This window comes from Falco rusticolus, chromosome 19 (genome assembly GCF_015220075.1).
Source record: "Falco rusticolus isolate bFalRus1 chromosome 19, bFalRus1.pri, whole genome shotgun sequence".
NCBI lineage: Eukaryota > Metazoa > Chordata > Aves > Falconiformes > Falconidae > Falco > Falco rusticolus.
The window spans coordinates 1,094,174-1,155,184 of NC_051205.1; the positions used below are offsets into that span (position 1 = coordinate 1,094,174).

General features: G+C 50.7%; 2 protein-coding genes and 1 long non-coding RNA gene across 9 annotated transcripts; all 3 read left to right on the forward strand.

The window, feature by feature from the left end:
* Positions 1-1,898: 1,898 nt before the first annotated feature.
* On the forward strand, positions 1,899-29,983 carry VPS45 (vacuolar protein sorting 45 homolog). Of its 5 annotated transcripts, XR_005101562.1 has the most exons (16): positions 1,899-2,069; positions 2,162-2,296; positions 2,412-2,472; positions 4,167-4,246; positions 4,753-4,821; positions 5,100-5,237; positions 5,325-5,435; positions 6,758-6,892; positions 7,239-7,352; positions 8,050-8,217; positions 11,788-11,946; positions 12,697-12,804; positions 13,120-13,241; positions 20,054-20,185; positions 24,993-25,521; positions 26,532-26,605. XR_005101562.1 is itself a non-coding variant. In XM_037371179.1 (15 exons), exons 1-15 carry the CDS (start codon positions 1,977-1,979, stop codon positions 25,078-25,080), a joined length of 1,713 nt encoding a protein of 570 aa, XP_037227076.1. In that variant the 5' UTR covers positions 1,899-1,976; the 3' UTR covers positions 25,081-26,407. The 5 variants fall into 5 exon arrangements, 4 of the variants coding, with proteins under 4 accessions (XP_037227076.1, XP_037227077.1, XP_037227078.1 ...); XM_037371179.1 differs by lacking the exon at positions 26,532-26,605 and having other exon boundaries at positions 24,993-26,407; XM_037371180.1 differs by lacking the exon at positions 24,993-25,521 and having other exon boundaries at positions 1,900-2,069; positions 26,532-26,642.
* A 2,690-nt stretch (positions 29,984-32,673) lies between these two features.
* Positions 32,674-37,087, forward strand: LOC119140120. Its single transcript, XR_005101563.1, has 2 exons — positions 32,674-34,241; positions 35,274-37,087. It is a non-coding gene; the product is annotated as an uncharacterized LOC119140120 (long non-coding RNA).
* Positions 37,088-40,265: 3,178 nt separating this feature from the next.
* On the forward strand, positions 40,266-60,723 carry PLEKHO1 (pleckstrin homology domain containing O1). Of its 3 annotated transcripts, XM_037371183.1 has the most exons (7): positions 40,267-40,708; positions 41,552-41,698; positions 54,087-54,227; positions 55,690-55,794; positions 57,970-58,071; positions 58,604-59,373; positions 59,615-60,723. In XM_037371183.1, exons 1-6 carry the CDS (start codon positions 40,679-40,681, stop codon positions 59,369-59,371), a joined length of 1,293 nt encoding a protein of 430 aa, XP_037227080.1. In that variant the 5' UTR covers positions 40,267-40,678; the 3' UTR covers positions 59,372-59,373; positions 59,615-60,723. The 3 variants fall into 3 exon arrangements, with proteins under 3 accessions (XP_037227082.1, XP_037227080.1, XP_037227079.1); XM_037371185.1 differs by having other exon boundaries at positions 40,266-40,708; positions 41,561-41,698; positions 58,604-60,723; XM_037371182.1 differs by having other exon boundaries at positions 58,604-60,723.
* The last annotated feature ends 288 nt before the right edge of the window (positions 60,724-61,011 follow it).

The following is a 61,011-nucleotide window of genomic DNA, read 5'->3' on the forward strand; positions in this document are numbered from 1 at the left end:
TGACACCCAGGCGCCTGCTTTTCTTGATACCAAGCGAAAGGATCGCTTTCCCTTTTGTCTTGAATTTTTGTGTGTTATTTACAGACATGAGACAACTTTGGCAAAACAAAGCCTTGTCTTAACGTGGTTTGACATCCATCTTTATCACACTTGTATGTATTTAAAAGCCAAACTTTCCCAACTCGCCTCATTGGGATGTTTCTCAGCCCTCGACTACAGCTGCTTTTTGTGTTCAGTAGCTGGGATTTCTAAATCTTATCCCAGTTACTCACTAGAAAGGTAAAAGGCTGCGGCTTGTCAGGAGAGAAAATATATTCAGCTTAGTAGTCAGGGAAAATACAACACTCCTGAGCAACTCGTTACACTGTGGTAGGGACAAACTTCCCATCTCATCTCCGTACACAAACTTCAATATAGGCTGCGTGTCACTAATGTTTTGTATTTCCAAGAATGCTTTCATAAATATTACTGGCAGACTGGCTGCTGTCGAAAAAGGGGAAGATTTCATGGACAAGCTTCTTTCTCTGATCGCTATTTTTCCTATAAAATACAAAAATTTTAAGCTATATCCCGATTTCCGTAATGTATTTTGATGTATATTAAATGTAAATCAAGCAGAACAAAAGATGAACTAGGAGCATGGAAGAGTTCCTTTGTGTCAGCTTTTATGAAAAGGTACTTACAAGGTTTGCAAATAGCTTTCATTTTACATCAACACCTGCTCTCTGTTTTCTGTATAAAACATGCTCGTTAGGTGATTATATTTTTACGAATCCTTTTCCAAAATTGTCACACTCTGGGATAAGAAGAGCAGAAGAGTAAATAGCACAGAGACCCGCTCTTTTAAAGGTTAGCAAAATAGAGATCTGCTCCGGTCACGCCGGTTATCCCATGAAGGTCAACTGCTGCGCCCCCCATCCCAGAGATGAGACGACAAGGGGGAGCATGTCCCACACCCCCCACCTGCCCCCCAGAACCCTGCTACCAGTCTGTTTAAGACATAAATTCTTCCAGGTTTTGCTAGTTTTGCAGTGGCACGGGCTGGCTGACGTAGGACACAGTTAGGTGGGGAGGGGGTGACCGGTGTCCCACAGTCAGCCGGGACCAGGGGTCTGGGGTCTGCCCCGTGCCTGTCCCAGCTCCCCCTCACCCTGGCCTAGCCCCCCCAGAACAGGTCCCCCGCTGGCTGGGTGGGCTGTGCTGGTGGTGGTGTGCTGGGCTGAGGGAAGCACCCTGACTGCCGATGGCGTGCGCTGTAGGGGGAACGAGGTGGTTGGGTATCAGGCCACCTTCACCCTGCCAGGACATTCGGGGCTGGAGGGACCTGGGGGCAGCTGAGGTGTCTGGGGGGTGGCTGGAGGGGCCTGGGGGTGGCTGGAGGGGTCTGGTGGGGTCTGAGGGGTGGTGGTGGAGGGGTCTGGGGGAGGCTGGAGGGGCCTGGGGGTGGCTGAGGGGCCTGGGGGAGGTCTGAGGGGCCTCGGGGGGTCTGAGGGGTCTGAGAGGGGGCTGGAGAGGTCTGGGGGGTGGCTGGAGGGGCCTGGGGGAGGCTGGAGGGGTCTGGGGGAGGTTGGAGGGGCCTGGGGGTGGCTGAGGGGCCTGGGGGTGGCTGAGGGGCCTGGGGGGTGACTGAGGGGCCTGGGGGGGGCCTGAGGGGTCTGAGAGGGGGCTGGAGAGGTCTGGGGGGTGGCTGGAGGGACCTGGGGGAGGCTGGAGGGGCCTGGGGGTTGGCTGGAGGGGTCTGAGAGGGGGTTGGAGGGGCCTGTGGGCCGCTGAGGGGCCTGTGGCTGCTGCTGGGGCCGGGGGGGCTTCGGCGGGGCGGGGGGCGGCAGTGTGCCCGCCGGGCCGGACGGGGGCGCTGCCGGGCGGTGCCGCGGTGCAGGCTGGGGGATGTGGCCCGCGCCCCGCCCCGGCCGCGCCCCCCGCCGCGGACTACAGCTCCCAGCCGGGCCGGGCCGGGCCGGGCCGCGCCGGGCGCCATGAACGCCGTGCTGGCCGTCAAGCAGTACGTGTCCAGGATGATCGAGGACAGCGGGCCCGGCATGAAGGTGCTGCTCATGGACCGGGAGACGGTGAGCGGCGGGGCCGGGCGGGGGCGCGGGGGGCGCAGGCCCGGTCCGGTCCCGGTCCCGGGATGACGGGCGCTGCCGCCTCCCGCCCGCAGACCGGCGTGGTCAGCATGGTGTACACGCAGTCCGAGATCCTGCAGAAGGAGGTGTACCTCTTCGAGCGCATCGACTCCGCGCACCGGGAGCCCATGAAGCACCTCAAGGCCATCTGCTTCCTGCGGCCCACCAAGGTGGGGCGGCGGGGGGGCCAGCCGTGGGGCAGGGAGGGGGTCCCGGCTCGCTCCGGCCCCTTCTTCTCACCCCACGTTTCTTAAATCTGCTCTTCCCGGTGCTGTCTCCATCCAGGAGAACGTGGAGTTCCTCATCCAGGAGCTGCGGAGGCCCAAGTACAGCATCTACTTTGTCTGTAAGTGCATCCTGCCTGGCCGGGGGTCCCGTGTTCCCTGGAGATAGGGGATAAGCCGGTGCTAAAACCCCTAGAATGTGTGAATTCTAGTTTTTATGCTCTTTAGGTCACCACATTCTTGTAGCAAAGGGGACATAACTAGCAGATAAAATAATTAAACCAAAGCAACCTGTAACAGGTCTTTAGAAAGCCACACCATATCTGGCCGTTCCTCCGGTGCGGCTTCTCCCTGACAATTTCTGGGATTTTAGAGCTTCTTGTTGCTTTGTAAACACAAAGGAAGGCTGACGCTGGGGGTAAAGTGCCCTTATTCCAAGGAAAACCGAGATGCTTGGGAGACTAGCCCAGATCCTGAAGGTAAATAATTCAGGATAGACTTCACATCCCAGCGTTGCCCTAAGCCTGCTGCACGGCTTCTAACGCCTGGCGTAGGGGGCGGCCGTTTCTCCCATCTCCTGCTCACACCCCAGAATATTCTGTGGTTTTGGAAATGGAGCAGAATGAGCGCAGCTGGTTTGGTGCGGAGGTCTCCCAGCACCAGTACTGTGGAGAGGCGCTGGGACTGAGCTCGAGTGGCCTCTAGATGTCATTGCCGCTCTGCAGGAGCGCCCAGGAGCCGGGCTGCGGGCTTGCGGGGGGGGTGGGGGGGGGGGTGGGAGGGATTCCGGCTTGGAAAAGGTGGTGGTGAGCCAAGCGAGTTGTCCATGAGCCAGCACTGTGTCCTGGGGGCCGGGAAGGCCAGTGGTGTCCATCTCTGAGCTCCCCAGTTCAAGGGAGACTGGGAGCTACTGGAGAGGGGCCAGCTGAAGCTACAAAGATGATGAGAGGACTGGAGCATCTCCCTTAGGAGGAAAGGCTGAGGGAGCTGGGGCTGGTCAGCCTGGAGAAGGCTGAGAGGGATCCTGTCAATGCCTACAAACACCTTAGGGGTGAGCACCGAGAGGATGAGACCAGGTGCTCCTCAGTGGTGTCCAGAGACAGGACAAGAGCGATGGGCACGAACTGCAACACAGGAACTTCCTTCTGACTATGAGGAAAAACTTCTCTGAGGGTGGCAGAGCACTGGAACAGGCTGCCCAGAGATGTTGTGGCGTCTGCTTCTCTGGAGACGTGCTGTTACTTCTGGTTTTGAATAAAACCCGCCTGGATGCGATTCTGTGCAGCCTGCGCTAGGAGGACCTGCTTTAGCAGGGGGTTAGGCTAGGTGATCTCCAGAGGTCCCTTCCAGCCCTGACTGGTCTGTGATCCTGTGACCCAAGGAGCCCCGGTGAGATGTGGGTGTCACTGCTTTCAGCCATTTAATATCACTTTTACACAAAAAACTATACTGAGTATGAAATTGGGTAGATGTTAGGCTGGGGAGAGTATGCGAGCGAGCCACTGCCGCCTTTCCAGCACTGCTGCATCCTGTGGGGTGTTTAATGATGTTTAATCCATCGTTGATTGTGACGTGCTGATCCAGTGCTGCTGGTATTGGCACCAGAGGCAGAAAGTTGGACAGAGAATTAGCTCAGAGTATCCGTGTGAGGTGATTACGATGTCTGCATAATAATTGCAGGTGTAAGGTCAAAGGATGTCTGTTGCAATCTGTTCCTGCTCCAGAGGAAAATCTGCTCATCCTGATCTGTGGTGGTCCTGTGTGTTACGCGTCACTCGCAGAGCCCGACTGTTCTTCCACTGTTGTTTTCTTTCAGATTTCAGTAACGTGATCAGTAAGAGTGATGTCAAGTCATTAGCTGAAGCTGATGAACAGGAAGTTGTGGCTGAAGTTCAGGTGAGTTTTTGAATATTTTAATTAGATCTCCTAATCCAAAAGTGCCATCAAAGCGAACGTACAAGCTGACAGACTCAGGTGTGGCAGTGGGGGGAGCCTGTAGTTCTTGAACAGTGTGCAGCAGCACTGTGTGACAGTCTGGGATGGAAGAAGATGAACACACACGTGGGATTAAAAAGTAAAAGAAACAATCCTGCGTCCCCTGTTTCTCCCTGCCTTTCAGTTTTCAGAGCTGCCACCGTTTCTGCTGTCATCGGTGTTGTGTGTTTGTGGTAGTGGCGAAGAGCTCCACCCTCGAGAAATACCCATGACAAATTGGTGGTGGGGTTGTCAGCAGGAGTGTAGGGATTTGAGAGGTCGGGCACGGAGGAAGGAGGAATGATCAGAGTCAATGTGTCTGTGCATTGCTCGGGATTTTAGTGTTTAAATCCCAAGAACACATACTCCTGTAGGCTGAACAAGGGCTGGCAAGGCACGTAACTGTATTTGTTTTCACTTGTTGGCAGGAGTTCTATGGCGATTACATTGCAGTGAACCCGCACGTTTTTTCTCTCAACCTCTTGGGCTGCTGCCAGGTAGGAGAAAAAGCTAATGCTCCTCCAGGGTCTTGTCTTATGGTGACCAGAGACCAGTAGGTGCAACAGGCTGGGTGTGGCGGTGGGTTGCCCAGAAGGCAGACTGCTCTTTGGGGTCCGTAAGAGGGGACACACACCAGGGAATCGGGGCTGTGGCCGCTGGTGTACCGGCTCCTTCAGCCCACCTGTAGGTTACTATAAGGCTTCAAGACTTGGATTTTGTGTGAGAAAGAGTTTGGGGATGGTGCATCCGTACCAGGCGCAGCCTTTCCTTCCAGGGTCGCAACTGGGATCCGGCTCAGCTGTCCAGGACAACTCAAGGGCTGACTGCTCTGCTTTTGTCTCTGAAGAAATGCCCCATGATCCGGTACCAGCTCTCTTCCGAGCCAGCAAAAAGGCTTGCTGAATGCGTGAAGGTAGGGGCAGAACCTCCAGCAATGTTGAATGGCAGCATACTTCAACGGCACCTCAGATCAAGTGGCTTTTTTTCCTTTTCTCAACAGCAAGTGATCACTAAAGAGTACGAGCTGTTTGACTTTCGGCGCACTGAGGTTCCTCCTTTACTTCTCCTTCTGGACCGGTCTGATGACGCCATCACCCCGCTCCTGAACCAGGTGACTCACCTCGCAGTTGTGCAAGGGCTGAGGTAGGAACGCGAGTTCTGGAAGCGCACGGAGCCCTGTGGTGGTGGCAGCGAGTCGGAGTTCACACCCTGGCAGGGCATGGTTTGTATTTGAAAAAACACCGCTTCTCGCCCCCCATTCTTTTTGAAATCCCTCTTTTATCTCATGGCCTGATTTTTTCAGGCGGTTGAGCACAGATTGTATGTGCTGGCTTCAGTGGCAGATGTAGCCAGCACCCTGGAAAACCTTCTGCAAGGCACACTTGATGTTTAGAGTCCTCACACCTCGGCAGCGTCCTTTCCAAGGGTTTATTTGTACGGGCTGTTTGGCAGCACACGTAGGCAGTAATTGAGTGACCTTGCCCTGGCGTAAGTCTCCCTCTGTGTTACTGATGGCTGGTAGTATTTAAACCGTAGCTATTGTGATTTATTATTATTATTTTTTCTTTGTGGTGCTGTAGATCCCAGCAGAATCTTTGTCTCCTTTCGTTTTTGTGGGGCACGTGTAGACGCAGGTCAGTCTGGTGATGAGTCGAGCTGCAGCCGGGCTGCCCCAACAGCAGCCAGCGCTTCTGTAACGCTGGTGTAGGAGCTACTGGTGATACTGGTATTATCGGAATGATCTGACGGGAAACCCAGCTCACATGTGGTTTGTAGAGTTAAGGACTGCGCTCAGCACAGGGCACCAAAAGCATTATTTTCTACGCAAAGGTTTTCTGTCCAGCAGAGACATTCATATGAATGTAACTGGAGTGTCGGGCATGTCAGTGCTCTGAGCAGCTTTGTTTTCTCTGTAGATTAATATTTGTCTTCCCAGGATAAATATAGTAACTCACTGATGTGCAGAAACACTCCTACTGCTGCGTAAGAAGCGAAAGAGCACGTAGGACATTGTACAGTTTGTAACTGTGGAACCTCTGCAGCCAAAAATACGTGTCCCCTCGGCGGCAGGGGAGGGGGAGATGATGGTGGCCAACAGAACTGTTTAAACAGGAGCGTGAATCCCCGTTGCTCCTCTTTGAGCCGTGTCTTTGGAACGTACTTACCGCAAGCACCCTGGAACGGGGTGGGTTTCCTTTGTGTTTGCACCAGCGCCTCTCACCACGGGATGAGATATTTATATCACCACGAGTAATACTTATTGTAACATTCCGGCAAAAGTTTGAGGGAGGCAGGCTTTGAATCTGCTGTGTGTTACTAGGGGGATATAAACTGGCTTTGTTTGAGTCCAGCCTGAAATCCGTTAATTTTCCCGTGCCATTTGTTACCTTACTGAGGTTATCGTTTGCCTTTCTCTTTCACCATCCTCGTTAGTGGACGTACCAGGCTATGGTTCACGAATTGCTGGGGATTAACAACAACCGCATCGACCTCTCCCGGGTACCGGGGATAAGCAAGGATCTCCGAGAGGTGGTCCTGTCCGCCGAGAACGACGAGTTCTATGCCAACGTAGGTGTCTTAGTGGGGATCTTCCTAAGTGGCTCAATTTGGGGATCAGGTCCTGTTACTGCTTTTGCCATGTGAAAGGAACTTCCCAGTGACTTTGAGCGTCGGGGCGGTAATGGATACCTTATCCAAGTGGTGAAAATCAATGTGCAGTGCAAGTAGCATCTGCTGTGAAGTAATGTGTCCGTTTTACAGTTTTATTTCAAACCCAGACCAACGGCAGAGCTGCTGGCTCAAGCCTGGGTCTGAGGGTGGGGATGTGCAGCGACGCCTCAGAGTTTGGGCTTTGTTGCGTCAAGACTAGTGTTAAGCACGGCTTTCTCTCACATCCCTGTCTTGTTGCCTGCAGAACATGTACCTGAACTTTGCAGAGATTGGCAGTAACATCAAGAATCTTATGGAGGATTTCCAGAAGAGGAAACCTAAGGAGCAGCAAAAGCTGGAATCTATAGCGGACATGAAGGTACGGACAACCTACACGGAACTGACTGGACTTTATTTAAAGCCCACGCCTTGCAGGACAGTGCGGATCACTACTGTCTGTACCCTGACAGTCTGTACTGCCAGTTCAGATCTCCATGACGCGCTAGTTTGGAGGGGCAGGAACCCCCTTTTTGCACTGTGTCCCTTCCAATGGTTCTTCACCGAAGGCTAGCCGCTTCGATAGGCCGTTGTATGCTACTGCAGTGCGGTCGATAATCTTGCTGCTTCTGACTGCTCCCCAGGCTGCTGCCTAGGCTTGCTGGAATCCCAGCGCCTGACAATTGAATCAGTGAGCTCTGGTTTAAGTCCTTAGCTTAGTCCAGGATGGCCGCGTGGACTTTATGTCTGAGCTGGGTCACTTGGCAACAGCTCAGAGCACAGTTATTAATTCAGTCACTGCTCGAGATTTAAAGGATCCTGGCGATATCTTTGGAGATACTTTCTATATCCTTTTATTTTAAGAGTAAATAAAAAGCACATCCCTTCCAGAAATCTCTTGGTGATTGAAGAAGTCCGGTGGGCTCCCAGGAATGAGATGCCCGATCATCCATACACCTGCGCTGGTCTTGCTTATCCTGATGCAAATTGGTTTGTGCAGTTTTGTCACTGGGTTGCACGCATCCGCTGGCTCTTGCTTTTCTTTTGAAGAACCGGTTGCTTTGGTTTCCCCATTGCAGGCATTTGTGGAGAATTACCCGCAGTTCAAGAAGATGTCGGGCACGGTATCGAAGCATGTGACGGTAGTGGGAGAGCTCTCTCGACTGGTTGGGGAGCGGAACCTGCTGGAGGTGTCTGAGGTGGAGCAGGAACTGGCCTGCCAGAACGACCATTCCAGTGCTCTGCAGGTACCTTGGGCTCGAAACGAACCTTGGTCCTTTGCGTCTCGGTGGTTTGATCCTGAACTTCCCCTGCTGATGGAAGTTTGATACCGACAGTCAGCAGGAGTTCCTCATGCAGATATCCTGCAGGGTTAGGGCATTAAATGTTAGAATGACTCTCCTCCTCCCAGCTCAGTTCAGATGAGGATGAATCATAGTTAACAACTGGCTTGAGAAGCATCTTTGCAAATTCTGTCTTTACATTTCACAGTGCAACATGCCTTCATTATATACAGTCAGTTGGCTCCTGGCAGGCTGCCTGCGCAGGCACCAGTAGAAAGAAGGACTGTGGACCCCCGTGCAGAAGCTTGTTGTGTTTGTTGGGGAGGAGAAGAAATGGAATCCATGAAATTGTCTAAACCAGACTATTCATTGAGGTGCTGGCTTTTACCTTTTTTTTTTTTTTTTTTTTTTAAAAATAAAAACCAGTGGTAAGCCTCTTAGAGAAAAGATTTCTTTGGCAAAGGGGACTGAAAAAGCCTAACAGAGACTTCTGTTATAGCCGAGTATAGACTGGTTTTGACCCCTTGCTGGCTTGTTGGATTCCATGACCTGACCCAGTATCTGACAGCCTGTCAATAGTGATGAATTGTGGCTGCTGACTATGCAGAGAAAAGAGCAGTATTGTTGAGTGTGACTGTATTATAGCCGAGCTCAACTAGCATCTCGGCATTAAAAACCAATCCCTTAATTTTTGATAGCTAAGGTAGAAGTTACACCCTGTAACGGAGGAGCAGTTTGACTAGAAAACAGAGATAAGCATCTTCAAGAGATTTGCAATACGTGTTGCCTTTGCCTCTGTTATTCTGTGCTCCAAGTGGGTGGCTAGGGGATAATATTAGACTCTTCAAGTACTGTAATCTATTACCAGATCCCGAGCTGATGCGAATCAGTATAGGCCCGTTGAAGTCACGCAGCTCTATAGGTTGGCGAGCATATAGATATGATTTGATAGCTTATATTTGGTAGAATTTAGATGACATAAGTATTGAAGTGGGAATGCAGCCATAAAATGCATTTATGGGAAACAGCCCCTGCGGTTCTCTTGCTGTATCATTGTTTCTAGATCAAGTTTTTTCAGTTTAAAAGTCAGATTTTTGAGTTCTAATCCATCAGCCCCTCGTGTCTGTGCTGTGATGTTATTTCTGATATTATCAACGTGGCACGGAGCATGAGCGTTGAAACTTGGCTGCTTGGCACTGGAGACCATTTGGGAAAATGTTGGTCTACTCTTCTGTCATTTATTAAGTTATTTCACTGCAGAAAGGGATGATGCAAACTTCTGCGGATGATGCCGTTGCGTTACCGGCTCTGCGGTTAAGAGAGTACGTGGCGGTGCGGGAAAGCGGGGAGGGAGGCAGGCAGGGCAGCCCCCAGCGGGTGCCAGGCCGTCACGGCAGGGTGGCTGCTGGAGTTCACCTCGGTGCTATTTCAGCTTTAAGTCTGCACAAACTATGTCTGCAGTTTTTAAAGCAGAAAAGCTGCCTGCAGTTTGCTTACAGCCCCGTGCCTAAAGGGCTCTATTGTGTTTCTAAGGACTGAGACTGACTGGAAAACATGTTGCAGCTAGGAAATAAATGCAAAACCACAGAACTGATATCTTTCTGCACAAGAGATCAGTATCTCTTTAGCTGCGCTGCCCGGGGCTGTTCCCTGTTGCAGTCTCCTAATGGCAGAGAAAGGGGCAAGGCCACAGAAACAATGGAGAATAAGCCAGTGCACGAAATAAAGGCAGAATTGTTCTCCCACTGATGTAACTTCAGCAATTGTTAATTTCTCTGGTGGCCTAGGGCCCCTGAGTACAGTACATGTTGGTTATTCTTCCCCTGGTCTCTTATTAATCCTGACATAGTACATGAGCCTTCGGAGATGAATGGGAGGTTTTGAATCCCATCTCCTTAGATGGACAATAGCTTTTCTGTTTTACACGCTTCCTGCTTATATAGGCATTGCCACTGCGCTGCCAGCACAGGATCAAAAAATTTGGCAAGCAGACATGCTCCACGGGACTCTGTTCCTACCCTGGCAGGTGAATTCCTGACCTGACCAAGGTTAAAACTCTGGTGGCTCCTCCGCAAAGCCAGGATTTTATCCCATATTTTTGTAACTAGCCAGCATCAGGCAAACAAATGTCAGCAAATACAGCTGAATCAGTGCAGTAAATAACAACAGTTTTACAACACTGGTTTCACAGCTGTTCATTTGGTGTTGCCTACCAGTGTTGGGAGGGTGGGAGAATCTTGCAAAGATAGGCTATGGATTTTTTGAGTGTTTGAAGGTCACGTATGCTTACAAGTGGAAAGATCCTAACTGGTTCTCTCCCTCTCTTGGTACTGCTGTTTCTGTGACTGTAAAACCAGCAGCTCCCATGCATTTGAGCTCATACAGGCTGATTGGTTTTCTTTAATGTTCAGCACAGGGAGCATTTCAGACTTCGCTGTGTCCTAAAACATCTGTCCAGCCCAAACCAGATGTCTGCAGACACATCTGGTAGTTGATGCCTGTTCTCTGAGATCCATCTCAAAGCTCAGAGTTAAGCAGCTTATTACTCCCACTGCTCACCTCAGCTACCAACTTGGCTCTGGTGTTTGTTCTGTTAACTCCATTATCTCAACTCTGCGCCTCGACACAAGGACTGAGAGGCTGCAGAGAGGAAATAAGTGCTTTTTGTTGTAAGGAGAAGGAGTAGCACTTAGATGGCCAATTGTCAACTCTACACAAGCAATTATATCCTGCCTGCCATCCCTGGAGGGTAAACAGCATGTATCGGAGGTTCTGAAACTTCTCTGGAAAGGGTCTGTATTTTAACAGGCAGCCTCCTTGGGGCATACAGCCATTATATTTAGGATGGTTAGCGTGTTCTTCTCAGCAGAAAAAGTAATGATCTGCATGTTAGAAGTCATAACTGTATTTCTGTGAAGTTCTGTGTTTACCTCTGGTACTTTTGGTGCCTTTTCATGCTTTCATTTCTTTCCTCCTTTGCATTTCCAAATGCCTGGGACTTGCTCCTCCACTTCTCACCTCCAGAGGTCTGGGAGGACTTGGATGCTTCTGCCCCAAAGCAAACAGAATTTGTGTAATTGTCCCAGCCCCTTTTTCTTGATGGTCAATGTTAGGATGGATTGACAACATGTGGGCCAGTTGTGGCTCTGCCCAAGCTGGAAAAGGAGGCTAGAGGTTCTGGGGTTCTGCACGTGCCTGCTGACCCCCCTTCAGGAGGGGCGCATGGTGACCTCACCGTTACTCTCAACGTGCTCACCCCGCAGCACGTTACCAAGAGTTAGGAACGGGCAGCAGAATTGGGTTATGAATTCCCAGCTTCACGAAAAGCCCCAAAAGCAACTCGCACTCCGCTGTACTCCAATAAATCTGACTGCAGAGCACACAAGGAGCTGGGCTCGGTTGCTTATGACACAATTTGATTCTCTTGCATTCCTCCTGCATGCAATTCTGTTGCTAGGCAGTGGGCTTGATATTAGTCTGATTTCATGTCCTTTGAAGGCCCTTCCACTGACCCTGCTCTCTATCTGGCTGCAGAACGTGCGGCGCCTGCTGCAGAACCCCAAGGTGACGGAGTTTGACGCTGCCCGGCTGGTGATGCTTTATGCCCTGCACTACGAGCGGCACAGCAGCAACAGCCTGCCAGGGCTGATGACCGATCTCAAGAACAGGGGTGTGTCGGAGAAATACCGAAAGGTAATTGCAGCATTTCTCCTTCAGCTGGATGAACGAGTGGGACAGGAGGGCACAGAGGTGGAAAAGCATTATTAATTGGTGTAAAGCTCGCCTGCTTTCGTTTAGCACAGTGCTAATTGCGCTGCGCCTTGCGAAAAGAACCCTGAGCTTGGCTGGGGCCTGCAGGTGTTACTTTAAAAGGCGTAACTAATCACTTAATTTCCATTTCCAAAATCAGTGATATTATGAAGGATTGAATAAAGCAGAGATGGCAGGCATGGGACGGATGTGTGGCATGTTAAACGGGGCCTGGAACATGCTTCCTTTCTCCTTCCCCTCTTCCTCCCCACCCCTTTCCCCCAGCTCCTGCTGAATAGGCAATAGCTGCAGCACAGGACTTCTGGAGGCTGTAAAGGAGCTGGGCTGGGAGGGAGAGGGTGGCAGCGCTTGGCAAGTGTAGTGAGCAGCTGGAGAGGAGGTGGAGAAGCAGGATGATGTCACATTGTGTGGAAGATCTGCTCTCACTGCAGCAGGCTCTGGAAATGAAAGCCTCTCTTTCTGCAGGCAGTGTCACAGCAGACTCGGTGGGCATGGGGAATACTTTCTTCTCTTCCCCCTTGCCTCCCTCTGTGCTGCATTATCTGCTTGGGATCGATCTCCTTGACCCCTTGGTCATCTTTCCAGTACTTCCATTGAGCCTAACTGGACAAAAACTGTCTGGAAGCCGGTTTCCCAGGTTAATAGTATTCTGGTTTTGCCTCTCTTGTACAGCTAGTGTCTGCCGTTGTGGAGTATGGAGGGAAGAGGGTCCGGGGCAGTGACCTGTTCGGTCCCAAGGATGCTGTAGCCATCACCAAACAGTTCCTCAAAGGACTGAAGGTATGGATCTGCCACAGATGAAATAGTGACAGTTTTAGTCCTAAAATTACAGTCAGAGCCGGACTGGTATGCAGTGCAAGGCCATGTGTCATGGATTTCAGAGGTTTAATAGTAAGTGCACTGGGCTTTTAGGGCATAATTCTCATTGAAGGCAATGGGAGTGAGTTGCTGAAAAGTCTCTAAATCTGGATGTCAGTGGTTAACCCCTGATGTACCCGTCAGATGGTGATGCTCCTTTTATGTGCCTTTGCCGATATCTCTCAGCCCGCTGCCTTGCTGTATTAATTCATAACAAGAGCTTCTCTTGCACTGCAGGGTGTTGAGAACGTGTATACACAACACCAGCCTCTCCTTCAAGAAACACTAGATCAGCTCATCAAGGGAAAACTCAAGGACAGCCAGTACCCCTACCTGGGTGCCAACACTCTCCGTGACAGGTATGTGGGGCCTTTGAGGGCAGAGCTTGGAACCGAAATACATCTGCTCCTCCCAGGGCTGCCGCTTGCTTTGCTGTTTGCCTGTAGATGAAGAAAACTTTGCTTGGCAGAGAAATGTCCTGATTGTGTAGGTCTTTCTTCTGTTCTCAGGTAGGTGCTGTGGAGCGGGCGAGTAAGACTGAAATATGGTGGTCTTGTCGTGCTGGCCAAGATGTGACATTTCCATTGTAAGGGCTCAGGTAGAGAATACAGCCATTGCACCAAAATGCCAGGGTGTTCACATGATGGATTTCAACATGCCCTCTAACTTCATTCCATGCCATCTGGCGCTTATTTGTAGAGTACCAAAAATAGTGCGACTGCAAGCTCTCCCTTCTGAGCCAGTTACTATTCCTGATGAGAATGGGATCTTGCTGAATATGGCTAATAACTGTAATTGAAAAGAACTCTGGCTGTCTGGTTCTAGCTGAGTTTGCTGGAGCTAAGCTCATCTGTCGTCAGCGAAGTCATTAAAGGTAAGTGTGGGCCTCGGAGTGAGGGCTCTGAATCATTAGAGAGAAGACGACGAGTCCTCCTCCGATGGCATTCTCTAGAAATCCCTCCTTTCCTTGGTACCACTGTTGCCTTTCTGTAAATGCGGTTCAGCTTCTGCAGCGTGCCAGTTGGGTATTCCTCATTCCTTCCAGTGGCAGTTTTCTTCGAGGAGAAGAGCCTGCTGTTGCTTTGCTTCCTTTGGGTGATCCGTCATGAGGTCATCACAGCGATTCCCTGAATCTTCTCCAATGTCTGTTAAATGCCCCAAGGTTCCAGGGAAGATGTTTTACTTGCAGGGTTAGAACCGTTGTCATTCCCTTCACACGCTGCTGGCTTTTTATCAGTATCTGCCACATTTTTAGTGAAGCAGAAAATAAATTCAAGGTAGTAATTCTCAATGAACGAGGCAGCTGTGGCAGGGCAGTTTGGGTTAAAGGAAAACCACGGACTCGTTTGGAGCAGGAGAGAAGTAGACTTGGGGACCAAGGTTCAGCAGTGTCAAGCGGGTGGGAGGGGCAGAAGCATGTGAAAGAGCGAGCATTCATGTCTGGCTCTTTGAGACGCGCACGCATGCTGCTCTTCCTCCTTCGCCCTGCCTTGGGGCATTTTGATCCATCTGATGAAAGCAAAAGTGTATTTTGTAGCAGGGAGGCATCCAAATTCCATGGCAGGCTGACAGCAGGGGCTGTTAAATCATTTTATTTATGGATAAGAAAGAATTATAGTCATACAAGAGGCAGTTCATTTGTGTATATCCCTGGTAGACCAAAAAACCCAAATCTGCTTTGCTTTAGGTTTTCCCTTTAAAATAAAATGGTAAATTTTGGATAGGGTGGACATGTGGTTTTAATAGGTGTGAAATATCAAGGACCCTCACAACAGAAATGCTATCCTCTCTGTCCTTGAAACCAGCTCTCGACTGAGATGGATTTTCAGCCCAACAAAAAGAGGTTGATGGGTGCGGTTTGTGGCAGATCTGAAATGAGACCTGCAGAACAGCAGCAACTGCGTCCAGGCATCCCTGACCTGGGTTTGTCCTGAGCTAGCTACAAGCAAATGGTCTTCTGACCTTTATCTTGTTGGGGTTTTTTTGGTTTTTTTTTTTTTTTTCAGTTCCCATTTAATATTTTCCTGAGCTGTGTTTCACTTAGATTCCTCTTCAAATGTTTCTGGAAAAGGGTACAGGAACCTGCTCCTGAAAATCTTGGTGCAGATAACATGCAAAGAATCTGTTTGGGGGAGCACAAGAAGGGTTTAATTCCTGCCTCAAACTGAAGAAAAACAGAAGTTGGATGAAGGGAAATGGAGTTTGCCTCTCCCTCCCTTCCCTGCAGCAGCTACAGCCTTGTCTCTTAGCTCCAAGCCGTGAATCCTGTAGTTTTGTTAAAGCAGAACTTCCAAACTGTTTTTCCCTTTAAATTTCTCATGGTTTTTCTTTGGTCTGGGATTGTCCTTGGGACAGCGGCTGGGTACAACAGTGCTGCTGCGGGGTCGGCTCTCTGCAAAGTGATCGTAAGTGTAAGGGCACGTGGTTGTTAGCGTTGTTTCCCGATGGGAATGGTGGATCTTGTTGAGTTTAAGACATAGGAGCTGTAGGAATGAGGGTCTGTAACTGCCAAAAAATAGGCACCTAAATACTTCTGGTCTTTACTTGCTGCGTAAAATGAGGGCCACCGCACTGTGTCACCTCTAACGTATGGGTATTCAGTATCATGGAAGCAGGGGCTGCCTAGAAACAGGTTGTAGTGATCAGGTTTGGAGGAAAAAGGCCTGCTTGATGGTTTTGCCTTGGTGCCAAACCAATGGAGCTAGGAATTTAAATTTCATAATTTCACAAAACTTAGTGTAATAAATCACAGCCCAAGGCAAACTGGGCCCCACTGTCTTCTTGCTCGCTGCTTTCAGAGGATGGTGTTACTGTGATTGGCAGGAGTTCAGCAGAAGGTCAGGGCGAAAGGCTTTGTATTTTTTGATCAAAGGGATGTAGTTGCTTGAACAGCAAAGAATTTGAAAGGATTCTTTTTAACTGTTTCTTTCTGTATTAAACACCACACTGTTGCAAGGGAGGAAAAGCTCCTGGTCCAAATTCAGCTGTGGAAATTGGCGGCAGTGAAGGGAAGGGAATCTTTGCAAAGCAGTGAGCAGGGTTCCTAGGAGAGAGCAATTAGCAATTCCTCTTTCTTTTGCTTCTCCTCTATTTCCAGCTGTGTTAAATATCATCCGTCTCTTGTATGCCGTAAGCCCGCAGTCCCTTCCACCTCCACCTTGCTGCTGGAAAGTACTAGCTAGAAGAGTTCCCAAAGCCTCTCTGCGTCACAGCAGCCTGCGGGAGCGCGTTACGCGAAGGTTTGTGACCCCCTCGGTGTGCTCTGCACGCCGGGCTTGGCTGAAGCCTCCCCTTTGGATGGAGCTTTTGCTGTGTTTATGCTTTGACCCAGGATTTTCTTGAAGAGGGCATCTGCCCCAACCAACGGGGCTGGCGGTGCCTCCCCAAGGTGGCTCGCGGCCGCTTCTTACAACGTCGGGTTTGTAGGCGGACCATGAGGCAGTGCTGTCACTGCTGCGCTTCTGGAAACCGAACCCAGGTTCCTCAGCATTTTGCATGAAGAGGCAGCAGCCTGTGAGATAGCAGTAGGGAAAGGCACGCCGCTCCCTGGGGATCCAGATGGGATGCGGCTCGTTCCATGTTCTTCTCCGATTACCACTATTACTTCCCTGCTTATTGAAAAATCTTGGAAAATTACCTGGTCTGAAAGCCCATCAGGGTTCAGAGTTAAACGCGGAACAGGAGAATTCACCGGTACCATCTAGTTTATCCTGCCACGGGACACGATCTTTCTCCAGTAACTTTGTTGAGGGGAAAGTCCCTCCTGACCACTTGAGGAAAGGAGGAATTTGGAGCCATTTGGAAGCATCTGTAGCTGACGCACATCTGATGGGATGGGTGAGGTATCTCCTTAGACAGCAAAGGTAAAATCTCCTTGTTTGGAAGCAGCAGCCTGCAGCGTGTGGTGGGGAACCACTGCGCTGTGTGCTTTCTCGTCTGAGCTCACAAACGCTGCCCTAAAGAGCGGGGAAAGTACTGCCACTCCTACATCCCATATTAGCTTGTGTTTGGTGTGGGTTGGGTTCTGTGGATGGTTTTTAAGGCAAAACTCTGACTGTGTCCTTGTCTGCTCGAGGAAGTTGCTTTTTCCTCTTGTCCGAAGTGTATGAGCGCTCAGCTGTTAAATTGGCAGCTCCCCTGGGGAGATACGTAGCCACAGCCGCAAACTGGGTCTGAGGAGCTCAACAGCTGGAGCGAGTCTTGTTGCGGATTGCCTTCCCGCTAATCCTGTAACAGTCTTGGAGTTTCTTCCTATTCCAAAATTGCTTATTATTTGCCCTTGATAGAAGCAGTAATTCCCTGGGCACTTCGTGAGAACGCCAAGATCCCTTTGTTCTTTCTGTGGCCTGCGCGACGTAGCTCGCTTCTGCTCTGTGAGGAGTCTGATGGTAAATGCCAGATGCTTCGGTAAATGCCAGATGCTTCGAGCCAGGCACCTGAAGCGGGGGAGGGGTGACAGTTCTGCCCTCACTATCCCATGCCAGGCTTAATGCTTAACCCGGGGTGTAGGGTTAGGCTGGTGTCATGGGGACGGTAAAAGCGAATGGCAAACGTAAAGGCTGGTCCATGTTAAGATATCCCAGAGGAGCGTGCAAGAGTGTGGCATGACTTTGGCATCAAAATTCCTTGGGTTTTTCATAGTCCCAACCAAAAATATGTAACTGATGGTACCAGGAGACTGATCCTGTGGGTTTCAGTCTGCACAAAAGTTCTTGGTAAGAAATTGCCTTAAGCCTGAAGGTGCTAACTGACCTAGGGACCTTGGGGAGGTGCAGCTTTCTCAGCCTGAAGGATGTTCTCCCTAAGAAGCGAAGCATGGCACAGCCTGCTTGGCATGTTTTTACTTGCATCGTGATAGAAGTGGCTTTATATCATATAAATATGTAATATATAGGTATACTTTTTCTGACAGCTGACTGTGGCTCATCGGATTTCTTCCTTTCCCTTTGATTTCCCTCCGCAAAGGACTTGGGCACATTTGCATCCAGTTCCCAAGGCCGTGTGCCCAACTGTAGCTAAAAGGACAAGGTAGAGCGCTCTGCTGTCCTTCGGGGCTGGCCCGGCGACTTGTGTTGTCACTCGGGTGCGAAAACCTCCATCTGCCTCCGCGAGATGTTTGAACCTGCCCAGCCTGACCGTGCGGTTGCTGTATATAACCTGCTTATCTGTACCTGCCCAGCCTGACCGTGCGGTTGCTGTATATAACCTGCTTATCTGTAGGCTGCAGCGCCAGAGGTTTCACAGGTTGTTCCCGTGCAGGGAACGGTGCAGCTCTGCGGGGAGAGATGAGCACACCGAACCCTGGGGCGTGGGGAGGGAAGCGAAGGTAGCACAGGCTGCGTGGCTGAGATCCCGAGGGCAGCGCTGCCTGCGCCGCTGCTCCTGGCTGGCTGGGGTCAACCATGTGCGGGGTAAAACTCACCGCTCTGACCCGAGAGGGCAGGCGTAGGGCATCTAATACAGCATGTTCCACTGTTGCTGACTTCTTAGAAAGGATTCCGCTCTGAGCCTTTTTCTTTCCAAGGAAGCTGTGCAATAAATGGCAGCTGGAAGGCTTGGCCATTATTAGAGTTACTACAGTCCCCGAGGATAACAAATCATGTAGTACCTGCGGTAGAACTGTATAGAGTGCAACAGCTTTTTTTATTGCTGAATTAGCGATGCTGCATGTCACCAGAGGGTGTGCCTGAAACGACGGGATCCCCACGTTCCAGCCATTGGGGCTGCAGTATTCCCTCTCCACGCCACGGAGGAGAAATGCCCCGACTACCAGCACATTCTAAAGCATTTCTGAAATCTTCTGCCTGCCAAAATCACCTCATGCAAGCCCAATTCAGACTTTCTGAGGCAGCTTATGATTTGGAACATTATTGGTAACGAGGATCACTTTGAGCAGGGGTGCACACTGATCTTCTCTGTTAATTTTTCTTACCTTTCTGCATGCTCTCCAGGGGCAGGGAGGCAGTTGTGTGGTTCTGAGCATTAACATCCTTGGGCTGAGCCAGTGTCCCGTCCTGACGGCAGAAGGGGTTTTGCTCTTGGTGGTCCCTTCTCTTCAGTGATGCCAGGAAAGAAGTCCCTGATGTTGGCCCTCCCGATGCGCGTGTTGCTCCTCGGGACAGTAACAGGTGTCGAGGGCTTTGCAGGTTGGCTTCTCAGCAGGGAGTAACCAGAGACAGGGAGGCTAGGTGCATTCCGGGGTCATCCCTGTCTCATGCTCCGTTTGCTTTGTCACTGATCCAGAGCTCGCACAGACTGAACACCTGCTGCTTCCAGCACCGCAGCGAGCAGCTGTAGGCTACTAGAAGTACCCGCTGGGAAAGAAGAGATGAGTTTTGAAACGGCAACACAAAGTTCACGGTGTTGAGACTTGACGGCTCAGACTCAAGCGGATGACTGACAGGATGTGATCCACGCCTTTTCGCTGTCGAACCCACAGAAATCGTTCTCTCCGCTTGTAGATGGTAGCGGGGCTGATTTAGGGCTTGCAAGGCCATTCTGCCATCTGTGAGAGTGGAAAAATGAAGCGGTCGGGAAGGGTGGTGCAAGGAAGGTGCAGCCTTTGAAAGCAGAACATGCTTTCGTGTGTGTGGCTGGGTTTGTATTTTGTTGGATGAAGGCATTTCGCTCTTCCCCCCCTTTTCCCCTCATGCTGCTTCTCCGTAACATCCTGTATTTCTAGGCTGGTTAGGGAATGTAACCTCAGAGGTGAATTTATGCACAAATCCCAGCAGTTTTATAATCAGCCAGCAAAACTGCAGCTGATCCGTGCCCTTCAAACCGAGCCCGAGAGGTCTGAAGCACCGCTGTTGTCCTCGTTTGACTCCTGAATTGATCTTAATTTAACAGCCGCAGCGGTGTCTCGATCATGCATTAAACATCGGCGTGTGTGTCATGGTGGAGCTCTGCAGGGACGTGGCATGTGGGTGTTGCTGAGGAGGCTTTTAAGGACCGTTAGCACATTGTGTAAATGTTTGGGAGAGAGAAGGTTTGAAAAGCCATCTAACAGGCTCCACGGTGTTGTCAGTCTGGAGCCCCGTGCATCACAAAAATGAGACGTGGTCTGGGGAGGGAGCTCAGCAGGATCACGGCCTCAGCACCTGGTGAGGGGGACAGGATTTGTCCTCGTGTTTAGTCTGATGCCGTCTCAACATTTGCCTCTTTATTGCAGGCCCCAAGACATTGTCGTGTTCATTATTGGAGGGGCCACCTACGAAGAGGCGCTGACTGTCTATAACCTTAACCGCACCAACCCGGGGGTCCGGATCGTCCTCGGTGGGACCACAATCCACAACACAAAAAGGTAATAGCCTGTTCCTTACTGTGGACTCTGAGTATGCAAAACTGCTGATGTGAGCATGAATTTGCGATGCCTGAGGGATCTTTATCGCGCAGTAAAACACAGAAATGTGTGTAAATGGTCCGAGCCCAGCTCTGCTCATTATGGCTGAGGGACATATTACCAAGCTGAAGGTTTAATGTGCATTTTACTGAATTCAAGGGCAGGGAAGTAAATGTGTATAGTTTTTCCTGCTTGTAATTCACCACACACTCTTAATATGAATGAGAAGCCAGTGCAGCACACAGGAATTCAAAACTGACTGTGGTCTCACTGCTCTTGATGGAGCAACTGCATTTGAGAGCAGTGAAGTTAATGTACCTATGATTAGAACTGAGTTCTGTGATTACCCTGCTAGCACGTTCTCTGCCGCCCACAAGCCTGCAGAGTATTGGCTGTGCCTTTTGCATTTCTCCCTGGAGAGCTGAGCTTTCCTTATTGGTTTGCCGTACGTTCCGAGTTGCCTTTCCTGGGAGGCCAGACATTTGTAAGGGTTTAATCCCTCCAGGGACTGAGCAGTGCCGCGGAGCAGCGACCACGTGGAGCTTCATTGATTTCCTCGGTCACTGTCTCTGGGGTGTTCCAGCAGCTGACAGTCGGAGCCGAAGGGCTCGTGTCAGGCAGCGCTGACGATATTTCACGTCCCCTGCACTGAGCTGAGTGAGCCATTCCTGAGGGTCACATGAGTCACACGGTTTGTACAGAAACCTGCAACTGCTTTGCTGTGGCTGGCCCAAAATTCCTGTCAATGCGGAACGCTGGGTTTATCTCCTGTGAAACATCTGGCTGATAAACACAAATAATGTTTCCTGGACCCAGATTATTCATCTGAGTATTTGAGCACAGGTGAAAATTTAGACCACACTGGGGATTGTCTCCTATCAGCAGGGCTTGTTGCTAGCCAAGCGAAGGAGCACAAATTGTTTCATTTACGTCCCTTCCTCCTTCCCACCACCCCTGTCTGTCCCTGTGGGTCATGGTGCTGCCGTGGCCGGGAGCCAGTGGGTTATCGGAAGGACGGTAACGGCAGGAATGTGACAGGTGACCCACATCTCTCCCATGTGTTGCAGCAGGAAGCGTGGTGAAATCTAAGTCCAGGGAGAGAACCTGGCGTTGTCCAGCAGCTGCTCTAAGCTTAAAGGGAGCGCGTGGCTCTGAGCTGGGGTGGGAGGAGAGCTTCAGCATTACCACGTAGAAACACAGACAGAATGCAGTCCTGCAGCAGGAAGCAAAAGTTAATACATCTCAATATTTGGGGTGAAATTTGCAGAGCTGACATAACAGCTTTGGGTGCCTCAGCACTCTCCTGGAGTTCAGGAAACACACAGTTTTAACACCGCAGGCGTCGCGTGTCAGAAATAAAGCTGTCAAGTACTTCATTGATCTCAGTTACTGACAGGTGGACTCAAGTGTAGCAAGTAGGCTAAAAAATGGCTTGGTTTTCAGACCATATATGTACGCTGCTGCTGCATTAGAGTCCAGTGTGATATTTATAAAATCCCTGCACTTTTGGCCTTCTTTTTCATGCCTGTAAGGGATCTTCAGGCTCCAAAGCTGCCTGCACAGAAGCAGGAACAATTCTCTCGCAAGGAAATCCAGTGATTGCTATCATCGCTCACTCAGTAAAATGCCCAAACCCTCCAAATTCACAGTGCCTGCTCGGAAATTTGGTCCTTACTTTAGCTTAATGTCGGTTGATTGGAAAGCTCCTGAATTGATGCTAGCCCAGAAGTAAATTGCTTTGATGAACTGGGTTACAAAGGCAAGTCTGTATTAGCCCACATATCAACCAATTCCTGCCCAAATTACCCAGCTTGCTCAACCTGCTGCTTTACTGAGTAGCCTTTGAACTAAATCCTGTTCCAGCCAAGCCTAGAAATAGTAAGAAAAAGAGATCAGTGGACATACTAGCTGCTCTTTGACTGATAAAAAGAAAGAAGTTAAGTAAATTGTCAGCTTGCAAGGACGCAAAAAAAACCTGGTTCATATTCAGCCTGGCATCCACTCCAACCTCTTAGTGTACCGGTGCATTTTGAGACTGATTTTGACATCTACCGACACTCCTGCATCAAACTTTTACCGGCACCTGTCCCGTGAACCTGGTACTGTCGTCGGACCACACTAAACACAAAAACCAGAGTAAGCGATACAGAGATCTCTGGGATGGTGTAGTTTGTCACACCATACTGGAGGTGGAGACCTGCCCTGAAAGTGTATCGGTGCAGCAGATTCAGCAAAAACTGTCACTTGGGGAGGGGGAACAGAGAAAACTCACCAGCAGTGTTTTGAGTGGGAGTAGGAAAGCAGTAGTGCGGCGAGCAGGGTGGGAAAAGGTGGTTCGAGCTTTAGGCTGCCGTCCCAGCTCTGCTGACGACCTGTTAGGTGACAGTGGTCACCTTTCTTTGTCTGTGCGAAGCAGAAGGTCTCCGAGGTGGGACTGTCTCTCACTTCTGCTTGATGACGTTCAACATTTGCAGCTACACTGTTGGGCTCCGCTTCTTAGATTTGTGCTGTAATGAGTAACATTAGTGAGTTAGGGCTTCTACCGCGACTACGTTTTGGCGCAGTCTCTGAATTATTTACAGAAAAACTAGGATACTGTATCAAAATTTGCATTTCAAAGAATGAAGTGAAAAAAAAGAAAAAGAAAGCTGTTGCTTTTTAAGGGCTGACTACTACAAGGTCCTGTCTGGGAACTCCGGGATAAGGACTGCCGAGGGTCCCATTCTAAAAGTAGTCTCGCCCCAAATGATTTGCTGTTCCCTAGTGCCTTGAATAAGATTTTCCTTAATGATGAGAGGCCAAATTAATAATAATAATAATAACTTAGAACTTTTGAGTCAATAATCTCGAGCCCTTTCCAAGGGAGGGCTGGCCTGCTTAGCTCCTGCACACAGAGGAGGAGCAGCCTGTGCAGCCGAGCGAGCCGACTTGCTCCAGACACCTGAGAAATGAAGAATTTTCCTGTCCACTGAATGTTAACCGCAATTCTAGAAAAGTATGCGAGGATCATGGGTATTTTGGCAAATACAGCAAGGTGCCTCGTGTGAGGAAACCTAGATTTTATTGTGTCCTAACTCGTCCAGTAATCCGCTGGCCTTCCTTTAATGAACTGTTGCTTATGTCTGCTGGATTAGGGTTGATATGTCACAATAAACAAGGAGATTTTAATAATAATGCGCTGAGCAGCTGATGTAAGCACACTAATCCTGTGCTTTCATTGTTCTTACCAGTCCAACTTAAATTGCGATCAACATCTGTGTTTATAGGGTGGGGGATGGCTTAAGGGATATCCATTCTGCTTTTTTACAAAGCAGAAGACAAACAAGCCTTTGGAGCTGGTTATGTTGTTAGAGCTGTATATTTGTGGGAAGCTTATCTGTTTAAGAGGCCATCTGTATTGTCCGGTGAATATACTGTACGTAGAGCCTTTAAAATGTGGGAGGGAAAAGTACTCTGCATAGGAACGAAACCCACAACATTCCGTGTTTGCAAAGAGGGTCCTGAAGTGGGCATAGTATGTAGCTGCTTGGAGTTTCCTGATGCGGCGCGGTCGTGTCAAGGAGAATGCGTCCCTGTTGCTCTTCGCGGATTTATATCCATATAGATGCAAAACAGAGGCAGGTGTCTAATAATAATGCTCATACTCTGATATGAGGCGTGTAGTCGAAGGGATTCTTTATAAATCAGTCAGGCTGCAGAAGCTAACAGGCTCCACTGTCGGAATTTATTTATTTATTCCTGCTCAAAAAGAATGCCAGTGGCTTTACAAGAGCGGAGAAAATTTTTGTTTCCTGTCTTCCCTCCTCTACCTCCAGCAGCTAAATCCATGCAGCACACATATTCCTCGGCCTCTTTCCTGATACTACCTGTGGGCAGGTCAGTTGGTGATAGGGTTGGGAATGTGGCTTGGGTCTTCTGTTCCTGGCTGCAACCGAGAGCTGGGAGGAAAAAAAAAATGCATTAAAGCAGCGGGGGTGCTGAAAAGTCAGGTGGGGAAAGCCAGAGAAATCTAGAAATCCAAAGATCAGAAGATCTCTCTGATTGTGCACGCTCAGTTTTGCTGCAGATGAGGCCTTAAATCTGCTTCATCCCTGTTTCCTTAAGTCTTTTTTTCTTTTTTTCCCTCTGTTCCCGTTAACAGGCAACCCTAGCGCTGTTAAGTCTAGGAGGGTGTACAGATACGCATTTGGTAAGGCTCTGAGATCCTTTGAGAAACATCAGCAGGGTAGAAAAAAAATCTGTTGTTGTCAAGGAATTTTCAGTGTTTTTCTACTCAAACCAGATTGGCTGCCTCTGTTACTTTTGAAATTTTGGCAGCCCTACTAAAAATATTTCTATTATGACTTGATTGTCAAAAAGGTAAAAAAACCTTCCTGGCTGTGTTTTCCTGCCTGCTGAGCCTAGGCAACAGCTCGTGGCATTGCTGTGCCCAGCTGATGGGAATCGAAATGCCACATCTGCCGCTGGATGCAGCCCTTCTCCAGCAGCTTGTGCCGGGGACGCAGCCTGCAGCTACGCCGTTCTGGCCAGCCGGGGGTCGAACCGCTTGAGAAATGAAGAATTAGAGTGTAGGGCTCCTGTCTGGTTTTTTTTTTTTCCCCTGTAATATAATGAGCTGTAATGGAAGGGTTGGAAGGCTGGGGATAATTAATCATAGGTTCTTTAAAAAATACATATGTAATATGTATTTAAATTATGGTGAGAGTTCTTTCTTGACTTGGTGCCATTCCTGAACACTGACCATAGCAACATCTGTAATTACTTGCAGGAGCCAGACGAATTGGGGCAAAACTGTGGTGGAGTCAAAGTTTTCAGTTGCTTTCCATTCCTTAAGTTCATGTTTTGGAAGGTCGTGAACTCACACCAAAATGCAGAACCCAGAGAGATCTTAGGCATCAGGGCAGGGAGAGAAAAGCCAAGAACAGAAGTACTGGACTTCGAGTTGAAGGAGTCCGGGAGCCTAACGTGGCTGGCAGTGCCTCCTGACTGCTCCCCTTCTCTGGGCTGAAGGTTGGGAAGAAGTGGCTCCGGCTTCCCCGCTTCCTAAAGAAAATCCAGAGTGAGGGAACCAATTCCTTGCTGTTGGTGGCTCCGGCTTCCCCGCTTCCTAAAGAAAATCCAGAGTGAGGGAACAGACTCCTTGCTGTTGGCCAACAGTTTTACCACCAGGTCCATGGGCAAGCAGCTCTGGTTTTTTCCTGCAGAAGCAAATGGATTTCAAAGAAATTGGAGGAGAAAGGGTTAAAAAGATCAATAATTGGCTAAAAATGGAAGAGCAAGACCAGGAGGAACATCTGGTGCGTGGGGCTGACTCATCCAGAGCACAGGTTAAGCACAAACCTGCTGTGACTAATCCAAGGGGATAGCTAGCCTGACCCACTTACCCAGTTCCAGCGATAGCCCGGCGGTGCCAGGCGCGGCTGCGGTGTGCTTAGCTGGCGCAGACTGGTGATGGCCACTGGTCACCGGCTACCTGTGCCTCTGCCAGGGGTGTGCAGGAGCAGCCGTGGTTCCTCCCTACCAGAGAGGGAGGGTTGGGAGTAGAGTGGAGAGGTTGTTTCGGATTCTCCTCGTGATTTGAGAGCTGCACCCCGAGCAGAGGCTTGCCCAGGTGGAGCTGGAGTAGCTGTGACCACTGTGCTAGGTGCTCACTTGGCTCCTGGCAGGACCCTCAGGGTCCTGGCAGGTAACAACAGCCACAGCACGGTGCGTTTTTACTGTGCTCCAGCTCACCCCTCCGGAGTTTGGTTCTTGGGGGAGATCTTCTCTGCAGGAGATGCTCAGAGGTGGTCGTGCTGCCCACTTTTAAGACCTTCCTGAGATATAAAGGGACAACATCTCCCTGCGTCTCCCTCTCCACATGCAGAAACTTTCTCTCCAGATTGGAAATAAACAGGAGTCCCCTTTAAAAATAAAAGCAAGTCATTCTCTGTTGAGAACTCAGTCTGCCTGACTCTAATGCCTAAAAATAAAACTGGAGGAGGGACAGCTCTCGAGCTGTAATCACAGCGCTGAATGACCAGAGCGCAAGCGGTGTTCCTGGACACCTCTTGTAAATCGGGCACCTGCCCTCCCAGACCGCCCATTTCAAGTGGTGCGGTGTTGAGATCTGGAAATTGGTGCAGGCATTTGCATGAGGTTGTGTTTTTTTTAATTTATTTATTTTTTTTTAAACCCCTCAAGATTCACAACCTGGGCAGGTAGACCTATTTTAGACCTGTTTGAGGGGAATCATGTTTTTGTAGGATTTATGGTGTATCCTGATTTTTCTTTCTTTTACCTTTTTTTTTTTGTTTGTTTTTTTAAGCATTAACATTCAGATAACTTGATCAGCATATTGAAGGAATGAGTCAACCTAGAAACTGGTAGCACTGTATCGCATTGCCAGAGTAACCATCCTCCTGGTAACATATCCTCATTAGATCTTACGTGGGAGCGTTGCTGTGGTTTTGCGAAGCGTTCCGCTGCCTCCCAAACTGCACAGACCTGCAGGTGTAAGTAACTGCGATGAAGTAATGCCAGCAGCGTTCCGTGGGCCATCAGACACATCCCGTCAGGCGTAGAGGGATGTCACTTGAAGGTTTGCTCACCTGTGTCTTGCCCGGGTGTTTGTGTTACAGCGGCGTGCGGAGACCCGGCTGCGCGGGAGCTGTATCAGCACGCAGAAGACGGTCTGGTCGGTGTGTTATACTCCAGACAAGGCCAATCACATGAAAGACGGAGGTGGGGAGCAGCAGCGAGGGGCAGGAGGGAGCTGTTGCTTGCTGGTGAAACTGGGACTAGGTCCAAGCTTTGGTCCTAGTCTAGCGCTCACCTCTGCAGGCTGTGCTCCTGTTCGCCTTTTGCAGGTGGAGTGCCATACCAAAGCATATCAAAGCCTCTAATCAAACAAAAACAATGCAAAGAGCTTTAAAGCATTCTTTCAAAGATGGGTTGGTGGGGTTTTTTTTTTCCCCGTCTTGAAAGGATTGAATTAGTTTCAAACCTTAACCCACTTTTAGACCTATTTAAACAACGGTGTTCCCGAGGTTTAGCCTCCCTTGCTCTGGCGTGCTTTGCTGGATTCAGCTCTGCTGTGCTTTGTGAGGCAGGGCTGGGGCTGCCGGGGTGCAGGCGTGACGCAGCTGACCTTGGTGCAGCTCCAGCTCTGTGTGTGTACCTGCTTCGCAGCCTGCTGCGCCTACCAGGCCACCCAGATAAGAAATGAATCTGTGCTCATGACAGGTGTCGGCCTGGAAACTGAAACGCCGTGGCACGCTTCAGGGCTAAAACTGTCCTTAGAAGACTGCTCGGTGACAGAATGGGTGAAATTCATTTTGCAGACTCATCAAGGTAGAAATCCTCTCTCTTTCCACCTAACCCAGCACCCAGCAACCCCAGTTCTGCCTGCAGCAGAAATTCTTTGCTGACAGAGTTGCCTCCACAGTGATCGTGACTTCAGCCGTGGCCATACAAGGCTTTTAAGATGCATCGCAAGCATTCCAGAACGGGACTTTCCAAACTAGCAAATGCTTAGCCTAACTGTGCTCCTAAAGACGTAATGGGGCTTAAGTGGAAACAGATTTGGGCTAGGACTGAATGGTCTTGCAGATTCCGATCTCAGGATCTGAACCAGAGCAAGACACGGAGCCCAGCCCTCCTGCCTCCCAGACATTTTCAGTAACTGCTGCCTGCTCGCTGCCTGCTTCGACCTATTTTTCTTCTTTTCCTTCTGCAGCTGGCCAGCACCAGCCTCTGGAAGCAATTCTCCACCTGACAAGCCTTTTCTTGAGAAGTAATTTACCTGTTCAAATGTGTCTCTTGAGTGTGGTGACTTTGGGGGTTTTTTGTGTGGAACCCTTGCTCTGGTGTGTGGTTGAACTATTCACTTGGCTTTACAAGGCAAACTTGTGCCTGAGTCTCAAACTGACAAGTTTCTTGGGGTCCAGCCCCCAAACTCGGTTAAGTTTCCTGGGAAGATCACACAGAGGAGAGGCTGGGATGAAGCTGAGTGTGTGCTTAAGCATTTTACTGGGTTGAAACTTTCTTGAGATCCAGCTGAATGAAGGGTTAGTGCCCAGAGGTTTCCATGTGGCTCATTATTTAGATCTGAGTGTGGTGTAAAGAGGCTGGAAGCTGGAGAGAGGGTCTTGCCGTGGATGTGAGCCCTGGGACGAGGCTGCAGAGCTGGGGTGTGAGGCACAAGCCCTGCCCCAGGCTGCTCGAGGGGCTGCTTTCCAGAAAGCCCTGGCTGTGAAAGTCAAGGATGCCTCAGCAGGAGGTTTCCACCCTGCCTCTTCCTGCCTTATCATCCGCACAGGAAGGCTGAGAGTGAGCAGAACAAGCAGCCTGAACGCTGGCCTTCCTGGCTTTGTTGCTGCAAGGCGAGCGGGGCTGCCAGTACCGTCCAGATGCCGAGCTGAGCCCGCGGGGAGCTGCTGCCCTCCTTTTGGAAGCCTCGCAGTTCACGGCACGGGGAGAGACGAGGCCTCGCGGGCGGGCGGAGTGTTTGAGGATGAATGGCCATGTTCAGTGAAGGCATTGACCTGGTGATCCATGCTGGGAGCCCCAGATTTTGGTGCTCCAGATTTTGGTCCCCAGGGGGAGGGAGCTGCTGGGTTTGAGATGAGCCTGATGAGGGAAAGGAGCAAAACCGTTGGGACCCAGATCCCTGTTTGGGGGTGGGTGAGTGGTTTCTTGGATCATGTGCTGTTGTGGGCAGGTCTTCTCCTCTTTGCCACCATCACCACATATGAAGGAGTGACAGGACAAGAGGAAACTGCCCGAAGTTGCACCAGGGGAGGTTTCGATTGGATATTAAGAAATAATTCTTCACTGAAAGGGTTGTCAAGCGCTGGAACAGGCTGCCCAGGGAAGAGGCTGGAAGTATTTAAGGTGTGTAGATGTGGCACTTCGGGACATGGTTTAGCGGTGGACTTGGCAGTGTTAACAGTTGGACTCAATGATCTTAAAGGTCTTTTCCAACCTAAATGATTCGATGATTCTGTGACTCTGTCCCCCCATCCCAGTGACACCAGGGGAGGAAACAGATGTTTTCATAGCGCTGAGGTTGTAGAGCACTTGCTGGTTTTGTTCAGAGGCTTGAGGCCACGCCATGTGGTTACTTTCTGTCTGTATGAGTGAAAAGTTGGCCCCTGTCTCTGCTAACTTTAACTTTGCTTGGCAGCTTCCTCGAGGAAGTTACAGCTTCGGGGTTCCGCGGCCGAAGCACTGAGAGCTCTCAAGTTACGCCAAGGTCAAGCAGCAGATGGTGAATCTTGGAGAAATCGCTGTCTCGCCCATCCGGAGCTTCCACAAACTGCCCGTATGGCTTTGGAGCAGAACTGGACGTTCCTGCGCTGCTGCCGTAGCTTCCCCCACCCATGCCAGGAACCCTAATGGGCATGAGAAGCATCAGGGCAGTGAATGCTGGAGATGGCACCTGCCCTGATGAACCAGGACATGCCCCAAACTGCAGCACCCTCATTGTCTCCTCATAAACACATCTCTGACTGGGACGTGGCTGTGCAGTTGGAGCCGTGACCTGCAGGAGAGCCTGGGAAAAATGCTGCTACAGAAGCATCGAATTCGTGGGAAAGCTGCGCTCTTAGTCAATTTGTCAAAACACATGGTATGAGTCCCCTAATGAATGTCTAATGATCCTGGCCCAGGGTTTTGTGTGCATCTCTGGAAGGTGAAAGTGATGGGCACCAGAAGCCCTTTGCTCTGCTGAGTTGTCTGTATATTTTGTGTCCTATTAAATAACTCATTTTGACTGAACCTCTTGTCTATTAAATGGTTCCTGAGATCCCTTTTGTAATGCCGCTGAGGTATAATTGCATTCTCAGTCTTCTTTAGGAGCTTCTGTTTACCTTAAGAAACAAACACAACCCCACAGCCCTGTTTTTGCTTCCATGTTATGAACTGGAAATGTGTTGTGATTTCTTTTTAACAATAAAAATAACTCTAGCAGTAAGAAAACGGTGTTGTATTCGAAAAGAAACAAGAGGATTGTAATTGTGGAGCAGACCTGGGAACAGAGGAGGCCGGTTGGCATTCGTCTGGGCATGGGAGCTAGAGCAGAAAGTACTCGCTCTGCTTCCCTGGCTCTGGGGAAGGTGGAGACAAGCAGGGTGGGAGCTGTAAATCCCAGCCCCTGCCTCCTTCTAGGGTGCAGGCACCCAGAGAGAAATGCAGGCTCTGCCCCTTCAGGAGAAATTCCACACACACACCCCTCACCGCCCCGAGTTTCTATTTATTTTAGGTACAGGAACTGTGAAAAGCATCACAGGTGAAGAGTCAAAACAGACATTAGCAGACTGGATGCCTGGCTTCTGTGCACGTCCGCTACCGATGAGCAAGTCTTTCCCTTATCTCTTCCCATAATTAAGTAAGACTGAACCTCTAGCTCCCCGAGAGCTCTGCAGAGCTGCTGTGGATGGAAAGTACTTGAATTCACACTCATTTCTCTGGCTTAATTCCCTAAAGCAAGGTCACTCCGAGCCTGGGCGCCTGTCCATCCAAAAATCTCCCCGCAGTGCTGAGGGATTGATGGTACATGCGCGGTGGAGCTGCTCCAGGGCGCTCGCGTGAAAACAGCGGGGTCAGGCCAGTGGGGCAGTTTCCACGTCGAATCATTAGGGAGCGTTTCCTTCCTCACTCGGGAGCGGCAGGCAGTGTTTTGGAAGGGATGGGGACTGGCATGGTTTCCAATTCACCGCTTTCATCCTCGCAGCTAGGAAACCAACACATTTTGCTCCTCTCCTGCCTGTAGTGCCCTTCCAAGGTGGGGTTGCCACTGTTGCTGGAGGCAGGAGGCAGAGGGACCCCACAAAACATTTGGTTTATTTAGCCAGCCGGCTCTAACCTTATCGGGCAGCTCAGTTTCCTAACAGCGTGTTGTAAAAGGTTGTGCTCCTGGTAGTGGATTAAGTAGTGGATTAAGAGACTCCTACAACGTGTGATGTTGCATCAACCTTGCTGAAGTGAAATCCGCCTCCTGTGGGTTTCTTTTCACAGCCTCCTTGGTACGCATTTTTGCTTACTGGCAAATGCAGGCGCTGGAAGTTTGGACCAAGCCTGACACAAAGTCCTCGGGAACCATCCCTGCCCTCTGCCTAGTCCTGCTCCCCGTGCTTCCTCGCCCTTCCCTTTGCTTCACATGGCGGCTTGGAGGATCACAGTGCCACCCTTTGCAAAGGCTCATGCAGAGCTGACATCACCTAAGGCTGGCTGCCTCCCTTGTGATCAGCGTTGCGGTAAACAAAAGAGATTTTTAAACCAGAGCAGATAAAGAATTGGAGAGAAGCGGCGCAATGCTGGGCTTTGGGTTATTTTATTTTTTTTTCCAGTCGCATTTGGACCTTGTATCTCATGCTGTCTCAGCTCAGCCCCCTCTTCCTGCTTGGAATCCCACTGCTTTCCTGCAGGCACCGCAAATCATTCCTCAGAAATGAAGCAAAAGTAGGCTCTCTGGTCGAAATCCCCGGCTTGGGATTTCTGCTGGGCCAGCAGCAAAGAGGCCTCCAGGGCACCTGCTCTCAGTGCAGCGGGGAGTGAAATCACTCGACAGAGCAGGAGCCCTTGCTAGAGCACCGCAGCGCTGAGCCAAGCTCTGCCAGTGCTCGTCAGAGCCCTCAGCTCTCCCCAGCGAGCTCAGTTCCTGCCGTGGGCCCCGTGGAGGCATGGAGCGGGTCCGGAGCATCCTTTCTCAGCAGAGTAGGCGCTGTTGAGGGGGCTGCCTCCCGATGGGCATCCCTGCTGTTCTCTAGAGATTGTCAAGAACAATTCCCGGGCCGCGAATCCATCTTGGAGGCTGAGTCCTGCTGGGGAGACGGGCGTCCCACACACCCCAGGCTCAGGCACCCTACGTATCTCCTGTCCTGCACAGAGCTTCGGGTCCTGGGTGTAACACAGGCTCGCCTCTGCTGCCCTGTTTCCAGGCAGCGGTGAGGATTTTGCTCACAAAGTTTTGTGCTGGTGTAAAATGAGCGCGCTTGAGCAATGACCAGGGAACTGGTTCACGCAGAGCTCTAAACCCATCCTGAGCCACATGAGCCGCGAGAACTCTACTTAGTAGTTCCTACATCTCATTTATAACTGCTTAAGCTAAAGTGCACGTTAAAAATGTACCCGGTCTTTGTTTAAAAACACATATCCCCAGACTGCCTATTCTCCCTGGCTTTCTTTTTTTTCTTTTTATATACACACTGTAGCTAAAATTGGACTGGCTTCAATTTTTAGCCATTGGATTTTGCTGTGTCTTCTCTTTCGGAGCTTTCTGCCATGCCAGTGAGTGCACAGATCACACCCAAGATAATTTTAGCCCATAGGAGATGTGGGGGTATTAATTTACCTTCTGGAGGCCATGTAACTTGCTGGATGGGGGGTGGGGGTGGGAGAGAGAAGCAGCTCCCAGGGGCCTTCCTCTGACGTCTTCAGAAGATTCTGTTTTCCCATCTGGAAGGAAAAGCGTACCATGACTCTGGTTTAGGGCATCATGAACAAAAGTCCCCACACACTGAAAAACCAGTTTCCCAGGGCATTTTCTCATGGAAAAATCACTGAGCCGAAAAGGAAACAGCAGGGCCCTTGGTAGGAGGTGGGAAGACTCTCTGCGAGGCTGGTTCCTTTATCACTTGGCTTTTTGTGGCTCAGCTTGTATTGTTCCTGCGCTCACAGAGGCAAAATGGGAGAGTCTCAGTCATTCAAACCCTTGCTTCTTTCCTTGGCACGGGTGACTAATACTTCTGCAGATGGAGATTTATTGGGCAATTGCTAGGCTCCTGGCAAAATGGGAAGAGCCTTGTAATTTCTTCTTTTGGCCACAGCTTCAGTCTGTTCAAGGAGCAGGAATAACAAGAGAATACGGATGGAATAATGTCCCTTGCTGTTTTCCGTACCCAAAGTGCAAGTTGCTGTTATGTGGAGGACGTGATGATAATAGTTTACGGAGAAAGGGAGGTGATACCTCTGCATGATGCTGAAAATGGATGAGGCTGGAGCTAAGTAAAGTTTTTGCAACAAAGCTGCTTTTTCAGAGAAAAATGCAAGTGCTGTAGCATCGAAACACTTTGCAAACAAGTTTTGTTGAATGGGGGGGGGGGGTGTTCTTGTTTTTTTCGGTATCAAAACTCTGGAGAAACTTTTCATTTAGAAAGTACCAAAATATTTTGAGCGCTGTGAAATAAAAACTCCTTTTTGTTTCCAGCTTTTCCTTCCTTAGAAGGAGTTTAAGACAGATCAGAAAGAAAGGATTTTGCTCTTGTTTCATCTGTAACATGCTGACCAAAGTGGGGCTATCACAAGTGGTGCTGGTCCTAATGAGGGGCGAGAGTCCCCTTAGTTCCACCCAGTAAATTTGTCCCCCTCGTGAGCATGGCGGGACCTGGGCCCCCCAGCTGCCCCTGCTACTGCCCTCCTTGCTCGCTCTGTCCTACGCGGCTGCCGGCAGCCTGCCACCCTCGGCATAACCATGTTGAGTGGCAGCAGCCGTGGATGCCAGGACCCTGCAATCCCCCCGGATACACAAAGGGCCCAGCTGAGAAACCTGCAAGTGAGTTTCCAGATCTCTTGACACGTGGCCTCTAATCAGCGATTGACTTGGGAATTAACAAGCCAGATCAAATGAAATGAGCTCCTAAATCCCTGGGAATTATCTTAGCATCACAAGTAAGTCCTGTTGATGTGGAGCAATGTGGGATGGAGCAAAGCCCTGTAGTGGCAAGGGGGCCAGCCAAGCCTGGCTAGTGGTCTCCCTCGGGCACCCCGCCACAGGTGTCCTTGATGGCTCTTCTTCATGTTGCTAAAAGCCATCGTGGGGCAAGGAGCAGATCCCTCCGGCCAGACAGTGTGAGCCGTACCTGAGGGACGCAGTGAGGTTCCCCACATGTGGACCTGTGTCCCGCTGGGAGCGGGGGTGAGGACACAGCACCAAGGAGCGAACCTGGCTCATGTTCCAACTCTGTGTAGCCCGGGGGCTTCTTCACGCTGCTGAAACTCTCTGCAGAGACAGGGTTGCTGGAGCAATCCCAGAGGGGTAAGTCGGGGCATAAAAACCCTGTCAAGATGCATGTTTTTCAGGCTGTGTGCTGGCTGACAAGACCCAGGCAGATGTTGTGTTGGTTTCTCTCCTCCCCTCTCTGCTAATGTTCTGGCTGCAGCAAATGCTGCTACCTCGTTTGCCCCTGCACTGCAGGAAGAGCTAGCCCTGCACAAGGTGTGAAGCTGTGGGTGAACTCCAACCTTACCAGCTCTGTTTTACCATCTCACCTCCCCCCACAGACCTTCTCCGCCCTGGGATTGTTAGCCTGCAATCTCCCAAGCCAGGGCTCACCTTATATCCCACTCTGGTTCCTGACCTCCCCCTCCCGTGTTGTCTTTTCAGTCTTGGGCTAGGTTTGCAGAGCTGGCCAGTTCGTTAGCTCTCTGCAAATTTCATTAGCAGGCTGCTTTCCTCCCCCTTCCACATCATTAAATTAGAGATGTTAAATAAAACTGGACCTCTGGGAGGGAAGTCATGGCAGAAAGGGAAATCATATTGCAGTAGGAACACGCAGATAAGGCATTTCATTTAAAAAAAAAACCCCAAACCCAAACTTCTAAACCTGTCTATAACCAAAGTAAACTGCAGGGGAAATATAAGCTTGTTTCTGTTACACGGAGGCTGCTTTCTATCAGATCTGCAGTACTGCAGGAGATGCTAAATTTGCAAAGGCTTTAAAGCGCCAGCAAAAGGAGAGTCACTGAGAATGGCCACCAGGTAGGCATGCAGTAGGTGCACTGGTTTCGCAGTAGGTTTATACTGGTTAGACCTAGACTGGGACAGTGTCGAATGCACTGTGAAGTCAAGTCAGGTTGGTATAAAAGTGCCTCGTCTCAGGAGAATTTACCTTCACGTGGGAAATACTACAGCAGGCACAGACAGAGCTCCAGGCTGTGTCTCGGGAGATCCTGAGGTTACTCCCGGCACTGCCTGGGTTAACTCTCACCACTGTTGTCTTTGCTCAGCTTCAAACTTGCCCTTGACCCCAAGTTCCCAGTGGCCCAAATGTGTTTGCCTACCCGCCAGGTCATGTCTAGTCTAAGCCAACCTGCTCTCCAGCTGAGCTTGGTTCAGACTCTGCGAAGGTCCAGGGTCTCCTCCTGCAGGCCATGGGCCAGAGACGGGTTCCAGCTCCGGCTCCGGCTCCAGCTCCAGCTCCGATCCTGGTTCTGCCCTACTGGAAGCTCCTGCAGGATTTAAGATACTTCATCAGGACACAGCCGCAGCCTGACCTGCTTCAGAACTACATCCCTGTTGAGTGAGCAGCCTTTCTCTCTCCTGTCTTTCCCACCCTCTCCCTGCCCCATACAGAACATTTTAAGTTGTTGGGAACGGGGCAGAGCCTTGAGTGAGTCATTCTGCGGGAGATGATGCTCAGCTCCTGCTGCCAACCTGAGCCACCAGTCCCTGAAAGTCTTGGAGAGAAGATAGGAGAGCTGAGTCACGGCCCTTAAAGGAAACTTAGGCAGTCCCCTGGACTGGTCCTTTCCAGAGGGGTGAATCCTCCTACCAGGCAGACCCCTTTCCCAGACCAGAGTGCTGTAATTATCGTCAGAGTCAAGAAAAAACACATGTCCTAATTAAACTCAATTCATCTTCTAAGCAGCAGTTTCACACTTGATATCCAGAGGCAAAATTATGAGGGGGGTGTGTGTGTGTGTGTGTGTGTGTGTGTGTGTTTTAAATACGTAAATAAACTGAGAGTGTTTGTTGTCCTGCTTTTGCAGCAAGAAGGTATTTTGGTAACTGTTTATTTTGAATCAACACATCATAGGGCAGCCGAACTGCATCATCAGGGCTGCAGAGAGCAAATAGGATGTTCGAGCTCAGTCAGCAGGAGGACATCGACGTAACTTTAGAAAGAGGTTCTCTTTTCATTTTGCCAATGTTTTCAAGGTCCTTTCCCTCCCTCTTTTAAAAACAATGATATTTCTGTGCTCCGAGTAACAAAACTCAAAGCCGTGATATTAGCAATTCCCTTCAAGTCCATTGTTCCCTGCTCCCTTAGAGAAAAGATAAGTCAGTTGCGAGCAAAACATGTGGTACAGGAACTCAGCCTCTGGCTTGCATCCCCCTGGCGAGGGATGGTGCACCGACCCAAGGCTCCACTTCTCCCCTGCCTCCCCTGCTTGCAGCCCTTTATGCCGGCAGGTGCACGGAGGAGCATTCCTGCAGCCGCAGCCACCGCCCACGCTTCTGTGGAGACCCTCCCGCATCCCCTTGCCACTGCAAGAGTCTCCTTGTGCCCAGACTGGAAGCCCTTTGCGTCGGCAGAGTAGCACAGAGAGCCTTTGTGGAAGCAGCTTTTCAGACTACAGCTTTACAAAGCCAAAGGTGGAGCCTTTGGGGCAGTTTGGTGGAGCACAGCGGAGTCCTGGAGCACGACAGGGGCTGTTGGAAATACTCTGCTGCAACCTCCCGGCGTACAGCACCAAGCACCAGGACCAAAGTCATTGGGCAACGCTGCAGCACCCGAATAACACCCAGCACCTCGCGGCAGGAAACCCAGATCCTGACACAAACTCTTCAGAGGTACCGCCAGAAGGTACTGAAGCAGCCGTCGCCGAAGTTTTGTATCATTATCATCTAAACGTTTCTGGTTCTGTCTTTCCTGCTCACAGCCAGGTGGTTGCTCCCAGCTCCGGGCCACAAGATGCTTTTTCCTGTGGTGTTATTTATTAGGTACTTTTGATATATCCTGCAACCACAATAAAAGAATGTACCGCTACTGAAAATACAAACTGGGAAAACAAATCATCCCAGAATACAGTCTACACAAAGGTTGTTAAACTATGGACTGAGTTAATTAGCAGCTAATAAAAGACTAAATTCTTCCATTAGCTATTCCGGTATGTGAGATGCGCTGATTTCATTGGGGGCCATTTGCATCTGTGGGCACGAGGCCATATTTACTGTGGTAACCATGAATGCAAATCACACAACCGGGGCTTGCCGCAGCTGGGATGGGGACAAGGATGGGGACAGGGTGGCAGAACCGCACAGCCGTACAGCTTCACATGCCACGCTGGTGCAACTGTGGCTCAGGAAGGCCACAACCACCCCCATCCCTCCCAGCCACCTTCCCCAGCCCAGGAAATCCAGCCCATGTCCGGGGGTCAGTCCCACCGCCGGGAGCGTGACTGCCTGTTTCAAGTACGGAAATTGGAGCTGGACTCCCTCCTATCTCCCTTCCTTCCATAGAAATTGTTGATGTTTCCAGATCTGAATCACTGGTCACATCCTTTATAAATGTGAGTCACTGTCGTACTACTGCCTGTGGGCTTGTTCAACCAGCTACACCCCTTGTATTCTCCAAAACAGCCCAAATATTTCAGCAGGAGTTAAATTCCTCTTCCCTGGAATGTGTGTGCAGGTGCTTTATCTGGTGCGGCTACCAGGTGGCTTCCCCGGCACCAAGAGGTGACCAGGGGTGTTTATTTGCACAGCACGAGCCCAGCTCTGCTAGATGAGTGGTGCAAAGGGCCAGCAGTGCCCGTGGAAATCCAGGCCATCACCCAGAGGGCTCCCAAGTGGCCCAAGACCCTCCTGGGCCACCCCCAGTGCTGCTTGGCCGCTGCATTTCCTTGTCTTTGTGGTTCATGTGAGAAAGGGGTGGCCCCTTCCAGCAAGGAGCTCTGTACGCTCCCCCCGGACCAGAACAGGCTTCGAAGTGCCACACAGATTTATGATGTCGAATGGTTTTTGTATTTTTTTTTTCCAAAGCTGCTTTTACACTGCCCAGATAAACTGATTACCTGCTGATGGGGAAGCGGGAAGAGCTGTTTATTGGGAACCACCAAAAAAAAGTTTTTCAGGATCAGAAGAAACCAACCTCCCGCCCGATGGCCGCTCAGGCAGCTGTTCCTCCGACGGCGGCGTCTCCTCTGCATGCTGCCAGCACCCAGACCACGCTCCGCCACCCAGATGCCGCTGGATGAAAACAAAGTTTTACGTCGTCAGATGACGCTGCGGCTACACACTGTGGCGTGACGATGGCAGTCGGCTGCTTTAGTAAAGGCAGCTTATGTGGCAGGCAAAACCTGTCCATGGCAAACTTTCGGATGCAGTATATTGGTTTAAAAATTTGTGTGTGACAACGGGGAATATTACACAAGTGACTTGGCATACGGCTGCGGGAAGCGTATAGACGCTTAAATGGGATTTCAGCAAGGCATCTTCATCCACTTTTAAAACCCCCACGAGGCACCTAACGGTAAGTCTTTTGGCACAGAAATCCCTTGATAAAACCCCAAACGCCAGCCCAAGACAAACTGTACTCGGAGTATCAGAGTTCGACTGGTGAAAACGGTGTGTAACCGTAACAGGGCCGTCCTGACAGTGCCGCAAGGAGACCATTTGGGAAGAGAGTGGGCCCTGAGCAGCGCGAGTCTTGATTCAAAGGGCATGACAAAGCTCTCCCGCTGCTACCAGCATCGTGCCATCTGGCATTGGCCTGCAGCCACCTCTGGGGTGCTCCATAGGACCTGGCCACTGAAAACAGGACGTGAAGAATAACAACTCCGGTTGGGAGGCAAAATGTTATTAAATCAATTGGCACAGTCCGGCATGCAGTAAGGAGACCCTGCAAACTGCACCGGGGGTTTTAGACTGGCAACTTTTGCTGGGGGGAGCATGACTCATCTTTGTCCCTCCACCATCCCACCTCACCTGCTTCTCCAACTCTGCCCACGTGCCGCAACCCAGCCACGTGGGGCAGGTGTTGCTGCTGGGCCTCCGCAGCCCTCGTGGACACATGCCATCGCTGTGGCTCTTCCCTACTCCGCTGGGGTGCCCCCCCCCCCAAACCCAGAGCCTCTCAAGCAGAACAGACTAGCACCTGACACTGCTGAATTTAACAAAGAGAATAAAGGAAGCAATACTAAAGCATTTAGCCACTTCTTAACTTTACACGGTAATTGTAAAAAAAAAAATCCCAAACCACCTGATTATACTCATGGTCTAAAAGGGGAAACTGAGGCACAATAATGGCAACTCCCATTTCTGAGCCCCACAGGGCTGCACAGGCACCAAAGGAAAAAGCAACCCCTCTTCTGCACATCGTAGAGGGGGGATTTGGCTTGGACTGTAACTTGTTGCAGTGTCCAGGCTTTCGGTACAGCCCACAGCTCAAACACGGATGGGAAAGCACTACAGAAGTGCCAGCACTCGGAAAAAGGATGCAAACCCGCCAGCCCCTTCCTCACAAAAGCTCTGAAAATAAGTCTCTAAGCCAAGCACTCAACCACTGCTTCTCCTTCCAGCATATAATGCTTTAAAAGATGTTAGTACAAGTACATCATCAGTATTCTCTATGCATTAATTCCGAAGTGCTTGGATTAAAATACAGTCTACAATTGGTAGGGTGGGTGGGTGCCAGACTAAGGATTGGATGGAAGATTTTCACTGTAAAGCAAGCAACTGATCAATTGATCAATGACTGATCAATCCCTTTTAACTATCTATCTGGTTCTGAACAGAATGATTTCCTCCTTTCTCTGTTTTTTTCTCTTTTTTCCATGTCTCTTTAATCTATAAACGCAGTTGATGGCCTCGGTCCTGTGCTCAGATAGTTCTGGACTCACAGGGGACACAGGATGGAGACCAAATAAGCAGAAAACAGGTTATTTTATAAGAAGCCAAGCCCCTCCTCACTTTTGGGAAGCCATGCTCTGAATCTGACAGTCTTTTTGCAGTGTTAAGTCCCTGCCACCAGCCCCCCCTGTGCTGGGAAGCGGTCCCTTCTCCCCTGGCCCCCTCCCCAGGGAATCCCTCCCTTCCTCTCTGCAGGGCGCTTTTGTTTACACTTCTAAACACTCGGCCACTTTCTTGGCAGAAACCCTTCCCGGTGCCACCTGGCCGCTTTTCCATCTCCCAGGAAGTTTTGCGGTGACCTGTGACACGGCCAAGAATGTGGCTTGGACACAGGGGGGGACATGGGGACATCTGACAATGTGCTGTCTGCTCCCGTCCCCCCCTCTCTGACCCCAGCCTCCCCACACTCCCATCCAGCTGCACACACATCCAGCCACTCACATCAGCAGTGAGTCAGAAACAAAGAAGAAAAACCCTCGTGGGCTGCGATTCGCCCTTTATTGTGAACTCCAGACGTCATACGCGCACGGCTATAGATGGAGCTCGGGAGCCCAGGCCAGCCCAGTGCAAGCCCACAAGAGCTCAGTGATGGTGGTGGTGGTGCCGGTTGGTGGGGGGGGATGCTGTGTCTGTGTGGCTAAGGATGTATTACAGAGGCGGGCTGGTCTTAATGTAACTAGAGAGCTTCTGTAATCTACAAAGGGTGAAGACTGAGAGGGAGTAAGAGGAGGTACCCTGTGTATTTCCCAGCCACACTCTCCCCAGGAGGAGGCCGCCGGCAGCCCCTCTCTGATCCCCCCCCCCCCTCCCCATCTCCCTCCGGCACAGCACACCAAGGAATGATGAAAAAAAATAATTCGGCAAAAAGGGTGAGTCAAATCGGTTCTTCTCTGGGGCACGGTGGGGTGAGGGAGGCTCCCGGATGTTTTGGGGAGGGGGGTTTGTCTCTTGATTTCCAGTTGTTTGCTTTGCCTCTGCTCCCCCCACCCTTGCCTTGCAAAAAAAACCCACCCAACCCCAACCAGATCAAAACAAAACCAAACCCAGCACCCTTCTCTCCAACTGCCCAGCGCCTCTCCTTCCTCTTGAATTCACCAGGAGATACTATGTGCCGTTTAGTGCAGAGCAATGTAGGCAGGCAGTTTTCATTTTTGAGCACAAGGAAACGATAAAATACGGAGACACCATCTATCTGGCGCTGTGTCTGCTCTGTGCCGTATGTGTGTGTCTGCTGTGCTGAGATCTTATCACTGTCTGTGAAGAAATCTCAAATGCAAACCCATACATAGCTTTCACCTCGAGGATTAATTGTTCATAAAAGGCTCAGAAATGCAATTTTCACTGAAAAAAAAAAAATAAATCAGCTAGTTTAAATTCTCTCCAGCACCCTCCTCTTCCTCTTTGCATGGGCAAATGCACATCACATGAGGCGAATATAACATAAAGCCTTTCTTATATAATGCATGGAGTGAATCCCTGCCTGCGATTTTTGCATCGTCCTCTCGGCATTATTGTTGTTGCTTCATGTCTGCAGCAGAAAAATCTATGTAGAGTGAATCAGGCAAAGTACCTCGGTCCCGGCTTCAGTGGAGAGAGGGGCCGGAGAGAGGGGGAGGCGAAAGTTGGGCAAAGAGGGAGGGGGGGAGAAGAGGAGTGTAAAACCAAGAATAATACCGTTTTCCCCCATTTTCTTCCCTCTCTCTTTGTGTTAGGGGCAACAGGATGGAAACCAGCAATCTGTGCAGCCAGAGAAGGTCGGCTGGGTGCGGAAATTTTGCGGGAAAGGCATTTTTAGGGAAATCTGGAAAAACCGTTATGTGGTTTTGAAGGGAGATCAGCTTTACATCTCGGAGAAGGAGGTAGGATCAGTTTCATTTTCCTTTCCCATCCCCCCTTCCTCCCCTTTGCATATGAAAAGCGCACTCGGAGCAGCCCCAGCCTTTCCCCAGCGCCCCTCCATCGCCAGCCTGGGTTCAGGAGGTTTCTCAGGGGCTTCTCTTCTCCTGGAGAAACCTGCCCTGGGCTGGTGTGTCAGCTCCGACAGTGACTCTCTCAGACAGCTCGGGCTGGGAGACATTTTCCCTGCGCTGGACACATGAAAGGATTCACTTAGCGAGAGTTAAACCCCTCATCCTTCTTTCCGCCGCGGTGAAACGGCAATGCCAGCTTCCTTCTGTGCCTGTCCTCTGTCATTAAGTTCGACAGTGGTCTTGTTCCCAGCTGCTGCACCGCTCTATTTGGAAATAACTCTGGTCTCCCAACTGGAATCGAGCCATTTATGGGTCCCCTATCTCTTCTATTTTTCTTCCCCCTGAACCTGCAAGAGCACAACGGGGAAATTTAACCAGGGATTCAACACCTTGTTGAGAAAGGTATCCCCTCTCCTCCTCCCTCATCTCCGCTCAGTGTCGGCTGAGGTTTGGGGTTTAATGGAGTATTTACATTCGACTTAATTGGATGTGACTATCGGGCTGAGTGTTGCAGGCTCTGGCAGGCTGCGATCCGGCTGTCCTCGCACAGCCTCCCCCTTTAATTTTTCTCTTGATAAATTCATCAGGAAGAACTCCCCAGGCAACAGCACTCCTCCCTCCGATTACCCTTTAAAAACTCATCGTTAGCGCTAGCGAGAGTTGTGCCCACAACAAGAGGCACAGAGGCTTGTTTGAGTCAGGCTGGTGTTAGGATAGGGCGTTTGGGGTAAAAATCACAGATCTGGGGCTGGGTCTCGGTGGGTTTCCTCCCATAAGTGGAAGTTAGTCCCCGATGGGCACGGCAGGGCGGTCTGTAGCTCAGACGCGTGGCTACCTGGCCCTGCTGTATCAGTCTAGGATCTGGAGAGGTAATATCATCCAGAGTACCAAGCATAATTTGATTTAGAAGCTAACTGAATCACGGGGCATGGCGAAGTGCAGATGGATCAAGGGTTATTAGAGCATGGAAATAGCCTAAAAGTGGACCGAAAGGCCAGGTCGTGCTTAGCTGTGTGTTGGCATTTCCCAGCTCGCTCCCATTGATCCCTCGGCTGCTCCAGAACCGGAGAGAGACACAGGCAGGGAGTAAATGTTGCCTGCAGACTGGGGCTCCGTGCCTTAGAAAGGCTCAGGTGAAGAGCCATAATAAGAGGAAGATTAGAGACCGTAGACAACACCAGCGGTAATTAGACACCAAACCTAGGATGAATTTATAGATGCATTTATGGATGGGAAAAGTTACATGGAAAGCTGGATGTGAGAGGGACACAGCAAGGGGTACAAATCTCCTTTCATTTATGGTTCTTCCAAATTTTCCAGTAGTAAGGCAGACTGTATGGTGCGTATTTCTCAACAGCGGGCCTGCTTGTCTTGCATGACTCTTACAAGCAGCTCACATACCTCTGGGGCCACAGATCAGAGTTTAGAAACTGCCAGACAGACAGATTACATGGCTGGAAGGATTTTACCTGCTGCCTCGTGTTCTACCGGACTGGGTCAATAGCTCTCCTGTGCTGGGGCCCCAGTTCGAGGCAGCACTGAAACATGTGCTTGAGCAGAAACATATGCTTAAACCCAGTTCACAGGGATCAAACTGGAGCTTGTACTTCTTGAGCCAGGACCTGGAAGAAGGAGGAACCATGATCAAGTTCAAATGACAGGGGAGCTGCCTGCTTGGATCAGACTGTATCAACTGTGCCAACAGAGTTGGAACTGCTGGGAAGGGATTGGGAATGGTCCCTGCTGGGAAAGGATTGGGAATAGACTGGACTAGGCAGCTCTGGAATGGCAAATTCACTGCAGGCTGGGCAGATGTGTCAGCAGGATGCTCTATGGTCCTTTGAGCAGGTGTGAAGGCACAGTATCACCGATGGGCCTGAGTAACACTGAAATTCAGAGCTGAGTTAGCAGGGAGGCTTTGGGGGCACTCAGAGACAGGAACTTTTTGGGGTCCCTCTCACCAAGCCACCTTTCAGTGGGAGAAGGAGTCGTACCGGTGGGTAGAGGGAGAAACCTGGCCCTGCCGAAGCAAAGGCAGAGTCAGGCGGCCGGGACTGTCCCCCCGTGTCTCCACAGGACGGGAGGTCTGGCTGCCACCCAGGCTGCACTGACCACCCGAGCCCACCAGATGCTTTCTGCCGGAGCGAGGACCTCCTCAGAGCAGATCCGCTAGGGAGAGGGCACTTCCAGAGAGCTGCTATTCAGTGCCCGTAAACCCTGAGCAACCTCTGGGAGTACCGGCTGCAGGTACACTGGGGTGCCCGCATCCCCCACGGCTGGGCTCCACGCTGGCAAACTCCTCCAGGGCTGGAGGAGCTGCCCCACTTGGGGGATCCTCCCAGACCCTCCGTCTGCAGCCCAGACCTGCGCAGCAGCTCTCTGGGACAGCAAAGCCACGCTGTGTGGCACAATACACTCCCTTCAGCAGGGTGTGAACCCTCCCTTTGATGGGTTCTCTGGATCTTGCCTGGGAAAACAAGAGTGTTTTCCAAAATCCTGGCCACCCTGAAGCCACCAGCTGGACTGCTACTGGCTGCAGTGCCACTGGGATGTCCCGGACCCCCAGCGCTGCCGGGTGGGTGGTTATGTCTCTCTCTGCTATCCCAACTGTTTGAAACCTGGAGAATAAACCAACAGCAAAGGCTCTACTTGGCTAAGGAGCAGGAAATTAATAATTTGTAATACAGGAATCAACACCAGTGAAGATGTGCAGGAAAAAGATGTCTGTCTGTCCCTCTCTCCCCAATACGTCTGGGTAGCTACTGCTTAGATATCTGTGTCCAAGGGGGACGAGGCTGGCTGGGGGGCCATGCGGGCGCTAGTTCTGAACAAGGAGCACTTGTGTTTGTTTCAGGGAGCATGCGTGTATTTCTTGACAGGGGAAAAAAAACGCTAATGCGTGTGCAACTGAAGCAGCGCTGTGGCTCTACGTGTATGAATACTCGCCGTGTGAAAGACCATAAATAACACACAGCAGTGACTGCCTGTCTTTATATGGAAGAATCTGTGGTTGTGTAGAAATGTGGTTACAGAGGTAACATCTGGCTGGCTGCGTGTGCACTGAAGTGACTCTGTGTGCCTGCAGGACTGAAGAATACGCCTGTGTCACTGGGTCCGGTATCTCCGGGTATCTCAGTACACGAGGTGGCTCCAGCCCCCCTGGTGCGTGGCACACTGCGCTGCCTGTCTCGGGGAGCGCACTTGTGTGCACCTGTGCGGACGGAGGGCACGCGCGTGGGGGGACTGCCTGTCGCTGCGCGTTCCCAAGACTTTCTGTCCAAAGACGGACGGGTCTTCCAACACACAGCGCAGGGTGGTGGTACTGACTGGACCTCTACTCCTTAGCAAAGCCTTCCCATACCAGCCAGGTCTAAGATCTGCCGCGGGGAGCCCCGTAGCCAGCACTCCCTCCTGTCCACAGGACACTTAATGCATTTCCGAGCTCTGCTCCCGGAGCACGAGGCTCCCTCTCCATCTCGCTTTCCTGGCAGCAGGTGCCCGCAGCTCCCGCAAATAGCTTAATAAATTGGGATTTGTCAAGCACAACAGGATGGAGCCCTCTTTTGTTTTTTCACACACCAGATTATGCCCAGTGGAGAAAATGGAGCCACTGCTGGGTTGTGCTGATGAGTTGTGTGAGAGGCTCTTCACAAGTGGAGAGGAGAAAAACCTCTCCACTTCTGCACCCCCGCCACTGCCGGTGCAGCTGCTGGGGCAGGCGCTGGATGCAGCCAGAGAGAGAATTAACTAGTGGAGACCCTGAGGAGATGTGAGCAGAAAACTCTAGTGGAAACGGCCACTAGACAGATTCAATCTCAGCCTGATTCCTGCAGTGACGGGAGAGGAAACTCAACTGTCTGTTTCTCTAAAAGATCAGCGTCCTCCTCTGCTATAAATTAGTTTTGTTCTATCAAAGCTATCGGAGCAACGTGGATCTGGTGGATGGAGCTTACGATTTAACTCTCAGATTAACCTTGGTGTTTCTTGTCAGCTTCTCTTAAGCTCAGCAGCTGCTCTAGGACAGAAGGCAGGTTGGTTAGCAGGTAAAGCCGGGCTCCTGGCCTCTCCCCGTCAGCTCACAGCACCGCAGCAAAAGGGGTTAATCACCAGGACTATCCTCAGCTCTGCCACGCACTCACTAAATGAATTCAAACCAGACATTTATTTACTTTTGCCTGAATTTCTCCATCTGGAAAGCAGGGCCAATAATACTCATCTCCCTAAGGCACAAGGTGCCTAGGAAGGGGGAATTGTCTGTCACTGTGAGATCCCTTGGGAAAGATGTCAGCTCAGGGCAGGTAATGATGTTGCACAAAGACAACGTGGAGCAGTGAAACTGCTCGGAGCTGAGCAGCGGTCTGACGTCTGGAAAGGCTGAATAGATAGCTTTCCAAAAGGCTAACTCCCCCAGGCAGAGTCAGACTACCAAAATCCCATCAATATCCACACTGATTCCTGCTGGGAGTCTGTGCACTTGTTCAGTTGCCTACCTAGAGCTGGGCTTGCAGGTTAGAGACTAGCCCTGATGTGTTTATTTTTGTTAGGAGGAGATGTGGATGTCTGATGGAAGCCAGGGCTTCCTCCCTGGCAGAAACCAAGTCTGTAAGGAGAGGAAATGTATTTTATCAGATCAGTTGATACACCTGGAAAACGCAAACAGGGCTTCTGAGTTACGTGCTTTTATCAGGGCATCAACCTTTGGAAGCTTTGGTCTTCCAAAAGACCAGGTTAGAACTTGGTCTAACACCTAGAAGCTTTTGCTCTTCGAACCATGCACCAAAATGGTAGCTGAGGCTTACAGACCTCCTTCAGCCCGGGGCCCTGAGCCTGCAGAGATCTGTACCCCTGCTGCAAGCCGAATTCGGTGAACTTATGCAAAAAAACCTTCATTATTTAGCATTTGGTCATCAGCCAAAAAAAGCGTCCAAGGCAGAAACACAGAAGACGATGTGCTGAAGTGAGCTAAGCTCCTGCTAAGCGAAAGAACACCTTCTCAGTATCATTTCTGCATTCGTTCCCCTTGCTCTCCTCCACACTGGTTCCCTCCCCCCCGCCTCCTGCAAATTTCTGGTAATTGTTCTCTTGTTTCTAGCCCAGCTTTGTCATTGCTTTGCACTTGGGAATAGCAGTCAGACTAACGCAGACACAGCTGGGCTCCTACCACTTCCTATCAGGAAGCCCAGGGCTGTCCAGACAGCATGAACGGACTCTGCGATGACGAGATGTTAATGAGGAAACGCTTCTTGGGGCTTTCTTAAGCCTTTTCTTGTTTGCTACCGAAAGCATCGCCACAATTAGCACAAGAGCACTTGAAAAGTATCTGTTCTCGCTCCTCGTTTGTTACAGCACCATCACACGCTGCACAGCTCGCTCTCTGCCTGGGAGGGGTGCGTGTGCACGCATCTGTGGTCACATTCGAGGTAGCGTCTGGAGTTCACATACATGGTTCACGCGTGGGACGGAACCTGCAAAGCACTTGCGGTGTTTCCACACACGTGCTGCTCACGCGCTTGGTACTGACGACGCTTCGTGGCACGCATTTAGCACGTGGTGAACAACTCTGTGTACGGGGTGGTTGTGTTTTCCGGCTCCGTGTTACATCTGCGGTTGGTAGGTGAGGAAAATACGTTGGTGTCCAGCACGTTCGGCATGCACAAGGTGTTGATCAGAGCTGTGTGATTACAGATGTGGTTACGGGCGGTGGTTGTGCTAGGTGTTCAAACCCTTGGCTTTCAGCTACACAGGAACAGTCTGTGACTGCCTGGCTGGCACCTGCAGTCCCTTGCGTACCTCTCCTGCTCTTGCTCTTTTAAGCTATCCTTTTCCCTTCCACCTTCCTTCTCCTGTTTGGCCAAGCTCTGTTCTACACTTTGGAGAGGAAGGTGAAAAGTTTCAGGGGTTGTTTATGTCCCAGTGGCACCGTCTTGCACAGTCAGAGAAAGGGTTGAAGAACACCAAGGTAGAAAAAACACAGCCTGACGCCCTCTCTGCAACAGAGGCAGCTTGTGAGCTGAGGCAGCACAACCTGGGGATTCCAGGGCCGCGCTGGGATGTGACATTGCTGGTTCTCTTCAGGAGCCTGCCGATTCCGAGGGATGTGTGTTTCTGGTAGCCCTGGCTGATGACTCTTCGGGGCAAGGGACTGGAGTAGACAGCAGCTCTCTGCCACCAGCCCCTCGCTAGCTCAGGGCAGCGATCGGGATGTGAAAAGGCCTGGAAGGTGACACTCGTGCCCTTGAGCTACCGAGTTCATGGTGCAGCTCCCACTTGGGATGCTGGTGTGCAGATGGGAGGCAGTCTCTTGGACTGCTGCCACTCCTATCCTACCCAGGTCCAGAGGCTCTGGCTGAAACCAGAGTCCTGCCATGCCAGTGACTGCACAAACACACTATCTCTATCCCTGTCTTCGCTCTGCACGTGCACTTTGTACTAAAGAAGGAGAAAGTGGACTGTCTGCAGTGTCCCCCTGGACGTGGGCCATTTCACCCTCCTTTCACAGCGTTTTGCAGGCCTCTCTTACTGTAACACCTGAAACCCTCCCAACGCTCCCTGTATTTCTTCTTCTACTTCCCTTGCAGAGCCAGAACCGCTCAGCTACTTCCCTTGTGCAGCCAGGGCACTGAGAACAAGGAGCCAGTGACAGGCCAGGCCCTTACGCTCAGGTCTCCCCCATCACCTGCCAGTCCCCCAACCAGTGCTGCTCCCTGGCACTGCCAGAGCCGGTGCTGCACACATGCGTGGGCTCCTCTCTCAGCCACAGCCTGGTCTGAGCTAAGCTCTGCAGAAACTTCTGTTCCTTGCTGGATGGTAGGACTTGAGGAAGTGAAACTTTGAGCTCAGCTTGAGAGGGGAACACGCTGGCTGATGCTGTCCCCAAAACTGCCCGTGTTTGGATATTCAGCTTTGCTGAGAATCTGTAAGTTTTTTGTCGCATACGCCCTGAGCCACGTTACGACCTCTTGAACGTCCCGTGGATACTTTACACTTGGTGTCTTGTGATTTCCTGTACCTTCCGCATTTGCTTTGAGCATGTCACATCTCAGCAGGGGAACTGCTCAGGCAAATCGCCACCAAGCAAACCTAAGGAAAACCACAGAACTCTGCCTGGGGACCGAGGGACTGCCCTTCCCCTTCGCTCCTGCCTTGGCCCCAAAACACAGCCCCGATCTGAATCAAGCAGGTTTGGAGCTGTTGCAGGTGACAGCTTGATGAGGGAGGAAATTTTAACTCTCCGTCAGCAAGACACCCAAGGGGCAGAGAATTTAAACCACGTTAGGGATCCTTCTGCTGCCAGAACGCTGTGAAGGAGTATTCATGCAGGAGAAAACAGACCTTTGGGAGTGTGATTAGCTGCAAGGCTGGACAGAAGCCCTACAAACCTTTGTGAGATGGTACCTTGGGTAGCACGGCTGATGTTCTGACCCCCTACGTGTTCACAGGACTGCCCCGTCCCACAGGCACAGGGAGTGCCGTGGTGGCTGGCATCCCTCCGGGCTGACCCTGCTGGGGCAGCAGCTGTGGGGGTGAGGCGTGTGAGGAATGCAGCTCCCCTCCTTGAACTTTAGCAACGCGCCAGCAATGTCAGCCTCAGCACATCTCGCCGCTGACTGCAGGCCCAGATTAGCTGGTGGCTGCGTGGCTGGCTGCTGCGTAGCTACACCCTGAGCAGCGGCAGCTGCTGTTGCGGGTGCAGGGACTGTGTGGTCTAATGGCCCCAGGGTCTAACGTGCCCCGCTTTAGGAACCCACCTTTGTTTTAGGTGATGGGGGACACTTCAGGTTCCTTCTCCGTGCCTCAGTTTCCCTTCCCTCGCCTGGCCTACTGGCCAAGTGCGGAAGGCATGCATGGAGCATGGGGAGGAGCCAGGTTGAACCCCAGGACAAGAAATTGTTTAGTCTGCCTAGAGCAGGTACAATACGGATAGCAAAGCCAGCAGACGGCCATGGCAGCAATTGCTGGGATTTATTTACCTTAATCCTTTCAATCCAGAGCTTCCCCGCAGGGCAAGGAGTGCAGGACCTACATGCCCATGAGGCTCTGAGATCCACCGGCTCGCTGCATGCCAGGCAATCAGCAGCTGTGAGGAAGGAAAGACCTGCTGGCCACCTCCCAGCTAGGAATGATTTTGCCAAAATCAACCATCCAGGCCTCTCTCTTCCTAGCACTTTAAGCCAAGCGGTCCCTGATTCCTCTCAGCTTCAAACTACGGTGTGGGAGACCTTAAGAAAAGCTGGTGAAAGCAGAAGGATCCAAAAAATACCCACATCTGCAGAGCCCCAGCTGCTTCACAGGCAGGTGTGCAAACCCGTGCAGTGGACGGGAGAGAAAATGCTGCTCCAGACAGGGAAGCTTTTTCTTGGCTCCCTAAAAGAAGCTGTGGAAAAGAGGAACCGTCAGGCCCTGGAGAGCCTGTTGAAGCCGTCTTCCCTGCAAGTTAGAGAGCAAGGGACCAACTGTCTGGGCATGGGGAACCAGACTGAAGACTATTGAGAGGAGATGCTCAGCCTTTCCCACAATTCAAACCTGTCTTAAAGAGTTTCATGTTTGGCACCTGAGACTAAAAATCACCGCTCACTTTCAAAAATCTGTGTTCAGTCTATATCCAGCAAAGAAGAAGAAAACAAACGAGCAAACATAATGGTCATAGTAAATTTCCATCACGAGGATCAGCGCCTCAGCCACAGAGCACCCTGGGTGCATGACAAGCTGCAGTAGGTCACCCTGGCATAAATGAAGATCAATGCTGCTGTGCTGCCCGTGCCATTCCCCTTACAAATCACACCAGGTGACTGAGAAATCACACTTCATTCCCTCCTACTAAGAACTGACACTGAGGCTACTTCCTCCCAAAGGTCTCCAAAACGTTATCCAAAGACCTGTGCGTTGCCAAATTCTTTGCTGGTGAAACCTGAAAGGTTTTATTTATTTGCGTGGCTCCAATCTCACTGAAAACGTGAGATGAGTAGAGACACCCTGCAGGTTTGTCACCCACCCCCTACCGATACAGGTGACCAGGATTTAGGCTTCACCGACGATGCGGTTCCAGCAGTTTTGTGGGTCTGTAGGGGTTGCCTTTTTATTTTTTACAGAGGATGGGCTCATGACTGTCCTTATCCTCTGCACTCATCCTCTCCTGCCTCTGAGGTTGCTCTGTTCTGCAATTCATGCCCATCACCTCCCTCTTTCCGGCCTCAGTGGCCTCCCACAAAGGACAAAAGAGCTGGCTGGTACTTTTGAAGTTTGCCTTTCACCTTCCTTCTCTCTAGTTTCACTGTTTGCACACTGAATGCTCTGTTATTTTGCTCTGCTGCTTACTTCTCAGCCTGTATGTCTCAGCGCGGGAGAGAGGGGGGAAATCAGTTGGCACTGCCCCTTGCGAGACAAGACTGCCGTCCTTCCCATGCCCCATGGAATCTGCCGCTGCATCACCGCAGCAGAGCCCGTTTCAGGCTGATGCTGAGACCTCTTCCCACCACGGAGGCAGAACAAAGCCACGTTCAAATGACTAAATTACAGCCCCCTTCACTTTATGGCCTCATTATACTACCAAGGCTGTGTACAAGAGGGAATCAATTCAAAGTGAGCACAAACCTGCCTCGCCTCCCTGTGCTGCGGCTCTGGCTGAAGGGCAGACATACCCTTAGGCACCTGGCTCACTCTAGCCCACATCCTTCACAGCGTGCACCCACCCCTCCAAAAATACCTGTGGGGGGCTGAACCTGCCCACTTTGTCCGAAACTTAGAAATGGGACCCCAGCATCATCCTTTTAAAGTAAAAAAATGTAGCTTTTTCTCAGCCTTTAAGCGTTTTATAACTGGTCTACACATGGGTACAGCACTTTGGTGAAAGTGATGTACCAGCTGCACAGCAGGGCCTCTTCTGAGTGTCTTTTGTAGACAAGCGCTGTGTTAGAGCCCTGGCACTTGGCAGCCCGAGCCTTCCAAAGGACTATGTACACCTTGCAGGGTGTTCATCTGAACCAACTCCACCTGTCCCGCCTGCAGCCTCCTGTAGAGATTCCTAGAGGCAAGATATTTGAGTCCCAGCTCCTGGGAGTTCACAGCGCAGGCTCTGCTGTCTGAGAAAGGAGGGAAGGGCTGGGGAAGTCCCAGTGACCTACATGAGCGAACATCTGGAGTAAGGAGTCCTGCCTCAGCCACTGGGCCACAGCTGGGGGCTCGGAGGGGATTGGCTTTTCCTGCTGCAAGTGAACAGGGCTGAATTCAGCCAAGATTCTTGGAAAGAGGTGGATTGTAGGATGGTGCTGGGAAGAGATAAAAGCTGATTAGAAATGCATGGGGAGGATATATAGATAGACATTATCTGTGAGAGACATTTCCATATCTGTTCGTAACAGCCCATACACAGTAGCTGTTAGTTACAAGCAGAAATCAGCAATAGCTTCTGGGGCTTCCAGAGGAGCTGTGCATGGTGACCGCCTCCTAGTTCTTGAAAACAAACTCAGGGCATAGAAGGAAAAAGGACAGAGGAGGAACTGCAGTCATTATGCAAGGCCAGATGGTCAGTTTATCTGTGTCTCTGGTTAGAAAGCCGGTTACAGCGTTTCAATCAGCCTCTTTGTTGAAATTCTATTGAAAACATCAGGGGGAATTCCTTCAGTGCTTCCCAAAACTAGGGAGAAAACCTACTAAATGGGGTGGAGTCCTTTCAAGAAATCCAAGAGCTAAGACCTCATCACCGTCTGCCTTTCTGGCACCTGAGTTACTCAACACTGCAGTTCCCAGCCCCTAATGACCCTGGCTGGAGCAGGATCAAGCAGATTGACACGGATTTGTGCCTGCCACTGTTCTGCCCTCAGTGGACACGCAAACCCAAGTTCTCTCCCACCCCAGTTACCAGCATTCCTCCTGTTTACCATGGGAAGAGCAGAGCTGCCCTGCCACAGGAGCGGGGGGTGAGGACAGTGCATTAATGAGAGCAGAGAAAAGGAAGACCATGAAAACTAAAGGGGGCCAGGCAGAAGACAGGCTGCGCGTTCTCTTCTTCGCTCCAAGAGTCCCCCAAGTGACGGTACCTTCAGGTCAGGGCTCTGTCTGTCATGGGACAGCACCAAGAACCTTGGCTTCCTCCCCAGCTCAGCCACAGCCCTCGCGACCCTGTACAGGTCCCACCTTTAATTTAAGCCTCTGCACTATTTATCTGTAGCTGCGTGCCTGTCACACCGCGGCTAATACAGAAAGCGTTGGGGAATAGACCCTAGAGAAAGTGAGATCTTGTAAAAGCTGCAAAGAGGCCACTCGATGACTCTCTAAAGGACAACCACGAAGTGCTTCTGTTAGCGAACACTAAGCCCTGGTGCTCTCTTCCTTCTTGAAACCTTCCATGAATCCCCTGGCTGCTGGTGGTCTCCGGAGGCCTGGCCAGCCACCCAGCAGTGGAAGCCTGGCAAGCAGGTGCCAGAACAGGACCCATGAGCTGGGCAGCCCCCCGTGCCTGGGTGAATTCTGCCCACAGCCCCTTCCCAAGGGACGAGGCTCAGCAGCGGGGGAGAGCAGCACACGCATCGTGTCAGTAATCTGGGACTGGATGTGCTGCAGCCACCCCCCAAATCAGCTGTCAGCACAGGTTTCAGTAATACCACTAGGTTAAAAATAGGAAGTGCTAATCTTTATCCCTCAAACTTTTGTTATGCTGTCTCCAGAAAAGCAACAAGCGCTAATATGCTTGCCCCCTTTAATCAGCAGATGAAAGTCCACCTCCTCCCAGCATCTCCACCTCCGCGTGAACCTCCTCCTAGCAGGCAAGGTCCTCTCCTTGCTGCTGGAGTAAATCCTGTTCATTTTGAGGCTCCACAAGCATAAACACTGTGTCTGATCACACTTGCAAGTACTAGCCCCAGTAACTTTGGGGGTAGGAGAGGCAGTTAAGTCCCAAAGGAACCCATAGCAAAGCAGGAATTAACCTAGGAGACCATGATTTTCAAGTTATCCTTCTAAACACATCCCCCTCATTCCAGAAGAGATTCGAGTCAGAACTATCGTGTTGAAAATCTCTGCTTCTCCTACCCAAAAGCAAGTGTAGCACTCCCCAGCTACCAGTGCCATTACTGCATTTGTGTGTCTGATGCTGGAATATTCTCGCACAATGTTTCAGCGACCACGTAACACACCAGAGGCTCCAGCACACATCCTGCACACTCAACCCCCCCGTGCAGACGGCAGCTCCAGCCAGGCACCCTGCTGGCTTGGAGCAGCAGCAGCCCCATTACTACCTCACTGACATCTGCAAGGCTGTAATTTTGTTTTTGTTTTGCAGGTAAAAGATGAAAAAAACATACAGGAAATGTTTGACCTGAGTGACTATGAGAAATGTGAAGAGCTCAGGAAGTCCAAAAGCAGAAGCAAAAAGAACCACAGCAAATTTACCCTTGCCCACTCCAGACAGCCTGGAAACACGGTATGCTCTGCTCACAAGTGCGCAGTGAGCCCGTGACAGCCATCAGCTCTTGGTGGAGACCAGGCTGCCTCCGCTACCGACCACAGGCCCGAGGGCTTGAGGCAGCAACTGGGGGGTGAAACTGGGTAGGCTGAGTTGTGCAGGCTCCAGATTGAGCCTCGTGGTTTCAAATATACAAACACCCATTTACTGTGTCAGGACTGATAGTGACAGTGAGAGATGGAGCCAGGAGGGGTGTTTCTGTTGGGGGAGGACTCCGGTCTCTGGCGTACTAAGGACATGCGACCAAGCACATAGCTCTGGATCCGTTTACCTGAGAGTATTATGACTCTGGGAAAGGAAGGCATCAGAACATTTGCCAGGAGCAAGGACAAAGCATTTCTACTGCCACCACTCCTGGCAGCTGTGCTTTAGCTGACTGCACTCATTTATTCACAGGGGGAGGCAGGGAAGGGAGGGATGCTGATGGTCCTTGGGTCTGCTGTCCAGATTTGCACAGCATCAAAAGAGCTGCACAGGAATTTGTCCCAGGAGTACTTTCTGACCAGACGAAAGCTAAGAAGTGCCAGAATGGGGTCATTGCTACCTAGGGGCAGGACTGCCCATGAGGTCTCAGTTGCCGCTGCAAAAAGAGAGCCAGTCTCTAAAGACAAGCTGTCTCTGGCACGCACCCACCCCCAGCCACACACGTGAGCTGGATTTACACTATTCATTCTGACTTGTTTCAGTAGACCAGGCCTGCCCACCCCACACTTTGATAAGGATTGCATAACATATGAAACAAAAAAAGGGAAGAGAAAGGGAAAATGGAAAGCGGCTGCACTGTCCCCAAGCGCCCTGAGCAAGCGAACAAAATGTTGTGGAGGCTAAAACTCATTTTGACTGAGTATCTAACTTAAAAAAACCCTAAGGATCCTGGATCCCCTGTAACTGCTGTATTTTCAGGACTGCTCTGCCCTCGCTGTGCATCTGGCATATCAAAGCACAGAAAATCCGGCTCCTTCTGCAGGTACCTACTTAGCTGCTTGTCTAACAGACTCTTTCAAAAGTCTGAGGTGGCAACAGATAAATCGCATGTGAGCAGCAGATGCACAGAAAGGCTGCGTCATCGTTTGATGAGGGCAAAATCTAGGATAGTGTGTGGGAAGGCAAAGAGGGGGAAGGAGGAACTGCAGCCACCAGGGAAGTAAATATGGTACACAGCTTTTGGTTTGGAAAGCTGGGTACTGTGAGGAATCATGGTCTGCTTTGCAAAGGGCTGCCAAGAAGCAGAGAGGCCAGGTGCAGTGTGTGGCAGACCAGCACCGTTTTGCAGGACTGGAGGATCAGGTCTGCTTTGCATTTTCCCACTAAGGCGAGCCAGCTGTAACAGCCGTGTAGCTTCTCTGTGGGCAGGGACAGTGTGAAAGCATCTCTGTATGAGTTTAGTCACTGGCACTGACCTGAATTCCCTCTTTTGTAGGCACCAAATCTGATCTTCCTGGCTGTAAGTCCAGAAGAGAAGGAGTCCTGGATTAATGCCCTCAACTCTGCAATTACACGTGCTAAAAACCGCATCTTAGATGAGGTGAGCAGGACTCTGAGGGCTGGACCCAGGCTCTGTGGTCTCAACTTTAATCTTGGGTGAAGATTTTAGACTGCCGGCGACAGCAGCAGCCCCTCCTACCCTCTCCATTTCCTACCTAAAAGGAGCGCAGAGCTGTTGCGTTTTCGCGGGCTGCACTCAAACACAGCTGCCGGCACCTAGAGAGTGGGCTGGTCTGGTCTGGTCTGGGGTAGTTTGATCCTCCCAGCCTCGGGCTGAACACACAGCACTGATTGCAAAGCAAGAGCAAGGGTCCAAGGCTCTGCTCCCTGCCTGGCGCAGCCCAGCCCCAGTCAGATGCCTTCACCTCAGAGCCCAGCCTTGCCTCGCACAGGGATGGTGGGACTAAGGAATGGTTTCCCAGGGCTTTGGAGAGACTTTCCTCCTGTCTGCTGCTCCTGAGTGTGCTCATGTTTGCAAAGGAGCTTTAAGTAGTGCAACTGAATTAAGGTATTAACTGTAAACCAATATAGTCCCAGGCTATCTTCAGAGCACTCTAATAGCATGGCACCATCTGTCAGCCCCCCTCAGTCCATCTTCATCCCACCCACCCCTCCCCTCTCAGTCACCACCTCCAAGAGACAGGCCCATTTCCACTGCTGCGGTTGAAGGAAGGGCACAAACTGGGCATTTAAACTTTGCAGATCCTTTCCTACTGTCCAAGGGTCAAACCCGGAACGTTTAATTTTGCCTTCTCAGCACTGTGTGGCACATATATTTCTGTCAAGACAAGTCAGGACCTCCATTTAGTGAAAAAAGAAGGGACAACCAGAGAGATGAGGCTTTGGTGTGCGCTGTGGGACAGCAATAGGACCCTGCAACAGTACAGCCCTGCCTACTTGAGAATGCGTCCATACCAAGCGTAACTAGCATAGCTCCTACCGCTTCCAAAGCGGCAGCGTTATTGCTGCATGAAACTCCCAAAGTAACTACCACAATTATGCAAAGCAGCTTCTAGTAGAAAAAAAGAACAAAGCAACATCAATTCAGCCTCCTCCCAGAGACAAAGTGTACACTCACAAGCGCAGCTGAGCCGACAGAGGCCAGGTTTAGATCAGAACAAGCATTCCCACATAGTTCATTCCAGTGTGAATGATAATCACCTTGAGCAGGCTGTGCCCTTCGCTACCAGGGCTGCGATTTGAACGAGCGTTTCAACACTGCCTCACATTAATGCTTCATGACAACTATTCTTCGGCTTAGATCTGTCTCAGATCTATCTCATCCACATTCAACTTACCGCAATACAGGCGGCCCACTGCTGTGATGCTGTTTGTTCTCTTGGATGGCAGCACAAAAACCCTGTAGTGAAAGAAAACGAAGGTCAGACCATAGGAAAAGCTTTAGAGCAGAAAGCAGCATAGCAAACAATAGTATGGATTGCTTCAAGGAGAGTCTGCCACTGCAATCTTGACAAACAGATTCAACAGATAATTATCAGGAATGACCTAAGTAGATTGGATCCCATCAAGGCACAGAGGGGAGAGACCAGGGAAACGCTCGCGGACTCCTCGAACGCTGGATTCCCACAGCACGCTCCCTGCAGATCTCCTGTAAGCATGTAGATCAGTGACTCCCACCAGCACGCCCAGGACCAGTGATGGCCCTCGGGACCAGCATGTTGTCGACATGGTGCAGGCAGGTTTAAAAAAGCTATCGGTCTGTGTGTGCCTGGGCACACTCCCTAGGGAGGGCGTTACAAGCTGTAGCCATCCAGGCACCCCAGGTAGCCAGACTGTGCTCCTGGACAGCAACCCTGGCCCCGCTCGCAGCTGCAGCAGTCCAGCAAGGTAGCACGTGGGGAATGCATCACCTTCCTCGTTCCAGCTCAGCGCTAGGTCTGGTTCAGGTGGTGAGCACAGCTCACCTCCTGTTCAGCAAACATTTGCACTACAGAACTGCAAACTCTGCGTTTGAGTTCAGGGTTCACCGTTCGCAGCCCAAGCTGCTGCCTGACAGCCTTTAGCAAAGGATCCCAGCCCAGGGGTATGTGGGAGAAGTTCACCCTCAGCATACGGCCGGGTCATAAGATAAAGGGAATCCTGGAGGGACAAATGATCTGCCACAGTGCATCTGGCTGATCACAGCTACGGAAACTAGGAATGGCTCATACGTCCTATGCTCCCAGGTGTTCACTGGCCTTTGTCACCACTGTAGGTTACTGTCGAAGAGGACAGCTACCTCGCCCACCCAACGCGTGACAGAGCAAAAATACAGCATTCCCGACGCCCTCCAACACGGGGACATTTGATGGCTGTGGTACGTATAACAAATTCCGGGCACCTGTTTAGGTAAAATTCCCTTGTAACTATTTCTTTTATAAGTAAATGCAAGAAGACTTGATGTTTGAGCTCTGACCTGAACAGAAAATTGTCATTAAGACCCAGGGCTGTCCTGAGTCATCAGATCTAGTCCTCTGTTCTTGTAGACCATTGCGTTGTGCAAACCCTTTTGCAAAGTGGTTGCTTGCCATCACTCACACCCATTTTCCTGATGCTGAAAACGAAATGCTCCTTCAGGCTCCTGGTGGAGAATAGCTATCCAGCTGGGGAGCTCCGTCATGGGTTAGCACAGACAGCTGGTCCACGGCTGCTCAGCTCATCCACATCTCAGCTAGAGCCACAGACCCAGCATAGCTGGGGCTCTGTCACTAGGTCACACTTGCTAGTATTCCTGGTCCACTTCTGCATCCCCGCACAGGTGATGCGTATCTTTGGTGTAAGAGCCACTCAGAAGTAGCATGCAGCCATGCCTTTCTCTGTGGCAACACAGCTCTTCTTTGTTTCTTCAGGCATCTACCTCAACCTCTGATGGCATGCTGACACTCGACCTGATCCAGGAGGAAGACGCCTCTCCAGAAGATCACAGCACCTGTGAAGAGAGTTTCCGGGTGGATCTGGATAAGTCAGTGGCACATCTTACTGCTGGACGGCGCCGGTCAGATTCAGAGAACGTCAAGTCATCAGAGAAAGGCCGGACAGGGAGCCTCCCAAGACGGGAGGTGACCTCATGGGACAGAGCCGGGCAGCGCAATGACTCCTTTGACAAAGGGACCATGTACACACCACAGGTCCCCAAAAAGCTCTCGCACTCAGAAAAGAATAAATGTGCCTCCATGGAAGAAATTCTGTCTCGACGGGACTCTTCCACGCACCGGGCGGTGCTGAGGAGGGGGCTGGAGGCTCATTTTGCCTCAGCAGAACCAGAGCAGCTGTCCCGGATACAAGAACTGGTTGCACTGAAACTGGAAAAAACTCAGGAACTGCTGACAGAGGTGAAGGGCTACGGAGAAGGCAAGAGAAAGACCAAGGATTCCACCACCAGCACCACCACCACCACCACCTCTTCCTCCTCCTCATCTTCCAAGTCGGACTCTGAAAGGATCCTGCAGGAATCTGAGAGGTTGCTGGGGGAGGCTTCCTCCACCTGGAGCCAAGCCAAGAGGGTGCTGCAGGAGATCAAAGAGTTGAGGGACCTGTACAAACAGTTTGAACTGCAGCAATCAGACTCAAAACCCAAACAGAGCTCACAGTCTCAGTACAGGAAGAGCATGATGTGAAGGCAAGCCTTGGGATCGGGAGGGAGGGACAGGGAGGGCGGCCATTTGGTCTTTTTTTTTTTAATTATTATTATTTACAGTGTTCAAAAGAGTGAAAAGGTGCCTGTTCTTACCCAAATTTGCTTCTCAAAGCTTGAACCCTTCCTTTCCTCCATCACATCCCCTGATGAAAAAACCCTGTGTTCCAATAAATTCAGTTACAGTTTATACCTCCTTTTTTAAAGAGCACCCTTTGCACCGCAGGCCCCCAACTTCTGTCATGCTTGGAGGACGGAAGAAAGCACCAGTTCCTAGAAAATGGCCCTGCATGCCTGGAGCAGCACGTGCATAACAATGGGGACAGATGCTCTTGCGCTGTAATAAGCCCTGGCTTTGCTGCTCTAACGTCTGAGCTGTATCCTGAGTTACAGCTCCTTGACCAAGAGTCTCGTCTTGTTCCCTCACCGTCCTCTTGGAAATAAATGCTAAATAAAGTTGTCCGTCCCAGCCAATCCTTGGAAGTCCCCATTATCCAGGAACTGTCTCGAAGACGCTTGGATGTTCAGGCTGACCTCAAGTTTTAGGCGAGTCGTCAGAGGCACTCGCTGGACTGCAGCTAGCGGGGTTCTGTCCTGGCACAGGTCCCTTTTGTGAACTCCTGGGGTCGGCAGCTGTTATTCTTGTGGTACATATACAGCCCTCCAGAGAGAGGGCAACAGGTATGCAATCTGTGTTCAAACTAATCCTGTCTGTCCGTTGATGCTTTACAGAACCCCCTTGGCCCTGTGCAATGGGAGTTAGCAGCTATATGTCTTCCTTTCTGTGCAAATAGAGGATCAAAGCCTTGAATCTAACAGACAGCCCACGTGGGTTGTTTGGAGGGGTTGTTTTCTGGCTTTTCCATTTTCATTTCCTTTTTTTGTGTTTTTCTTTTCTTTGAGCTGAGGGGAAAATGGAAAAATCAGGGTTGTGTACAGGCGGCAGCCGGAAACCAAGAGCCATTTTGGTAGGTTTGATTCTGTTCTCTCATGCATGCAGTCTCGGTTTCTGCCAGTTGGACTGCAACAGATAGTCCTCGCTGCCCCCCCTAAGATCAGAATCAGGCCTACTGAAACGAAAGCTGAGCCTGTAAGAGAGCTCAAATACCCTCCTCTTGGTGCTGCCAAGCACTTTGCTAAATAGGTGGCTCAGTTTTCACGCCTTTAAGCAGAAAGACAAGAAAGGAGGGTGTTAAGATGTCTCACAGGGCTTAAAGTACACCGATGTGGTAACATCCAACTGTTACTTTTTTTTAAAAAAGGAAACCTAATTCCCTTTCCTACATTGCAAATGATCCATGAAAATATTAAAACCAACAGAGTTATTTGCTGGTCGCAGTTGGTGTTGTCTATTTTCTTTTAATGATTGACCTCCCTTGGAAAGGAGAATGGTTACTTCCACTTCTGTCTGGTCAGCTTTACTATTCAGGCTCATGTTGCTGATGTATAGTTGCCAGCACTGCAAAGAAAGCATTTATGTTTTTTTTTAATTAGTCCTACTCCCACTTTCCTGTTAGAATTACTGGTAGAATTATTACTGTTGGCATTAGGTTCCTGAAGATTTTATTATTTGCAAACTTCAGATCTGGCCCTTGCAACGATCTTTTCCTTGTTCCTGACTCC

Coding starts and splice junctions, on each gene's coding strand:
- PLEKHO1 (XM_037371182.1), top strand. CDS start 40,679: ATGATGAAAAAAAATAATTCGGCAAAAAGG. Junction 41,699..54,086: donor TTTACATCTCGGAGAAGGAG/GTAGGATCAGTT, acceptor TTTGTTTTGCAG/GTAAAAGATGAAAAAAACAT. Junction 55,795..57,969: donor AAAACCGCATCTTAGATGAG/GTGAGCAGGACT, acceptor TCACCACTGTAG/GTTACTGTCGAAGAGGACAG.
- VPS45 (XM_037371179.1), top strand. CDS start 1,977: ATGAACGCCGTGCTGGCCGTCAAGCAGTACGTGTCCAGGATGATCGAG. Junction 7,353..8,049: donor AATCTATAGCGGACATGAAG/GTACGGACAACC, acceptor TCCCCATTGCAG/GCATTTGTGGAGAATTACCC. Junction 12,805..13,119: donor AGTTCCTCAAAGGACTGAAG/GTATGGATCTGC, acceptor CTTGCACTGCAG/GGTGTTGAGAACGTGTATAC.